The sequence below is a fragment of the Eleutherodactylus coqui genome, chromosome 1 (genome assembly GCF_035609145.1).
Source record: "Eleutherodactylus coqui strain aEleCoq1 chromosome 1, aEleCoq1.hap1, whole genome shotgun sequence".
In the NCBI taxonomy this organism is placed as follows: Eukaryota; Metazoa; Chordata; class Amphibia; order Anura; family Eleutherodactylidae; genus Eleutherodactylus; species Eleutherodactylus coqui.
This window is the reverse complement of record NC_089837.1, coordinates 412,335,092-412,407,180: the sequence shown is the minus strand read 5'-3', so window position 1 is coordinate 412,407,180 and position 72,089 is coordinate 412,335,092. Positions and strand designations below refer to the sequence as shown.

The window sequence follows — 72,089 nt, the reverse complement described above, 5'->3', positions numbered from 1 at the left end:
TATTGTCCCCTGATATATTTAAACATAGTTATTAGGTCGCCCCTCAGCTGTCTTTTTTCTAAACTAAATAACCACAATGTTAATAATACCTCTCTGAGTATTGTAGTCCACTTATTAACTTAGTGTGCGTGTGCGCTATATGTGTATGTTGTTACAGTGTATAGAAAGTATTGAGTGTACCCAAGTTCGACCTTTCCAATGACTTGACAGTGTACTGTATATTATCCTAGTACTATAACATCTCTGTGTTTGCTATTGCTGAATTATGATATGTCTTTGTGCTATGACATCACTGTGACTACTATTCATTTTAATCGTTATTAGTGTGCTGTGACATCATTGTCTTTATTTTCCTGGTTCAGAAATATCACTGATTATTTTCTTTGCATTGTGAGTATAATGAATACTGTATCCCTGTACTGTGACATCACTGTATTTATCAGCCTTACATAATATCACTGTGTATTATTTCGCCTGTTGTATCACATCACTGTTTATTATCCCTTTACTGTGACGTCAGTGTATTTATTTCTAGCAGTAGATATCTAATGGCTAGCATCGTAAGAAAATTGATGAAATGATAAGTTTTATTTAAGACAAAAACATAGTATCATTTGGTTAATAACTTCCCATTTGAATTCATGAATCATAACACACATAGATAAATTAGAAAGCTTTTGACTACTATACGATGCTACATATCTCACTGCTCAAAGGGGACAAGGTGTAATATTAAATAAAGCAGACACTATTGTAAGTCCTTCAGGACAGGAAATAACCATTCCTAGGGTGACAATTGCAAGGTGCAGCGTTAGCAGTACACAGGGACATAATATATTTATTGTTGTCTTAACTTTTTTTATTACTGCTCGATGCATTGCATAACAGAGGTGTTATTCTGGTCATGAATGCACTCTCTGTGTGCATATAATGTAACCTGTTACATTATTCTGTGAAATGCAGCTACCAAACAACTGTAAATAATTGCTGTGCTATCAAAAAAGGAGCAAAGCAGCATTCTGCAAAAGAATTAATTATGGTAAGATATACCATATATACGATATATATACTGTATATATATCCTTGTATCCTGCATTTTTCACCAGTATTCCTTGCTGCTGTATCTGTCATTTTCAATTTTCACTGGTATAATGTCTATATGGGTCATCGCCTCCCTCCCCTCTGCTCTCTATGCACTTCAATTAGCAGCATGACTCATCCTCCTCTTCACTTCCTGCTTAGGGAATACTGTTATCATAAGGGGTGTAACAATATTCAGATAGTTGATACATGTCAAATAAACATCCACATGAAAGCTAGGAAATAAGTTATTTATTTAGTGCATGCATATTACATCACTCAATTCAGGGTAATTTGGCTCATAATCTATATTCACCTATTTATATGGTTTTGGAGTGTGGGAGCAAATCCACACAAACATGGGGAGAACATACAAACACCTTGCAGATATTATCCTTGATAGGATTTGAGCCTAGGTCACCAGCACTGTAAGGCAACAGTGCTAACCACTGTGCGACCATTTATGGAGGTCTTTATACACCAGAAGTGTTTGTAAGAACCAAAAAGTGCCCCTTGTTTTAAATAATAACAAATAAAAAGTTTATATGCCATTTTCCCAATGCAATTTTGATATAAATCTTTTATTCGCTGTTATGACTAGAGATAAGCGAGCACGCTCGGATAAGTCAGTTACTCGAGCGAGCCTCTCTCTTCTCAAGTAACTGCATGCTTGTTCGAGCATGCTCGGGGGGGGCGGAGAGCGGGGGAGAGAGTGAGATCTCTCCCTCCCACCCCCGTTACCCCCCCCCCCCCCCCCGCCGCCCCCCGAGCATGCTCGGACAAGAATGCAGTTACTCGAGAAGAGCGAGGCTCGCTCGAGTAACTGACTTATCTGAGCGTGCTTGCTCATCTCTAGTTATGACCAATGCTGTTTTTCCTCTGAGATGGTTGTCATACAAGAAACACACAATGTTGAGTAATTGCAAATACTTTGCATTATTCATGTACTTATTGTTGCAGGAATCGAGAACAAAATGTTCATAAATACACCTTTTAACTCTTCAGCTGCAGTTTATTTTCTGCAATACAAGAACCTTTTTTTTTAAACTGTTCCAACAAAACGTTGTCATCATTGCCAGTAATGTTTCTCAGCTTAAAAACTAGCAGAAATTAGCAGCAATTTGAATGCAGCTTTGTAAGAGAATGAAGTAAAGGAAATTACAAAACTTCAAATCAGAACAAGGGAAGTTTCTCAACATTACTGGTAAACCGAAAAGTCATATTTAAACTTGAAGCTTCAGTTGAAGCAAAAAAAAAAAAGCAAATACTTAGTTGTAATGTATATAAAACTTTCATGTTTTCATGTTTAAATTTAGACTTTCATGCAGATAAACCCCAAAATGTTACACATGCTTTAAAAAAATAAACATAAGCATGTATCATCCATTCACTTGATTCTGTCCTGCTTCAATGTATACTCCACTGCATAAAATAAAGTTACATTTATTAAAGTTGTCTTTTTATGTGTCTGGTGGCAATCATTTTGATGTCTTCTTGTTTCACCCCCCCCCCCCCCCTTCTTCCAGAGTTTAAAGAGCTTTTCCATGGACCACAGAAAAACCCCATGTATACACAAATATGTGTACTACTATATATACATTGCAATACATAGGAGTATTTGTAATTTGGCTGCTAAAAAGGTTAATTCAGTGTTACTCACTGCTCCCTTATGTAATAGTGATAGAGCTGCTCACTAATTCCTGGATATTAGGCAGAGCTTGCACATGCAAAAACTCCAATCCCCCATGGCTTGCCCACCTTTTTGCTTTGGTTATTTGCACATGCACAGGAAAAAATAATGCCCAAAAAGCACAGTAAAAAAAGGAGCTGGTGTACTTTTGCATCATCAAAGTGCCAGTGCCTTTGTTTTTGCATGCTTTAATGACATGCCGACACAATGGAAAAGGGAAACCTTTCTAAGTTAAAAGGGAAAAGAACAATAGTACTTTCTGGAACACATGACTGTGTTCTCACTAAACTACAAGAAGTAGAAGAATATTATTAACTCACTAAATACAATGTAATGAACACACTGGAATATAATCTCCTGGACTGTGTAACCCCTTTAATAGGTCACTGATTTTCAATCAACTTGAACTTATGTGATAGCCAATGTGATAACTAGCAAAATGGAAATTATTTACTTAAAATTATGCAATTGTTTTGAAAAATCACCCTAAAGTGCTGGCCACTCAGGGTCTCCCTTCCTTCTAACTTAGGCTGGACTCATACGACCGGATTTCAATTGTGGAACGCACAGATGATCCACGGTATAGATGAGTGCATAGCAATTGCGATTTCTGCATGTGGATTTAAAATTGCAGCATGTTCTATTTTTGTGTGGAATCTGCACAGGCGGCTTCCATTGAAGTATATGGAAGTGGTCTGACCTGCATCCCATCTGTAATTGACAATACAGATAGACCGTGGGTACCCGCCTCATCACCTAGTGACGGCGCGGGAAAAAGAAATATTTCTAAAAAAATCTGCACTGCGCATGACCGATGGTGAGCATCTGCGGTCATCTGCAATACAGAAAGCAAACGCATGCAGGGTCATGGCCCGGGGTCAGAGCCGGATTCCACTGGGGGCTCCCGTATGAGGAATCCATCTCGTTCATGTGAAACCGGCCTTAATGTCCACTGTTTTTTGTCAAGTAATGTTAAGGGCCTTTTAGACACAACGAGAATCTCTCAAAATCGCTCAAAGCCGTCTTTTGAGCGATTCTTGCTCTGTCTAAATGCAGGGACATCGTGCAGTTTTTGTTCACGAGTCGCTGATCACTGAATTCTAGCTTGCTAGAATTCAGCAATCAGCTGGTATCAGCTGAGCAGGCTGTTATCAGCCAGCTGTGCTGATAAGATTCTCTGTGCCTGTGTCCTGCTGTGAATTAACAGCAGAGACACTGGTAGTCAGAGCAGAGAAGAATACAGCTGTTTGTTTATGCAAAAACAGCTGCATTCTTCTATTAGTGGCCAAGGCTGTGTCCCGCTCCACTTGCATATTCTAGAGTAGCTACTTAGCTACTATAAAGTATGCAAAGATGATCGTTTAAATCTGCCACTCTTTCTATCATTTGAGTGACTTTTGAGCGATCATCTATCAGTGTAAATGGGGCTTTATGTCTGTTACTAGGAACAGCAAGATGAAACACAGGAAGTAGGGAAAATTGATAACTCATCTTGCTTATTGAAGTCTATAGATTAGAGGGGGGAGAGCAGAGGCACACATAGATGAGCTGATAGAGCTAATGGTGAGTTATTTACTCACACCATCTTTACACTTCTCAGTGCTTCTCTGGTGTCCTATATGCTTATATTAGTTCTCTGTATGTGTGCTACAGCCAATTGGAGAAAATCTGCAGTTTTCTCCATATGCAGTGTATAGAAGATAGCATAGCAGCAGGCTCCTCCCACCTCCTCAGAGAGAACTGAATATCAGATATACAGCGTGCAGAGGGGAAAAGGGGTGATAAATGCCTGAATACAAGTCATATAATGGTCAGATATAGTCTTATAACTCATGTACACATACAACATCATATTCTGAAATGTTATCTGAATAGTCAGGTATGCTTTAAAGCAGTGGTGTAGAATACCTGTGTAATGAATTATTAAACTTTTGTTTTTTCATAAATTGTAACCATATTAGGATTGTGGTGCATAGTTATTTTGTGTTTATAGCATGTGTTCCTCACCAAGAGAAGTGAAAAGTGGTTGTGAAACTTACACAGTTAACTACAATACAAGTTTTATACAATACAAGATTAAATTACAATAATACATTTCTGAAAGAATCTGTCAACCAACCGCCTTCACCACCACCGCCATATTCACACAACTGTATTTCTCGTTGATTATCTAGCATATTCACAGAGGCAGAGGTTAGTGTAGCTTTGTCTCCAGTACAGACTGAATGGTGCCCACTGCAGCAATGAGCCTAAGCACCACTCTTTGTCCATGTCAAATTCAGCTTTGGTAACATAAATGGTGAAAATTGTAAAAAGTAGTCATACAAACTACTGACTTATAAATATTATATAGTTACATCTTTACCATATAATATAGAGGGATTGTCTAGGTGTTATATAATTCTTTAAACACAGATCCAAATCTATTAAAACAATAAAGATGGCAGTACTTACCTGTCCTCACCCTCGCAATTCAGTACTGCAGTGCCATGGTCCTCCCTGTCTTTGTTTTGGAACTATTATTACCTGATCGTTGCAGCCAATCAGAGGCTGCAATGGTCAGGTGCCATTCTCCTGACATCGTGACTCAAAGCATCTAAGCGGAGATACCAGGAGAACGGCACATGACCACTGTGGTCTCTGATTGGCTGCAGTGGTCAGGTGGTAGGCATTCCAAAACAAATACTGAAAGGACAGGAGGGCTGCAGCACTGGATCATCAGGGTAGAGGATGGATAAGTACAATCATCTTAACAGATTTGGATCTATTTTTTAAAAACTGTATAAAACCCCGGACAAAACTTTTAAGACCTCAAAATATTAAGTGATACTGTGCAGCATGGACTTTGGGTTGTAAAACTGGTAATTTCATGTTCCTCACATATGATTTCTGGTTTGTTCACCTTGATATGGAAATATTTTAAAATTAAATGTATAATTGAATAGTTTATACATTTAGGTCTTCTTGACTTCTGATTGTCTTGTGTCATTTTGAGTCTGTTACAAAGCATGACTCACATAAGCTAATTTAGATACCTATACAAACAGGTTGCTATCAAACATATAGATATATACTGTAGATTCTAGATACTGTCAGTAAAGTCAGAATGGTATGCATACCTCTACAGATAATTAGGTGACATCTGTGACATGCAGTTAAATAAGAAATGCTTTGTAATTTACAGGTCAAGACTGCCACCTAGTGGTGTCAGATAAAACCTTACTAAAGATTCTCCATTGTTGGTTGAAAATACTTTGGGTGTATATTACATTGTGAACATTGATGAGAAAAGAGTTTGAAAAGCTTACTTAAACAGATCTTCTTTCGAACCATTCTTTAGTTGATTTACTTGTGACCTTTGGCTTATTGTTTGCTACACCACCTAACGTCTCTTCAGCTTGAGGTCATGGATTGCTGCCCTTGGATTCTCCTGTAAAATGTTTTGAAACACCTTAGAATTCATTGTTCCCTTAACAATCACAAGGCGTCCAGGCCCTGAAACAAATAGCAAACCCAAACCATGATGCTCCCTCCACCATGCTTCACTATTGGGATGAGATTTTAGTGTTTGTATGCAGTATTCTTTTCCTTCTAAACACAGATTAGCATTGTGCATTTATGCTAAAAAGTAACTTTGTCATCATTTGGTCATGTGAACGATTCATCGTTCCATGTAGAAACAGCCTTACTTTTGTCTCATCAGTCCATACAACATTTTTCCAGAGACCTAGGGGAACATCCAGTTGGTCTCGGGCAAGCTTGAGATGGGCCACAATGTTGTATTTTGGACAAAAGTGTCTTCCCTCGTGGTGTACTTCTATGAACACCATTCTTGTTAAGTATTTTTCTAATAGTGGACCCATAAACAGAGGATTTTGTATTTCTACATCCTTCTCTAGGTGTTTTATTGTTATCCTTGGTTCTTTCTCACTTCTTTCAGGATTCTCTATCATTCTTTTGGACTCATCCTAACAAGACACCGACTCCTAGGCAGAGTAGCAACAGTTCTGAATTTTCTCTATCTGTAGATAATAAAGATGAGCGAGCGTACTTGTCCGAGCTTGATACTCGTTCGAGTATTAGGGTGTTCGAGATGCTCATTACTCGAGACGAGCACCATGCGATGTTCGAGTTACTTTCACTTTCATCTCTGAGACATTTGCGCGCTTTTCTGGCCAATAGAAAGACATGGAAGGCATTACAACTTCCTCCTGTGACGTTCCAGCCCTATACCACCCCCCTGCAGTGAGTGGCTGGGGAGATCAGGTGACACCCGAGTATTAAAATCTGCCCGCGCGCGGCTCGCCACAGATGCGTTCTGACATAGATCAGGGAAAGTGCTGTCTTGCTTTAGCTGCTATAGGGAGAGCGTTAGGTGTTATATTCGTCTTGAAGAACCCCAACGGTCCTTCTTAGGGCTACATCCGACCGTATGCAGTACTGTTGAGGCTGCTTTTAGCAGTGTTGCACAATTTTATTTATTTTTTTGTATATCGGGCGTGCAGACCATTGCGTCCTCAGTCTGCAGTCATATTACTCAGTATAGGGGCAGTACTGGTAAGGCAGGGACAGTGGGAAAGGTGAAAGAGATATACTGTCTATATAGGCAGTGGGCTTTTTCAAAAAAATTGGGGAAAAATACTATATTTGGGCTGCCTGTGACCGTCTTCAGTGTACTGCGTGTCTGCTGGGGGTAGTAGTCCTAATTAATACGCAGCTAAGCGCTACAGCAGGTTTGTGCAAAATTGTTTCCTGGCTCTGCTGTCTCCGTTACATCACCGCCGTCATAGCGTCAGAAGGAAACAGTATACATAATATACGCTGCATACAGTATCTGTCTGGTGTTTCAGCTCACCATTTAAAAAAATTGAAGCAAAATACTTAAGGCCTACCACTGCCCTTTGGCCACTTGACTGCTTCTGCGCTGTGAATTCCACTAGCTCAGTTATACGCACCTACGTCTCACTACAGGCGTGCGCAAAATTGTTTCTTGGCTCTGCTGTGCCCGTTACATCACCGCCGTCATAGCGCCAGAGGGAAACAGTATACATAATATACGCTGCATACAGTATCTGTCTGGTGTTTCAGCTCACCATTTTTAAAAATTGAAGCAAAATACTTAAGGCTTACCACTGCCCTTTGGCCACTTGACTGCTTCTGCGCTGTGAATTCCACTAGCTCAGTCATACGCACCTACGTCTCACTACAGGCGTGCACAAAATTGTTTCCTGGCTCTGCTGTGCGTTCCGTAAGCAAAGTCAGCCTCCAACCACAGGCCAATAAGCGGCACATTTAATTACAGCGTTCTGTTTCTGCACTACTCGTAATACACCATGCTGAGGGGTAGGGGTAGGCCTAGAGGACGTGGACGCGGGTGAGGACGCGGAGGCCCAAGTCAGGGAGTGGGCACAGGCTGAGCTCCTGATCCAGGTGTATCGCAGCCGACTGCTGCGGGATTAGGAGAGAGGCAAGTTTCAGGGGTCCCCAGATTCATCTCACAATTAATGGGTCCACGCGGCAGACCTTTATTACAAAATGAGCAGTGTGAGCAGGTTGTGTCATGGATGGCAGAAAGTGCATCCAGCAATCTATCGACCACCCAGAGTTCTACGCCGTCCACTGCTGCAACTCTGAATCCTCTGGCTGCTGCTCCTCCTTCCTCCCAGCCTCCTCACTCCATTACAATGACACATTCTGAGGAGCAAGCAGACTCCCAGGAACTGTTCTCGGGCCCTTGCCCACCAGAGGAGTTTATCGTGACCGATGCCCAACCTTTGGAAAGTTCCCGGGGTCCGGAGGATGAGGCTGGGGACTTCCAGCAACTGTCTCAAGAGCTTTCAGTGGGTGAGGAGGACAATGACGATGAGACACAGTTGTCTATCAGTGAGGTAGTAGTAAGGGCAGAAAGTCCGAGGGAGGAGCGCACAGAGGATTCGGAGGAAGAGCAGGGGGACGATGAGGTGACTGACCCCACCTGGTTTGCTAAGCCTACTGAGGACAGGTCTTCAGAGGGGGAGGCAAGTGCAGCAGCAGGGCAGGTTGGAAGAGGCAGTGCGGTGGCCAGGAGTAGAGGCAGGGCCAGACCGAATAATCCACCAACTGTTTCCCAAAGCGCCCCCTCGCGCCATGCCACTCTGCAGAGGCCGAGGTGCTCAAAGGTGTGGCAGTTTTTCACTGAGAGTGCAGACGACCGACGAACTGTGGTGTGCAAGGTTTGTCGCGCCAAGATCAGCCGGGGAGCCACCACCACCAGCCTCACCACCACCAGCATGCGCAGGCATATGATGGCCAAGCACCCCACAAGGTGGGACGAAGGCCGTTCACCGCCTCCGGTTTGCACCACTGACTCTCCCCCTGTGCCCCAACCTGCCACTGAGATCCAACCCCCCTCTCAGGACACAGGCACGACCATCTCCCGGCCTGCACCCACACCCTCACCTCCGCTGTCCTCGGCCCCATCCACCAATGTCTCTCAGCACAGCGTCCAGCCGTTGATAGCGCAAGTGTTTGAGCACAAGCGCAAGTATGCCGCCACGCACCCGCACGCTCAAGCGTTAAACGTGCACATAGCCAAATTGATCAGCCTGGAGATGCTGCCGTATAGGCTTGTGGAAACGGAGGCTTTCAAAAACATGATGGCGGCGGCGGCCCCGCGCTACTCGGTTTCCAGTCGCCACTACTTTTCCCGATGCGCCATCCCAGCCCTGTACGACCACGTCTCCTGCAACATTGTACGCGCCCTCACCAACGCGGTTACTGCCAAGGTCCACTTAACAATGGACACGTGGACAAGCACAGGCGGGCAGGGCCACTATATCTCCCTGACGGCACATTGGGTGAATTTAGTGGAGGCTGGGACAGAGTCAGAGCCTGGGACCGCTCACGTCCTACCCACCCCCAGAATTGCGGGCACCATCTCGGTGGTGGTATCTGCAGTGGTGTATGCTTCCTCCACTAAACCACCCTCCAGCAGCATGTCGCCAGCAGTCGGTGTCGCGCGGCGTGGCAGCACAGTGGTGGGCAAGCGTCAGCAGGCCGTGCTGAAACTACTCAGCTTAGGAGAGAAGAGGCACACGGCCCACGAACTGCTGCAGGGTCTGACAGAGCAGACCGACCGCTGGCTTTCGCCGCTGAGCCTCCAAGCGGGCATGGTCGTGTGTGACAACGGCCGTAACCTGGTGGCGGCTCTGCAGCTCGGCAGCCTCACGCACGTGCCATGCCTGGCCCACGTATTTATTTTGGTGGTTCAGCGCTTTCTGAAAAGCTACCCACACTTGTCAGACCTGCTCGGAAAGGTGCGCCAGCTCAGCGCACATTTCCGCAAGTCCAAGACGGATGCTGCCACCCTGCGGACCCTGCAACATGGGTTTAATCTGCCAGTGCACCAACTGCTGTGCGACGTGCCCACACGGTGGAACTCTAGGCTCCACATGTTGGCCAGGCTCTATGAGCAGCGTAGAGCTATAGTGGAATACCAACTCCAACATGGGTGGCGTAGTGGGAGTCAGCCTCCTCAATTCTTTACAGAAGAGTGGGCCTGGTTGGCAGACATCTGCCAGGTCCTTGGAAACTTTGAGGAGTCTACCCAGATGGTGAGCGGCGATGCTGCAATCATTAGCGTCACCATTCCTCTGCTATGCCTCTTGAGAAGTTCCCTGCAAAGCATAAAGGCAGACGCTTTGCGCTCGGAAACGGAGGCGGGGGAAGACAGTATGTCGCTGAATAGTCAGAGCACCCTCATGTCTATATCTCAGCGCGTTGAGGAGGAGGAGGAGGAGGAGGGGGAGGAGCGTGAGGAGGAGGGGGAAGAGACAGCTTGGCCCACTGCTGAGGGTACCCATGCTGCTTGCCTGTCATCCTTTCAGCATATATGGCCTGAGGAGAAGGAGGAGGAGGAGGAGGATCCTGAAAGTTATCTTCCTAGTGAGGACAGCCATGTGTTGCATACAGGTACCCTGGCACACATGGCTGACTTCATGTTAGGATGCCTTTCTCGTGACCCTCGCGTTACACGCATTCTGGCCACTACGGATTACTGGGTGTACACACTGCTTGACCCACGGTATAAGGAGAACCTTTCCACTCTCATACCCGAAGAGGAAAGGGGTTCGAGAGTGATGCTATACCACAAGACCCTGGCGGACAAACTGATGGTAAAATTCCCATCCGACAGCGCTAGTGGCAGAAGGCGCAGTTCCGAGGGCCAGGTAGCAGGGGAGGCGCGAAGATCAGGCAGCATGTACAGCACAGGCAGGGGAACACTCTCCAAGGCCTTTGACAGCTTTATGGCCCCCCAGCAAGACTGTGTCACCGCTCCCCAGTCAAGGCTGAGTCGGCGGGAGCACTGTAAAAGGATGGTGAGGGAGTACATAGCCGATCGCACGACCGTCCTTCGTGACGCCTCTGCCCCCTACAACTACTGGGTGTCGAAGTTGGACACGTGGCCTGAACTCGCGCTGTATGTCCTGGAGGTGCTTGCTTGTCCTGCGGCTAGCGTCTTGTCAGAGAGGGTGTTTAGTGCGGCTGGGGGAATCATCATGGATAAGCGTACCCGCCTGTCAACCGACAGTGCCGACAGGCTTACACTCATAAAGATGAACAAAGCCTGGATTTCCCCAGACTTCTCTTCTCCACCAGCGGACAGCAGCGGTACCTAAACAATACGTAGGTTGCACCCGCGGATAGAAGCATCGTTCTCTATCACCATCAAAAACGGGGACCTTTTAGCTTCATCAATCTGTGTATTATATTCATCCTCCTCCTCCTGCTCCTCCTCCTGAAACCTCACGTAATCACACCGAACGGGCAATTTTTCTTCTCAGTCATATTATTTTAGTAAACAATGTTTATAGGTTTCAATTTTCATTAAAGCGTTGAAACTTGCACCTGAACCAATTTTTACTTTAACTGGGCTGCCTACAGGACTAGTTACAAATTAAGCCACATTAAGCAAAGCGATTAATGGGTTTCACCTGCCCTCTTGGTTGGGCATGGGCAATTTTTCTGAGGTACATTAGTACTGTTGGTACACCAATTTTTTGGGGCCCTCACCTACAGTGTAATCCTACTAATTTTTATGGGCTTCACCTGCACTCATGGTACAGCAAGGTGTGTGGGGTTGGCCTACACTTTTGCTACATAAATGTAACTGGGGCCTTGTCTATACTGCAACTACTGAAATGTGAAAGAGACTGTTATCTCCCTAAACTGCTGCAACGGGAATGTTACTGTGGCCTGTCTTGACTGCTACTACTACTGAAATGGGACTAATACTGTGCTCCCCCTATACTGCTGCTTCGGAATTGTTACTGGGGCCTGTCTTGACTGCTACTATTACTGAAATGGAACTAAGACTGTGCTCCCCCTATACTGCTGCTAGTGATATGTTACTGGCGCCTGTCTGGACTGCTACTACTACTGAAATGGAACTAATACTGTGCTCCCCCTATAATGCTGCTAGTGATATGATGCTGGGGCCTGTCCCTAATGCTACCACTGAAATGTTACTAATTCTGGGCTCTACCTATACCGCTGCTAATGCTATGTCACTGGGGTGTGGAAACGGAGACTTCCCAAAGACATGATGGTGGCGAGGCTATTTCCCACCAACGCGGTAACTGTTAAGGTGCATATAACCACGGACACGTGGAGAGGACATGTAGTGCCTCAAAAACATCCCCCTCCTCCTCCAACAATGAAAACATTCTTGGCAAATACCTTTGCATTGGTCCGTCTGGTGGCAGTCCAAGAATTTCACCTTTACCGACACAACAAGAGAGCCCCCCCACCATCCCCCCACCACGGCCCACTTAATCCTGGCCACATTCCGAAAACCAACTAAATAAAACCACGCTACTAGGTCCGCAGTCGCCACCACATTCCCACCAACGCGGTTACTGTTATGGTACATATTACCAGTCTGACTGGGGCATGCACTGTGGGCCGAAGCACACCTGTATTGTATGTGACGTTACCTCTGCTGAGCAGGGCACTACAATGGGATACATTTATGTACCGCTGATGGGTTCCAGGGAGCCACCCATGCTGTGGGTCCACACGGACTTCACATTAGGGATTTGTACCTGCCAGTGTCTATGTATTAAAAACTCCGGTCAGACTGGGGCATGCAGTGTGGGCCGAAGACCACCTGCATTTAATCGGACGTTACCTCAGCTGTGATGGGCAATGCAATGGGATATATTTATGTACCGCCGGTGGCTTCCTGGGACCAACCCATGCTGTCGGTCCACACGAACTTGTAACTGCATGTGTCTACTTATAAAGAACCCCAGTCTGACTGGGGCATGCAGTGTGGGCCGAAGCCCACCTGCATTAAACCTGACGTTACCTCAGCTGTGCTGGGCACTGCAATGGGATTTATTTATGTACCGCCGGTGGGTTCCAGGGAGCCACCCATGCTGTGGGTCCACACGGACTTCACAATAGGGAGTTGTACCTGCCTGCGTCTATGAATTAAAAACCCCGGTCTGGTTGGGGCATGCAGTGTGGGCCGAAGCCCACCTGCATGTAATCTGACGTTAGCTTTGCTGTCCAGGGCACTGCAATGGGATATATTTATGTACCGCCGGTGGCTTCCTGGGACCCACCCATGCTGTCGGTCCACACGGAGTTGTAACTGCATGTGTCCACTTATAAAGAACCCCAGTCTGACTGGGGCATGCAGTGTGGGCTGAAGCCCACCTGCATTAAACCTGACGTTACCTCAGCTGTGCTGGGCACTGCAATGGGATTTATTTATGTACCGCCGGTGGGTTCCAGGGAGCCACCCATGCTGTGGGTCCACAGGGACTTCACAATAGGGAGTTGTACCTGCCTGTGTCTACTTATAAAAAACCCCAGTGTGACTGGGGAATGCAGTGTGGGCCGAAGCCCACCTGCATTTAATCTGACGTTAGCTCTGCTGTCCAGGGCACTGCAATGGGCTACATTTATGTACAGCTAGTGGGTTCCAGGGAGCCACCAATGCTGTGGGTGCACACGGAATTCCCATTGCGGAGTTGTACCTGCCTGTGACTATTTATAAAAAACACCGGTCTGACTGGGGCATGCAGACACCTTGACAGAATGAATAGTGTGTGGCACATGGGTTCCCCATTGCTATGCCCACGTGTGCAGCTCCTGATGGAGGTGGCACAGAATTGGATTTCTCATTGCTTCTGTACAGCATTGTGGGCTATCGCCCCGCCCCTTTTAAAGAGGGTCGCTGCCTGACCCTGCCAACCCTCTGCAGTGTGTGCCTACGTTTCCTCCTCATGGCAGACGCACTTATAAATAGACATGAGGGTGGTGTGGCTATGAGGCCAGCGTGTGGCATGAGGGCAGCTGAAGGCTGCGCAGGGACACTTTGCTGTGCGCTGTGGACACTGAGTCGTGCCGGGGGGGGGGGTTGGGCAGCATGTAACCCAGGAGAAGTGGCAGCGGAGTGTCATGCAGGCAGTGATTGTGCTTTGTTGGAGGTAGTGTGGTGCTTAGCTAAGGTATGCCTTGCTAATGAGGGTTTTTCAGAAGTAAAAATTGTTGGGAGGGGGGGGCCCACTCTTGCCACTATTGTGGCTTAATAGTGGGACCTGGGAACTTGAGATGCAGCCCAACATGTAGCCCCTCGCCTGCCCTATCCGTTTCTGTGTCGTTCCCATCACTTTCTTGAATTTCCCAGATTTTCACAAATGAAAACCTTAGCGAGCATCGGCAATATACAAAACTGCTCGGGTCACCCATTGACTTCAATGGGGTTCGTTACTCGAAACGAACCCTCGAGCATCGCGAAAAGTTCGTCCCGAGTAACGAGCACCCGAGCATTTTGGTGCTCGCTCATCTCTAGTAGATAATAATTTGTATAACTATAAATTGATATACGCCCGCGTCTTTAGCAATGCTTCTTTTGGTTTTTTCCAATCCCATATATCCCTACTACATATCTACTGAGGTCTTCTGAAAGTCATTTGTATAAAGGTATGGTTAACTCTAACCAATCTTTTTTTGAGAAGAACAGAGTTGTCAGTAACCAAGCATTGTGTGCCTTTATTTAATGGGCAAAGCACACATGAAACTCACACTTCCAATTTAATCTCCTTGATTGAAAAACCTTTTGTCAATTATCTCTTGGGAAAATCATTAGCACAGAGGTTTACTTACTTTTTCTCCTTGCACTGTGGATGTTTACTGAATGCACTCAATAAAATACATGAATGGTACAACTATTTGTGTGTTATTAGTTTTTTTCTATTGTGTATATCTACAAGACCACATTTTATTAGTAATCAATGAAGCCATTTTGTAATTTCTTTTACAGCATTTACAACACTGTTCAGTATAAATGACATGTTAGGTCAGTCTCAAATGAATGGATTTGAATTGCGGATTCTGCGATCACCGTCCCGTAATACGTGGGCATTGAAAGGTATGGACTTTCGAAGTTTCGCTCACACTTGCAGGTAGGATTAGCGCATTCCGTGAGTGAAAGAAAAATCACAGCATGCTTTATTTTACCAGATTCCGTGCATATGGGCTCTATTGATCTCTATGGATGCGTGCAATCCACAGTGCAAATGTAATTAGCATTGCATATGGGCACGGATTTGCTCGGAAGTAGCTAGGAGACCAGATACAAAAGTAGGAATTTGGGGGAAGAGCGAGATCTCACAACGGTCGACTGAGCGATGTTGGCCTCCTTTCTGATGTCACTCCTAGCCTGCGATCTTTTTTCCATGCGAACGATGCACTGTCCATATGCATACATCCGCACCGAAAACCGCGTCTATATGCGATTAATTTCTGCAATCGTTTGCAGATCTTTCGCTGCAATGGATATCCGCATGTGGAAATTTGACCTGTTCGTATAAGCCTGGCCTCAAGTTTATTCTCTGGTTGGTTTTACCCACTTTTTATAGTTATGTTATATGTTACTACTTTTGCGCAATAAGTACACTTAAGAAACAGCAGATTTGTTTGTCTTCATGCATTCAAAAACTCGACCGAACAGAAGCAGGGTTTTTAAAAAATATAACCTTTATTACTCTCAGATAAAAATCCACATAAACACTTGAGTATAATGTATCTAGTCACGAAACACCAAAATGATGTGGTACAACGTCTATGATATAAGGGAAATGGGAACTGCACAGTCATTAACCATATATATATCATATAACCTATTCTGCCCTATTACTAGCTACACCTAGACAGGGTGAGCCCCCTATATAGCCTTGTTACACCCTAATCTAATTTACTAAAGAATTAAAAAAAGATGTTTATGTGGATTTCTAATAAAGGTTATACTAAAAAGAAGTCCAGCTTTTGTTCAGTGATTTGTATTAGTATTCGGAGCAGGATATATCTGTTGACAGTGATTTATATGTTTTCACATTCAGAGACCCATGACATTTTTATTATTCCCCTACAGAGCTATATGTGGGCTTCGTTTTTGCAGGATGAGCTGTAGTTTTTATTGGTACAATTGTAAGTTGCACACAGCTTTTGGATTGATTTCTATTCATTTTTTGGTAGGCAAGACAAACAAAAACTAGCAGTTATGGCAATTTTATTTTTTTAGTAACTTGAGTTTGGATCACTATAGACACAGCAATACCAATTTGTGAGAAACCTTTTTATTTTTTTACATATTGGAAAGGTAAAGGGGGAGGTGTGTTTGTGTGTTTTTTTAAGCTATTAAGCTTTTTTTTAACTTTTTATTTTATTCTCACTAGGGGACTTAAATGGGTATTCCCATTTTGGTTTTCATAGTCAAAGTGGAAAACCGTTGCCATGGCTATCCGCCAACCAGCCTACGGAAAGATCCAAGTGCTTAGCGCAGTGCTGCTTGTGTAGCTCTCATTGAAGTGAATGGGACCTACAGAAACAATGTAGCACACAACACACTACACTGTTTCCATAGCTCTTATTCACATCATGAGGTCTACACAAACAGCATTGCACTAAGTGCTCAGTTCTTTCTAACAGGTGGTTGGATTAAAGCAGCCAGATTTTCCCATTTTGGCCATGAAAAGCTGAGATGTCTGATAAATGCATTACTCATATAATACACTACAATACTTCTGTATATGCAGGGGCTTTTTCTGTCAGATTCCATATGAATCCAATGAAAAATAATTGTGGCAAGCTCCATCAGATAAGGATTGTTCACATCTGTGATGGCAGCTCCATTCATGCTGCATGCAGTGCTATTTCATTCAGGAAAATACCAGAGTGCATAATGGCAGCTAGATGGATCCCATTATAGTCAACAGGTTCCATCTGGCGCCATTCTGGTCCGGCATGTTTCATATCTGGCAGTTCCACTTTTGCAGTTGTTCGACTCCTAGGATAGCGTGGATCAACAGAAAAAGGCAGCATAAGTGTGAATGAGTGCTTAGAGGGTCAAGAGGGGTGTCGTCTCTCCTTAAGGAGAGACGACAAGTGTGTGGAGACACCTAGGGGGTGAGTGGGTGGGGGGGTGGCATCATCTCTCCCCAAGGAGAGCACCCAGAAGGGGTGTGAGAAGACATCTGAGAGGTGAGTAAGGAGACTCATACAGCCATGCATGCTCTTCTGAGTGATTTATTCAAATAAGGAAGATGGAACAATACCTCTGCAGCGCCACCTATTGGATGGCAGCATTCCTACAAATCAATGTACAGCTTTTTAACAAGCCTTTAAAACTATTATTGGGAATAGGAAGCGATGCCAGAAAACCATACACAGACAGCTGTTTCAGGGGTTTGCCCCTCATCAGTGTGCAGTAGTTTTCTGGCTTGGCTGATAAGAGGCCTATGATGTGGTTTAAAAGAGGTGTCATCTCTCTTTAAGGAGAGCACCCCAAAAGTGTGTGGAGACACCTAGGGGGTAAGTGGGTCGGGTCATGGCATCGTCTCTGCCCAAGAAGAGCACCCAGAAGGAGTGTGACAAGACACCTGAGAGGTGAGTGAGGAGACTTATTCGGCCATGCACGCTCCTCTGGGTAATTTATGCAAATAAGGAAGATGGAAAATGACTGCATACAGGGGCGTAACTATAGAGGATGCAGGGGATGCAGTTGCACCCGGGCCCAGGGGCCTTAGGGGGCCCATAAGGCCTCTCTTCTCCATATAGGGAACCCAGTACTATAATTAACCCATTCCCGCTGCAGGGCGTAAGTTTACGTCCTGGGAGCGAGGTACTTCCCGCAACAGGGCGTAAACTTACGTCCTGGAGATAGCACTGGATCATATGTGATCCAGCGCTATCCCGCAGCGGGAGTCGGCTGTCAGTCACAGCCGGCGTCTCGCTGCAGCAGCGGGGGGACATCAGAGATGCGCCCGCCACTGTTAACCCCTTCCCTGCCGCGATCTAAGTAGATCGCGGCAGGGAAAGAGTTCACAGCGGGAGCGCGGCTCCCTCTGTGTCTCCGGCCGGAACTCGCGATGTCATCGCGAGAGCCCGGCCTGTCACCATGGCAACAGGACGCCAGACACTGGCGTCCTATATTGCCTATGCCTGAGATCGCTGTATGAGCGATAAGGCATGGGAGAGCAGTAGCTCTGCCATGCCTTATGACAGTGATCATCAGGGCAGTGATTAAAGTCCCTCAGAGGGACACAAACAGTGTAAAAAAAAGAAAGATTTAAAAAATGAATTAAAAAAAATGTAAAAAAAAAGAGTAAAAAAAACATTTTTTATGCTTTTTCTCAGATTAGCATAAAAAAAGGTAAAAAAAAAATAAAACCCCACATATTTGGTATTGTCGCGTCCATAACAATGCGTACAATAAGTTGCACATGCTTTTGACTGTGCACCGAAAAAAGACGCTAAAAAAAAAGCTAAAAAACTGAGGCAAAATGCTCATTTTTAGCATTTTGCCTCACTAAAAACGCAATAAAAGTGATCAGAAAAGTCGTATGTACGCCAAAATGGTACCAATAAAATCTGCAGCTCGTCTCGCAAAAAATAAGCCCTCATAGAGCTCTGTACATCAAAAAATAAAAAAGTTACGTGACTTTGAATGCAGCAATTTAGAATAGAAAAAAGATTTCCAAAAAAAAGGGTTTTTATTGCAGAAAAGTGGGAAAACCTAAAAAAAATGTTAGAATTTTGGTATCATTGTAACCGTACCGGTCTGCAGAAAAAATGGAAAGTCTCATTTATGCTGCATGATTAACGGTGTAAAAAAAAAATAAAAAAATCTATGGCAGAATTGATGCGTTTTCTCTCTCTGCTATCATTAAAAAAAAAAAAAAAATTTTACAATATAGTCTATGTACCCAAAATTGGCATCGATAAAAACTACAGTTCGCCACGCCAAAAACAAGCCCTTATACGGCCGCGTCCACGGAAAAATAAAAAAGTTATGGCTTTTGAAAAATGGAGATGGAAAAATACCAAAAAATCGCTTGGTCGTCAACGCCAAAATAGGCCATGTCATGAAGGGGTTAAAGCATTATAGTTGGGGGCCCTGTTACAAGTTTTGCATCGGGGCCCAGAAGCTTTAAGTTACGCCTCTGACTGCATAGATATACTTCAGTGAATATGGTGCCTGATTGAGCCCTATGGATGTGCACTGAACACATACTCAGGAGCCATATAGGCTCCGTGTACTGCTGTACAATCTGTATGCCTATGTGGGAGGAAGTTTCCTTTTATTTATAGCCATAAAGTATTAATCTTACTATAAATAAAGTTCCCCATCCTATTTCCCAGTCATTTTTGAGTTGTTATGACAACACAAAAAACTACATTGACTGGCTCAAGTTCAGGAACATTCTGCAATTCTCCTTGGGTTATTTGTTTCCTTATACATTACACATTGCTAAAGATGTAGACTGGTAATAGAATTAAATGAATCTTTGCTACTATGTGACCTTAAACTGTTCCCCAGGGAATAATATTCTTATTTTCAAAAATTGATTTTCCCTTCTAAAATACATAATTTGAAACAACTGTCTTCTTGTTGTTTCGTAAATGGTAGTATCATAGAAACTGAATGCCTATGCTTTACTACATGCAAAAGGAAAGCAAGTTACAAAACCCCTTGTACACATTTAGAATATGGCATTTCAATATACATGCATGTCTAAGTGTACCGGCTGGAGCTGTAACTGACAGTAAATAAAGTATTCCAAAGCAATATACATGCAGTAAAAAAAAAACAGTGAAAAGAGGTGTTTTTTTGTTTGTTTTTCTGATAATTGGAATTTTTTTAGCAACCTTTATCTTTCTTCTAGGCCATGTCTCGGGATGGGTCTTGACTAGAGATGAGCGAGCATACTCACTAAGAGCAAGTGCTCGATCGAGCATTGCCCTTAGCGAGGACCTGCCCGCTCGGGAGCAAAGATTCGGCTGCTGGCGGCAGGCAGGGAGCGACGGGGGAGAGCGGGGAGGAACGGAGGGGAGAGCTCTCTCTCCCCCCCCGCCCCAGCTCCCCCCTGCTCACTGCCGCATCTCACCTGTCACCCGTGCTGGCACCAGAACCTTTGCTCCTGAGCGGGGAGATACTCGCTAAGGACAATGCTCGATCGAGCAATTGTCCTTAGCGAGTATGCTTGCTCATCTCTAGTCCTGAACATGTAATCATTTGATACAATACACTGCAATGCTTTTGTATTACATTATAATATTTTACTTTCACTTTAGATTTTACAATCATTGCCCAAATCACATCACATCGGCCGATGGCAGATTCCTTCTTCTGTTAACCACTTAATGTCATGGTCATCATTGAGCATCTGAAGTGTTGACTACAGTAATAGCTCAACATGCAATATTAATTGGTTCTGACATGACCATTGTATGTTGAAACCATAACTTGATAGAAAGCTGGTAACTGGTTCCAAAGCCCCAAAATATCAACCTCAAGTGATTCAAAATAAAAATTAAGTGGATTCCATTATGAGGTTATTGCTGTCCAAACCACAGTCATTATGAACCCAGCTAAAAGAAAAGTCTGCTGTGTAGGTGCAACTCTCCAGAGGTTCCAATAAATGTACCAGAACAAATGGATGAATTTCCAACTTCTCGTTTTATTTAGAATATTAAAATTAAAATCCAGCTAATAAATGCGTTTCAGGGTAAACACCTTCATCAATAGTGCTGGGATGACTTCACTCTCAGAGAAGGGAACTCATAACCCTAACTAGGTAACAGAGTCATGAGCTGCAGCACAGTGGATGTCCAAGGGACACACCTGTATATGTTTACAGCCTTACCAGAGGAAAAGCCAAACTTCACCTACTAGAAATGCAAGCTTGTGTCTCTACTGGAGGAAAATGCATGTGACCCAAAAAAGCAGGAGGATCAGAAGTCAGCTAGCACTCATACTACTTGAGAACCAGTACTTGGTATTAGGTTGTGCTTCTAGGACTTGTAGTACTCTGGGTTCCAGGAGCACATCTACACAGCTGAGGGTTAATTGAGCTGGCTGGGTGTGGTGGGTCTGGTCAGCCAATCCTCTGGGTTTGGGGGTAGATATACACCCAAGTCCCTCTGCAAGAGGAAGCTGTATTTCCTCAGTCTTGTTTGCTGCGTGTGTACTGTCAGGTCAACTTGCAGCTTGCTGGGTGTTTGGTGTCCTGTGCTGCCTGTCTAGTGTCTTGCTAGAGTAGGGAGGAGCCTTGCCGCAGCCTTGCAGCTTAAGTTCATTGGCCATTGTATGAAATAATCCCTCGCTTTTATATTCAGCTTTACCATCTGCTTTAGCATGCAAAGGTTGTGTGGTAAGAGTGTTTGTGCATTTGGTTAGTCCGTACTTGTCCTGGTTCCGTGTACCACCTATTCTGGGAGAGCTAGGGCTGAGGTTCCAGTGTGGGGCCACCTTTATTGAGGCGATCACTCTGCATGTAGGTAGGGCCTAGTCATCTTCCCTGCAGCACAGGGTCAGTTTCCCCCTAACCCATGTCTTTGGGTCACGTTCGTGTTGGCCTGGTGCTTATTTGCTGACATGAGCGTAGCACGAGGTTCTTGAGCAGAAGAAGAAAGAGGTACAGCAAGAAATGACTCTACCCACAAAGAACTGTGTAGTAAGCACAGTAAGCATAATAAGCACACAGAGTCCTCTTGAATGGAGAAAAAGTGCTGTTGTGAAGACGAAAAGGAGAGTGGTGGTTGTCGGGGATTCCCTATTGAGAGGAACAGAGGGCGCTGTCTACAGACCTGACACCTCACGAGAGGTGTGCTGTTTTCCAGGTGCACAAATCAAAGATGTGTCTGATAGGCTGTCAAGACTCTTCAGTCCTACAGAACACCACCCATTCCTACTAATACATGTAGGGACAAATGATACTGCAAAAAAGGACCTTGCAGCTATCTGGAGAGACTTTGAAGACCTCGGAAAGAAGGTGAAGGAAATAGAAGCATGGGTGGTCTTCTCATCCATCTTCCCAGTAGATGGCCATGGAATAAGAAGATAGAAAACGATTCTAGAAGTAAACAACTGGCTACGTCAATTGTGCCATCAGCAAAGATTTAGATTTCTAGACCATGTAGTGAATTACCTATAAGATGGACTGCTTGCTAGAGACGGGTTGCACCTTCCAAAAACAGGTAAGCATTAGAGATGAGCGAGCGTACTCGTCCGAGCTTGATGCTCGTTCGAGTATTAGGGTACTCGAGATGCTCGTTACGCGAGGCGAGCACCACGTGGTGTTCAAGTCACTTCCATTTTCTTCCCAGAAAAGTTTGCGCCGTTTTCTGGCCAATAGAAATACAGGGAAGGCATTACAACTTCCTCCTGTGAAGTTCCAGCCCTATCCCACCCCCCTGCAGTGAGTGGCTGGAGAGATCAGGTGACACCCGAGTATATAAACTGGGGCCGGCCGCTGCTCACCACAGATGTACGCTGAGAGACATTAGGGAAAGTGCCGTCCTGCTGTAGCTGCTATAGGGAGAGTGTTAGGCTGTTATCTTCGTCTTCAAGAACCCCAACGGTCCTTCTTAGGGCCACATCTGACCATGTGCAGTACTGTTGAGGCTGCTTTTAACAGTTTTGCACATTTTTTTTTTTTTGTATATCGGGCGTGCAGACCATAGCGTCCTCAGTCTGCAGTCATTTTACTGAGTATAGGGGCAGTACTGGTGAGGCAGGGACAGTGGTACAGGGAAAGAGATATACTGGCTATATAGGCAGTGGGCTTTTTCAAAAAAATTGGAAAAAAAAATCTTTGGGCTGCCTGTGACCGTGTTCAGTTTACTGCATGTCTGCTGGGGGTAGTAGTCGCTCATTAAAACCCTAGACTGCTACTACTACTGAAATGGAACTAATACTGTGCTCCCCCATACTGCTGCTTTGGAATTGTTACTGGGGCCTGTCTTGACTGCTACTATTACTGAAATGGGCGGTTGGGCAGCATGTTACCCAGGAGAAGTGGCAGCGGAGTGTCATGCACGCAGTGATTGTGCTTTGTTGGAGGTAGTGTGGTGCTTAGCTAAGGTATGCCTTGCTAATGAGGGTTTTTCAGAAGTAAAAATTGTTGGGGGGGGGCCCACTCTTGCCGCTATTGTGGCTTAATAGTGGGACCTGGGAACTTCAGATGCAGCCCAACATGTAGCCCCTCGCCTGCCCTATCCATTGCTGTGTCGTTCCCATCACTTTCTTGAATTGCCCCGATTTTCACAAATGAAAACCTTAGCGAGAAAACCTTAGCATCGCGGGAAGTTCGACTCGAGTAACGAGCACCCGAGCATTTTGGTGCTCGCTCATCTCTAGTAAGCATATATTTGGTGAGGGCCTTCACTCATTAGGAGAACTTTAAACTAGAACAATATGGGAAGGGAAGTGAAAGGCCAGGTAAAAATATACAGCTAATTAATACATATGAGAACCTTTTCATTAGAAGGGGAAAGATAGAGCAAAGAGAAAACATTCATAAGGAAAGTAGAGGAGCAAAATACACCGATCACAAACTAAAATGTTTCCACACAAATGCCCAGAGCATGGGAAACAAACAATGAGAATTTGAGCTCCAAACACAAAAAAAATGATGTCATAGGCATCATGGAAACTTGGTGGAATGATACACATGATTGGAATACCAGGCTTGAAGGATACAACTTATTTATAAGAAACAGACAATAAAAGAGGCGGTGTTACAGTGTTTGTTAGGAAAACATTATTCTCCACTGAGATTCAAGCTTCAGAGCATGGTAGTTCTGTAGAAACTGTTTGGATAGGAATACAAGGAGAGAACAACAGAAAGGACACCATTGTAGGCATTTACTATAGGCCTCCTAGACAAGCAGAAGATATTGATGAACTCTTTCTACATCAGGTGGCCAAGCTCTCAAAAGAGCACAACATAGTAATAATGGGAGATTTTAACTATCCAGACATTTGTTGGAGATCTCTCTCAGGTAAAAGTAATGGGTTCAACAAATTCTTATCCACTTTTGCTGACAACTTTATCTTCCAGAAGGTTAAAGAGACCACAAGGGGATTTGCTATTTCGGACCTAATTCTTACCAACAGGGAGGAAATGGTTGAGGAAGTAAGGGTGGCTGGGACCTGAGGAGGCAGTGATCATGCTATCTTTGAATTTTGGATAAAAAATGAAGACCTGAGAAGACTCAGACCTTAAGGTTGGATTTCAGAAAGGCAGATTTCAATGAACTCAGAAAAAGGGTAGGAAGAATCTAATGGCTGGATGTTCTTAAGGACAGAAATGTCCAAGAAGATTGGGAAATATTGCGAAATGAGATTCTCAAAGCACAATCGTTAACAATCTGTAAAAGAAGGATGAATGGGAAGCAGTTAAAGAGACCAGGATGGGTGAACCCAGAACTTGCACACATGTTAAAAAAGGAAGAAAAATATGTTTATCAAATGGAAAGAGGTGGGATATCTAAACAAGAATATAATGCGGTCTACAGAAACTGTAGGACGTGTGTCAGAAAAGCTAAAGCTAATGAATTGAGGCTTGCAACAGAGGCCAAATGCAATAAAAAAGGATTTGGGGGGTATGTCAAAAGTAAAACAAAAGTCAAAGATGCTATTGAATGCTTACAGGATGAAAATGGTGAATTGGTTAAGAATGATGTTGAGAAGGCTGAACTTTTAAATTCCTATTTGAACCTGTTTTCTCTCAGAAAGTAGATGTAACATAAACTGATCTTCCTTGTGCTATTGAGGGAATAAAAGAATTCAGGCTATCTATAAGCAGAGAGATGGTGAGGAAACAATTAGCTAACTTAAATTATTTCAAGTCTCAAGGTCCAGATGAATTACATCCTAGGATACTAAAGGAAGCAGTGGAGGTAATGGCTGAACTGCTCGCCATAATCTTTGAAAATTTCCGGAGAACAAGAGATTGGAAAAGGGCAAATGTTGTCCCTATTTTCAAAAAAGGGAAGAAGGTGGATTCAGGAAACTACAGGCCTGTGAGCCTGACTTTTTACACCGGGAAAGAACTTTGAACAAATTATTAAACAGCATGTATGCAAGTACTTGGATGAGAATGGAGTAATTAACCAGAGCCAGCATGGGTTTGTAACAAGCAAGTCATGCCAGACAAATCTAATTTCCTTCTATGACAGAATCACCAACTGGGTTGATCAGGGAAATGCGGTGGATATAGTATATCTTGACTTTAGTAAAGCATTTGACAAAGTATCTCATATCATACCTATTGTAAAAATGACCAAATGTGGGATTGACAAGGCAACTGTTAGGTAGATTCACAACTTGCTGAGTGATTGTACTCAAAGAGTGGTCATAAATGGCTGCACATCTAAGTGAAAGAATGTTTCAAGTGGGGTACCACAAGGCTCTGTCCTAGGCTTAGTGTTGTTCAACATTTTTATAAATGATCTGCAGGAGGGAATTGATGGGAAACTAATCAAATTTACAGATGACACAAAACTAGGAGGGATAGCTAACACTAGGGAAGAGAGAGAGAGTATTCAAAAAGATCTAGAAATGCTTGTACAGTGGGCAGCGACTAACAGAATGGTATTTAACAAGGAGAAATGCAAAGTCCTACATCTGGGCAAGAAAAATGAAAAAAGTATATACAGAATGGGAGGAATTGGGCTAATCAGCAGCACGTGTTAAAAAAACTAGGGTATACTAATAGATCATAGACTGAACATGAGTCAACAATGTGATGCAGCAGCTAAAAAGGCAAACATAATTCTGGAATGTATTAAGAGAAGCATGGAGTCTAGATGACATGAGGTAATTATCCCCCTCTACTCTTCCTTAGTTAGACCTCATCTGGAATACTGTGTCCAGCTCTGGGCACCCCACTTTAAAAAAGATATATACAAACTGGAGCAAGTTCAGAGAAGAGTTACCAAGATGGTAAGTGGTCTGCAAATCATGTCCTATAAGGAACAGTTAAAGGATCTTGGAATGTTTAGCTTGCCGAAGAGAAGGCTGAGAGGAGACTTAATAGCCGTCCACATATATCTGAAGGGCTGTCACAGTGCAGAGGGATCGGCCCTATTCTCATTTGCACAAGGAAAGAGTAGAAACAATGGGATGAAACTGAAAGGGAGGAGACACAAACTAGATATTAGAAAAAACTTTCTGACAGTGAGCGTTATCAATGAGTGGAACAGGTTACCACAGGAGGTGGTGAGTTTTCCTTCAATGGAAGTATTCAAACAGAGGCTGGACAAATATCTGTCTGGGATGATTTAGTGAATCCTGCACTGAGTAGGGGGTTGGACCTGATGACCCTGGAGGTCCCTTCCAACTCTACCATTCTATGATATACGGTCTACAGACAATGTTTTTTCATGTGGTCCAGTAACTACATGAAAAGTCATGTTTGGAAAGCTAATGCCAAGAGGATAGATCATGTATGTAAATGTGTTTTGCAGCTGTACGCAACACAGTTTAAGTATGTGTATGGGTACAGGTGGGGGGGAGCGAGCTGAACTTTTGCACCCAGACCCCTGAGCCTTTAGTTCTCCCCTGTTTGAAGTGAAGGTCAAATCATTATCATCATAGATTTTTTTATTTAAATTTTCTGTGCATATTAATTTCTTAATACAGCATATCTTTATAGTGGTCGGTGCTTTGTTTCATACCCTCTATATAGACATAGAAAGCCAAAATAACATGCTGACTACTTATATCCCCCACTAGAGGGAGTTTAAGAGTTTACAGCACCCTGGTTATTGAGTTCAATGTATGATTGAGCCTGCAGTATAGTCCCTGTAGTGGTGAATGTTGGCAACCAGTGTGCTTGGTTTTTAAATCCATATCTATGCAGGTTATTTGAAGCTCTATATGCAAACAGAGCTTTGAGCAAAACTCATATACTGATAAAAAAGCTGACATTCAGTTTAAAGGTTAACCCTGGGCAAATGTTTAAATTTCAGCCTCTGTCCGGACTTTGGGCTTTCTCACAAAAGTATTTCCTCCTGCGCGCTGCAGGTGTAACTTCCGTGCGGGGAGCACGCAGCAGTACATAATACATTGAATACTTACTGCGTACTGACAATCCCCAATACACTATATTACTTGTATTTGTGCGTAATATGTGCCAAGATAGTCCATGCTGGGATCTTTTTCTGTGCACGCACTTTGCACAATGTGTGTGCAAAGCAGCACTGCCAGTAATATAAAGTTTGTTACCTTGTATTATGCGCGCAAAACCTGTGTGCACCATCTGCTGTAAAAAACAGTCTTGTGAGTGAGCCCTAAGGCCTCATGTCCACTTGAAAAATACAATCCGCACAGAATCTGCCGCGGATTTCCACGGCGGATTCCGCGCGGATTTGCTGTAAATGGTATTTTTTTTGCATGCAGATATCCGCACACATTGCTATCAATGTGATAGCAGTGTTGCAGATCCGCGCGGAATCCGCGGCAGAATGGAGCATGCCACGTTTTTTCTCCCGCGCGTGATAAACGCAATTCTTTTATAATGCCATCCACGGGTGCAAGAATCAATTTAATGGACCCGCAGATGGCCACTGATTCCCCATGGGCAAAATCCGGAAATCCGCTGCGGAATCCGCAATTCCATTTAGCTAGTGGACATGAGGCCTTATGGAACTCAATTTGCTCTCAGAGTTTGATTGAATTGTATAGGCTCACCTGCTGTAGCCTACTGGACTGCAAACTGAGAGCATCATATCAGACGATCTCCTGTGCACTACTTTTGATACATATCGCTCAGTGAGACTGACCAATGAGGAATTCAGAAAACAAAGCGTTTCCAATACTTTTCAAGCATCACATCACATCTTTAGTATACATTCAGGGCATATACCGGGAAATTCTTCAAACATATGTGCCATGTATATAGCTCAAATGTATGTAAGATTTCTTATTCTCCTTCATCTCCTTTTCCCCTTCTCCTCCTTCTATTCCTTCTTCTCCTTCTTACACTTATTCTTCTTCCCATTTACTTTCTTCTTTTTCCTCTCCACTGGGGGATGAGGAGATGGACGAAGAAGGAAAGAAGAAAGAACAAGAAGGAAGAGCAAGCATGGTGGCTCAGTCATTAGTACTTTTGTCTTGCAGGGCTGGGGTCCTAGGTTCAAATTTGTCCAAGGACAACATCTGCATGGAGTTTGTATGTTCTCTTTGTGTTTCTCAGTCTTCTCCCCCCCTAGAAAACAAAGACCAAGCATGGTGGCTCAGCTGTCCACACTGCTGGAGTTGTTGGTTCAAATCTGTCCAAGGGTAACATCTGGATGCTGTTTTTATCCTCTCTTTGTTTGTATTCTTCCTGTTCTTCTGCATGTGTATGTACATAATTTTGAAGCTGAAAAGATGTACTTCTCCTTCTAATAAAGTAGTCACCCACTTTACCCTTAAAACTAAGCACATAGATAGTAGACAGCTTGATGCGACATGAAATGTTGCTATGTAATAGTCCCTAGACACTGTACGTGAATACTCTAATAAATGATAATACAACTCTATTCAAGTTTATGTAGAAGAGTAATATATATGACAGGTAAGAAATCAACAGAATATAGTAGTATTAACTTCTCAGATAGAATTTAATTGGGTATAAGCAAAAAGCTGGCCTTTACATTCAAAGCCCTGACAGTTTGGGAGATTTTACAAGTATATTTACATGACAATAAAACATGCATAATCATGCTACTAGTGTTAAATAATAAAACAAAATATATTGCAATAGTTGTCTAGATCATCCAGCTTCATGATATATATCATCACAATATGCAGGTTATATACTGTATGTATTAACATTGTTAGGTCTTACTAATTTTAAGATATCCTGTATGTCCTCTATAATGATTATTATTATTAGGGATGAGCGAGTATACTCGCTAAGGCACTACTCGCTCAAGTAATGTGCTTTAGCTGAGTATCTCCCTGCTCGTCCCTGAAGATTCGGGGGCCGGCGCGGGGCGGGGAGTGGGGGGGAGCAGGATGGAACGGAGGGGAGATCTCTCTCTCCCTCTCTCCTGCCCGCTCTCCCCTGCTCCCCGCCGCGACTCACCTGTCAGCTGCAGCGGCTCCCGAATCTTCAGGGACGAGCAGGGAGATACTCGGCTAAAGCACATTACTCGAGCGAGTAATGCTTTAGCGAGTATACTCGATCATCCCTAATTATTATCCATAATGTGTCCATATTGTGTCAGCATTATTTTTTCCAGAGCAGGTCTGAAGTGATCTGATTGGTAGCTATGGATACTTTGTGTGACATGAAATCATATTACCCCTCTACAGATATTACAAATTGTGCTTCCTCTTTCTGCAAGTTGCAGTATACTGTATATTCCTGTTAATGCCTTCATAGATGTAGTGTGTTCTGGAATCCAGGGTAGGCCTTTCATACTTAGACGACATCTTGTAGTCACCTTCAAACCAATATATACACAGTTTGGGCCATGGTTAGATTAATTATCAGCATCATATAGAATTGTGATTAAAGTGCATTGGGCTGGGCTGCAGTACCAGACACAAACCAAGAATAGGAGTGGTGCTGTTTCTCAAAAAAAGAAGTAGATTTTTTTTCTTTCTAGTCCTGGACAACCCCTTTAAATCAAGATGTCAATTTACATAAATATATTAGATCAGATGTCAATATACTAATCCTTTATAGATGTAGATTTATTTCATTTTCAAGTAATGCCTGTAGATATGTTTATTAGGATGATCTTTCTTGCTTGCTGTCAGTCTGACCTCTTTGTCTCAGAAATGAACATAATACGGAGCAGTCTGATAGATCTTCCAGCTTGTTCACCATCTCCACAATTCCTTCTACTCCATCTTCAGAAAGTACTGTCAAAGCGTTAGACCTGAATTTTTTTTCAAGATCTTCATTGCTCAGTGGTTTTCTCCAATGGCCGTAGAATGTATCACACCTCTCTGTAAAGGTGTCTCCATTTGTCATTGTAACACTCACCTCGCAATACAGTTTCTCAAAGTTTGGCTGATTATCAGATGGGTGAAGCACCTCTGTTTTACTAAGCATCTTATGTAATTCTGGCCTGGAAATATTCTGGTCACTGAAAGACTTAATGGATAGAAGTCCATCTAGTAGAGCCGTGCAAGCACTGAACTGGAAGGAATGGCGAGCTTCATGTTCTGACCTTGGTACGGGGCGACTCACATACTTTGCATCTGGGATTTTGAGAACAATATTCTGAATGTTATCAATGGGCAGTGGTTCATTATCTTCAGCAATGTGTTTCCGTACTGCACATGCTGCGTCTGCCACCCAGTGCGTCCCGAGGTGAGCAGGAAATCGTTTAATAGCAACATCTTGTTTTTCCAGCAGCCAGTTGTAGGATTGCAGTGATGGCAGGGCTTGTGGGTTATAGTCATGGTAGAAAGCACCGAAACCAGACTCTAAATCCAGGATCTGTTTATTCCCTTCAAGACCTAGAAAAGCAAAACAAGCAGCTTCTAAGCCATGCCTGCCTGCGTTACCTATGTGGAGGGGCTTAGTTTGTGTCCCTGCATTGGCCATAGGAGCCCCGGAATATGATGCGGCAATAGCTAAGGCATCTCGGCACTGAGTCTGATCCAGGTCTAAAAATTTAGAGGAAGCTGCAGCACTTCCCATAGTACCAACTACAGCAGGAGGGTGAAACCTACAGAAACAGAGGAAAAATAATGAGGAAGGGAATTGTGCATAATATACTTGATACATATAAACTGCACATGTAATCCTAATATGTTACTACTATGTATCTACAAAGCAGGTATTCGAACTGGACAGAAAATTGGATGCTTCCAATCAGCCCTGCTCTTATCAGCACGGACATTTAAGAGAATGCTGATTGGAAGGATCCAATTTTCTCTCCAACAGTATTCTAGACTGGAACTAAACGGTGACCGGATGGATTTGTGGCTTGCCATGTTGGCAAAAGACAACTTACGAGTGTTGTGCCTCAAGGCAGAACCATTGAATTATGCCATTGCACTGTTAGATTACAAGTGGTTATCTTTTACATATTATCCTGCCTATGAAGAGCCATCTTCTTCTTTTTTATGGCTACTACCAAAAAAATATAGTTATTCATGTCAACATATAAACAGTGAGAAGGTATTTGGTTCAAGCAGAATTAATGTTACCTACCTTCTTGGAATATTGCAGGCTTCATTCGAAAAGCGCATGAGTCTTCCCTGTACCTCAATTCCAACATTAAATGCCAAAAGAAAATCTAATCCGGATTTCTTATGATGTGACGGTAATGTTTCTGAAAGTGCAATCAATGAGGGCAGGATAGCACCGGATGGATGTGTAGCAGGGTGCCAAGTGTCATCAAAGTCCATCGAGTGAACCTAAGAAATAGTGAATGCACTCTAGTTATTAAGAAAAAAAGCCAATGATATCTTTATTGATTTAGGTATCCTAAAAAGATTATCGGAGACTTAAATACTGATGACCTATCCTTAAAATGAGTCATCAATATCAGATCAGTGGGGATTTGATACGCCCACCGAATTGCTCTTGGAAGGACGCACAGAGTTTGGCCGAGGGATATAGTCTCTTCATTGTGTACCAGGCACAGTGGTGTACAATGTGAAGCAACTGTGTTTGGTGCTGCAGCTCAATCCCATTCATTTGAATAAGACTGTGCTGCCGAAGGGCCAAGTGACCAATAAACATGACATCACAAGTCAAAGAGGCCTGAGCACTGTGATGCCTTCAAACAGCTGTTGAATGGAGGTGCCTAGGGTTGGATCCCCACCAGTCTGATATTGATGACCTACAGTAAGGGTAGGTCATCAATATTTAGGTCCTGGATAACCCTTTTAAATTTCAGGAACAGAAGCAATGTGTTTTGAAGCGTAGTGATGGCAATATCTATTGTGTTTATTTCTAGTCAGATTTTAGTATCTCTGGTATTTAAAAGCGAATTATTGTCTGGAAACTGGTTGTAATTTTATCAAAAGCAGTGCAAAGGAAAAGTGGTACGGTTGTTCATAGCAACCAATAGGATTCCAGTACTCATTTTCTAGAGACCTTTTGAAAAATAAAAGATGAATTAGATTGGCTGCTATGGACCACTACTCCATTTTTCCTTTACACTATTCTTCATAAGTATCCCCAAAGCTTCATATAGTAATTATTAGAGATGAGCGAGTATACTCGCTAAGGCTAACTACTCGAGCGAGTAGTGCCTTAGCCGAGTATCCTCCCGCTCATCTGTAAAGATTCGGGGGCCGGTGGGGGGCGGGGAGCGGCGGGGGAGAGCGGGGAGGAATAGAGGGGAGATCTCTCTCCCTCTCCCCCCCCCCCCCGATCCCCCCTGCTCACTGCCGCAACTCACCTGTCACCCGCGCCGGCAGCTGACTCTTTACAGACGAGCGGGAGGATACTTGGCTAAGGCACTACTCGCTCGAGTAGTTAGCCTTAGCGAGTATACTCGCTCATCTCTAGTAATTATTCATCAGAAGTCCAATTGGTACAACAAGGTCCCTCACATTAGGAATAATTGCTAGTGGCATGTATACATACAAAACCACCAGATCTTCAAATTCAAACTACAGAAGATTAAGACTAAGATTGGGGTATAGTACTAAACAATGAATATTTGGTACTGTAAGTTTTTTTAGACATATACTGTACATTTACTAGTGTAGTACTAGAGGTTGCCAAAGAAACCAGCAGGGAACTTTCTGTTCCCCTATTTGAGTTTTTTTTTGCCATCAATTGAACTTTAGTCCCTGAAAAATACAGAACAGGTATATGATGAAATTATTCTAACTCATGTTGGGTGAATGCAGTCTGTTTCAAAATTCCCATATTTTGCAACTCTGAAAATGCTACGGTACATATTGAGAAGGTTATATTGTGATGCATGTTTTGTAGTTGATATACCGTATATAGAGCAATAAATAAGGAACACTGGCACATGTAGCCGTATACTTATTTCTTATTTTTCCAGTATCTGTATTTTAATACCGTAATTAATTCAGCTGTAAAGATATCACATAGTTTGTTCTGCAGTATATAGATTTGTGCCGAATATGCACATTTTGTGAAAAACTAGAGCTACCCAGTACATGCGTCACAATAAAGGAAGCATATACATAATCTATATTTTTCTACAGGATTGCCTATGAGAGATTAATTGCCATAAGAGTCTTCCTATCAGCGTAAACACCAGGGCTGACAACGCTGTCTATCATGGCTTGTGATATTACCCAACGGGTTTGAAATCTTATCAAGTAAAGTGATTTCACACAATGGAATTTTTGACTGTTACCTCACATAATCCCTGGTCTCTGTATGCTAGCTGAGTAAATATATGAATAAATTGATAACTGGTTGTCACTATTCTCCTTGTGAATACACCCTATTGACAAACAGCATTGTAACTTATCAATACAATCGTACATTTCCACAAAGAATAACATACGTAAAGCACAATGTAGAGTTTTGCTACAACTGTTAGGATAAGTTTACATCAATGTTAAAGCGACCCTCTATTCAGGAAAAAATTCTGCCCCTGGAATGGAGGTGATATATTACCTACAGTTATTCTCTGTCATCCCTCTGGTCTGCTGGTTCTGAGTCCTGTTTTTGGCTGAAGACTCCAGGCTACCTAATTGTTACAGTGCACCAGTACACTATACTATATTTGCTCTCTGATTGACCAGAGCTGCTTATATGATCAGCACTGGCCAATCAAAGAGCAATGCATTCTGTGCTTTAAGTAGTAATTTGCAATACAATTTACTGCAGCCATCTTTGACAGCTGAAAACGGGGACTGGAACAGGGCGAATTTTGTCCCAAAATCAAAGTGTTACCAAAAAAACAGAAGTGCACCACCATATTCTGGACCCAGGAGGCGTCAAATAGACCTTATATGGCATCCAGCATGTGGACAGAAATTGTCCCCGCTCAAGAAATAGCACAGCTAGCTGCACTAATTCTTCTGGGATTTCATGCCAGATTTGCGCCGATGCACTGACTGATGTTTGCAATTCAGATGTGAACATAGCCTTATTCCATGGGAAATACAAGTATTTACTAAAACAGACATACAGTATCAGCAGAGCTGACAGGTCCTCTTTAATATATCTGTAAAATATGTATCCAGATGACATGATGTCATTTTTAAACATGGCTAAGAACTGATTTATGTCCAGGATTCTAATAACCACAAAAGATATTGCAAATATCAGCTTATAGACCCAAGCTCTTAGCCGCTTGCTTGTCGTACTTCACTGCCAGTTGCATCTAACTGTAGGAACAAGCTGAAGACAATGCTCACGTATCATTATGTATTATTACTGCAGAATGGTTAGTGGCAATCTAACATCGATCAGAGATAATTGTACATAGGGATTATTTCTTACAGCAACTCCATTGACAAAAGAGGCATAGAGCGGAGGAAGCCGAAGGTAAGGCTGGCCCCAGACAGTGCTTGAGATGTCAGTGCTGTAAATCTGAAATCAATAAAATAGGTGATCACATAAGCATGCAAAAGAAAAAAGTGAACTGTGATGAACTGTTACTGCCAAATAGCAAATGATCATCTTTTATTACCGCGAAAGTACATAACAGCTAACTATAGTCAGAAGTTCTTCAAGAACTATTTTGTTAGGGTTAAGTTTCAATATAAATATATATATGTGTATATATATATATATATATATATATATATATATATATATACAGTAAGTAACGATTACTGAAAATGCATCTGTAACATATATCATCAGTGTCTGATCAATGAGGGTCTGACTGCTGCGACCCTGATAGTCACAAGAAAAAGTGGCGTCGATGATAGAAAAGTGTCAAATCCCTTAAACTTTTTTTTTCCAGTTAGCTTTTATTTTTTAGTCAACTTTGTTCCAAGCGATCCGTTTGGCAGGAGAAGGCAATATCTCAGTGGTCCCACCAATCAGACATTGATGACACTTTAGCATTATGCCATCAATGTCTTAAGTGAGAAAACGCCTTTAGGCCACCTTCACACATAGCGGGTTCACTGCAGGCTTTCTGCAGAGGAAAACCCGCAGAAAAAACATACCAAGTCCGTAGTGGCCATATCTGCATCTAAATGGTTCAGATTTTGTTGTGTTTTTAATTGTGGATCTGCTGCAGAATTTAACCCTTGTATTTCAAGGACTGAATTCCGCAGCATAAGGGCTCAGTCACACTGGCGCATCGGCACCCGTACACAGGTGCCGATTCACCCGTGAGACTGAGCCCTTCCTGCAGGAAGAAGACAGCCGTACTTCAAGACGGACTTCTCTCTGCAGCACTGAAGAAAGAACACATGACCAGCAATGAAGCCGGTCACATGTTCTTTCTCCCGGCGCTGCAGAGAGACGTCCGTCTTGAGGTACGGCCGTCTGCTTCCTGCAGTAACACGGGTGCCGATGCGCCCGTGTGACTGAGCCCTAAATAGGAATCCTGTGGATTTAGAGTCCACAGCATTTTTCAAAACACTGCAGATTAGTTGCGGAAATTTTCTGCACCATGTGAATGAGATTTGTAAAATCCCCTCCACATGGCTCCATACTGTAAATGCTGCAGAATTTCCACAGCGATTCCACTAGCGTAAATTCCACATTTCCGTTGGGTGTGAAGATGGCTTTATAGAATATTCAAATGCATTGAATTATCTGCGATAAAGCTGACATATTTACTAGAGGATCGACTGTAGACTCAGGTTTCTGCTGCAGATATGCAGTTTGATTTGTCATGGATCTATACAACGATTTACCCCATTAGGGCTTCTACCCACTAGCGTTTTTTTTAACGCTGCGATATCGTTGCGTTTTTTTCAATGGGACTTTCTAATGTTAAAATCGCATCGCACAAAAATCGGAAGTTTGTGCTTTTGCGATTTTAACTTTTAGAAAGTCCCATTGAAAAAAATGCAGCGATATCGCAGCGTTAAAAAAAACGCTAGTGGGTAGAATCCCTAATGTATTCCTATGTACAACATAGTTCTGCAGCTATTGTCGCTGAAATCCCAACTTGGCTAATGAACCTTCGAAGCATGTATGCGGTAAGGACAAAGCGTTCCAGTGCTTAGTGCATGCAATGTGTCTAGTCATACTTTTCTTTTATATAAATAGCTGTATATGAATAACACCCAGTGGTATTCCGACTCCATGAGATGAGCACATGGTCATAAATAAATCTTACTTTGCTGTACTGCAATGCCTTATGGAAGACTTCTGTTGTGGTACCAATCAACCCGACGCCCAAGGTATCCAAAATCATACGCTTGCTTCTCTGAATCAAGGCTTCTGTTAGATTACTTGCGGTCAGACCATGAATAATCCCAGCAAAACTCCCTGTAACTGACTGGAAACAAGATGAAAGAGATGTGTTAATACAGGATTTGCATTGTTACGTAACCGGTCTGCTGCACAAGTTCTAAAAGGGTTTTTCCCCCAAAAAAGAAAAACACATTTATCACCTATCCTGCTTGACTGTTTCCATAGTTCCTATTGAATTATATAAAACTATATGGTCAATCATCTCTCCATAGAAACTATTCCTCACCATGGTCTTACTAGTAAGGGTGCATTCACACGGGTGAGAAAATCGTGCGGGGTGTCCGTGTGCTGTACAATGCCAGTCGTGCCTGAGAATGTCACCAGTATGAATGCATGGTAAGCAATAACAGCGAATTTGTTAAACCTGTCTAAAGTTGGCCATGCATCTAACAAACCGATCACTGAATACGGCCGATCAGCAGTCTGTATGGTTGTTTATAGGAAAAATGTCACCGCTTACAGTAAAGATTCTAGAACGCAATGGCTATGGTGTAAAATAAAGAATTACAGACGGAAGAGATCCCTACAGTAGCACAGTGGAGAGAAAAAGTCTCTTAGATTTCCGATTGGGAAATCGCACCTGGGGAAACAGGCTCAAGGGACAAATTCCAGTCATTTTGGAAGCCATGGGTTGGTTATAGTGAAGACAAATAAACCCATATGTGGATCATAGTATCTACTACGGTATGTATACATACAATTCTTGTTTCTTTTAGTCATGTGCACTTCAGTTTGGCTAAAAATGCTAATAGACCTCTTACAGTTCCCCCCCTCCCCCCTTCACTCTCTCCCCTTACCCCAATACACCCATACCCTTTATCCCTATTTCCTCCCATCCCCCCCACCCATCTCTTTGAGTTGCTTTTTATTTTATTAGTGCTAGGTCGCACTAGGTACGAAAAACAAATTTTAATTTTATCTCAGGTATGTCAACCAGTTTATGCAATAATTTCTGTAACTGGACACAAGACTCTTTTTCCTTTTTGTTATTCGTGTGCTGCAATAAAGCCGCAAGGACCTATGTGTCCACTTATGTAGATGGTTTCCCAGGGAGACGGTTGTCCTCCTTACTGTTTGTTGTTTTTCAGTAAAAAGAGATTGTTTAAAAAAAATACAGATGTAGCAGCGCCATCCTTGAAGATGCCAGCCACTAACATTAACTTTGTACGGCTGTCATGCTACACATATAGCATAGCCGCACCAAGTTGTGCATGTACAGTGTATCAAAATATAATAAAAGTACAGTTACAGAGTTATCCAATTGCTAACCAAATTAAGCATGTTACATGTACAATCCAGTAAGTGTGAGCATTACTCCTGAAATACTTTGACAGTAGTGCATAATACAGTTGGTATATTGTAACAGTGATAATATCCATGGTAGAGTAAGTACAGAACGGTACCTTAGATGCAAGCATGTTTCTTAGAATGACTGCCTTAGCTTCCTGGTCAAGGTTCCTCTTCTCACTGCTTCTAATATCCTGACTCATTTTATAGTCTACCCACCTCTGTGGTAACTGGAAGTGCCCTCCCTACGTGTTACTTTCTTCCTTTTTTTATCTTTGGGTTTTCCAATTTACATAATCTTCAAGTTCCCAGTCAGCTGTAGCTAAAGAAGTCACCATACGGAAGAGTCACATAAATTACCCAATGATGACCTATGCCATACATCAAGAATTCCCCTTAGGCTGGTGACACACAGGTGTATTATGGCCGCATTTATTTGTCCGTAATACAGACAGTATGGGAAACAGGAAGAGGATGAGAATAAAAAACACATCCTGCCCCCTGTCTTTTACAACTGACACCCAGTTGCAATTGCAGCAATCTGCGTTTATGCTGATTGCCACTGTTAATCCTTTAAATGCACCGATTGGTGTTTGGGGTGCCCAAACGTCCCCACACAATGAGATTCCGAGGTGCCGTTCATTGTCATTGCAGTCTGAGGCTGCCATGACTGGTTGCTATGACTGATTATAGTCACATGACTGAAGTGTCTCTAGGAATAGCACTTAGTTGCACAACTTGTGCAATTTCATGTTTCTACAACTTTCATATGCACCACAAAAGTTGCAGTTGACTGCAGCACAACAGTCACATTTTATTAATTTCCATGGGTGATATGTACATATTTTACCAGTTAAATTAATTACTAATTAAAACATTTGTGGAAGAAGATGCTCAACCAAGTTGCCATATTAGGATGCCACAAAACTTAATATATTGTGATTACCATTTTAGGGTACATTCAGACATAACAGAAATGCTGCAAATTTTGGGAAATTCAGTGGCAAAATCTGCAGCATTTCAGTATTAAAAACAGACAAAATCCGCACCAATTCGGCCTTCTGCTCCTTTCACCTCGCAATCAGCAGTCCCTCACGGCAGCGCACAGAGAAGCCCTTACTCGGCAACTGCTACTAAGCTCTGCAGCCGTCGGTCAGGTGATGCGCCCGCTTTCGAGTCAAAATCTGCATTATTGTGATTACTGTTACAAAAGTAATTCGTTAGTTCCATAAATTTCCTGTTCTTGTTACAGATGTAAATACAGAAAAGGAAAGATGTATTCACATTGTCACATAACACTTTAAAAATTATATTGCTAAAAAAAAATCAGAACTTTTAAAACTTAAAAGGAATATTCCTATTCCAGACTTTCATGTCATACCCACTGGAGCAAGTTCCGAGAAGAGTTACCAGGATGGTGAGCGGTCTGCAAATCATGTCCTATGAAGAACAGTTAAAGGATCTGAGAATGTTTAGCTTGCAAAAAAGCAGGCCTAGAGGAGACTTATTAGCCGTCTACAAATATCTGAAGGGCTGTCACACTGCAGAGGGATCAGCCCTATTCTCATCTGCACAAGGAAAGACTAGAAGCAATGGAATGAAACTGAAAGAGAGAAGACACAAATTAGATATTCGAAAAAAACTTGAGTGGAACAGGTTGCCACAGGAGCTGGTGAGTTATCCTTCAATGGAAGTCTTCAAACATCTGTCTGGGATGATTTAGTGAATCCTGCACTGAGCAGGGGGTTGGACCTGATGACCCTGGAGGTCGCTTCCAACTCTACCATTCTATGATTCTAGAATATGCCATGAAAGTCTGCTGGATGTAGGTCCAACCTAATTCCCCAGCCCGGCTGTATTTGGCATCCAGTAGTATGAAATAGATGAACAGGGTGCCCTACGCTGTTTCTGTAATTCACATAGAAGTGAATGGGAGTTATGGAAATAGCGCAGCACAGCGAGTTACTGCAGCTCCCGAGTTGTAGAGACGGTGGCTGTGCTATGGTGTTTCCATAACTTCATAGGACAAGACACTTTAAGTACGCTTTCCTTAGTTTAGTCATAGCAGCAGTCCCACGGGTTTTAGAGAGAGTGTTTTACCCTCTATCTCTTACAGGGGTCACAACACAAAATTGAAATCCATATTCCGGGGCCCCCATGGGGCCCCTCCGCCATACCATTGTGTAGCACATGCGTGCCTTCCTATTTAAGTACACTACTATTATTTCAACATAGGACACCAGTATTGAGATATAGCGCTGGATCAGTCTTTTTGACCACACCTTATAAGGGCAGACTAGATGGACTATGTTGAACACTACATGGACCTGCCATCAATTTTCTGTGTTTGAAACAATCCATTTAATTCATAGCAAATGATTTTTAAAAAATGATGTACGAGAAATCCAAGTATAAAAACTAGTGTTTTTGTTTTTTGCTATTTGACCTTAGTTTGACATTATTTGCTATGCTACTTGATTACTGTAATCATTTTAAGCAAACTATGTTGTAACTACGTGTCTCACAGACAACCGCTTCCGTAGGTCATTTCACAGACAACGAATGCAATTGATGTCCTGTAATTATTTTCTGTAAATTACCACATTACTAGTAGTTCTTGTCCCTCAAGATATGTGTGTGAATTCCAGTAAGTAAACTGTCAATCATGTGTATAGTTCTCCAAAATCATGTTACAGAATAAGATTATTCGTTTCCAGTCCTAAATCTCATCACAGACAACCCTTTTAATAAGAGAGGTGCCAACCAAGATCCAGTAATGGCCCTTTTACACAGGACGATTATTGCTCAAAATCGTTCAAGCTCCCGCGTAAATACCTGCAGCGACTGAGCAAGAGTTGTTCAGTTGTTCAGTTTCTGCATGCAGAAAACTGAACAACGAGCCACTTAGTGTCAACAGCAGTCGTTCCCTTCTGAACAACTGTGTGCTTACTGTGAATGGATGCGGGCGAGGGAAGAACGCTCTCCAGCCCACTCCATCTCCATGCCAGCAGCACTTTTTCATAAATGGGGAAAATTGGCTTCTATCCCATTGCTGTTTTTTTTGCCTTCCTCTGGATCAACATTGGGGGGTAATAGGCTGAACTGGATAGACATATGTCTGTTTTCGGCCTTACCTACTAGGTTACTATAATGCCAGCGATAATCGCACCTATATAACAGCACAGGAGCGAGCATCACTGGGACAAGCCTTGTTTGCCTGACAGCTCATCTCGTGTAAATGGACCATTTGGGCCCATTCACATAACCAGATTTTCATTATGTATTACGCACGCTATGAATGACCGTGAGACATGTGGTTAACACAATTAATGAAAGTAAATAGACTTTCATTGATCAATTCACATGAGTGTGTAAACACTGTGGGTAGATGCCCGTGAGAAATAGATCACAGCATGCTGTATTTCTTGGCATACCCTATTCTTTTCTTTGGGCAACGTATACAACGCTGTCCATACGCAACACATTACATATGGGCAGCGATTCATATGCAACCCCGCTATGAAACAGCGGGGAATTAAAAAATTATAGTCCCACTGCAATGACTGTGTGCGTGAGATCATAACTGTGTGCGCAGTACACTCGCTGCCTCTACAGTCTGCGTAGCACTGGTCTCCCGCTGACTTCTGGGTAGCTCGAATGCGTGGTAAGCACACGTAATAGCTGCAGCCAATCCTTGGATTTAGCGTTGGTAAGGCTGAGAACTGGTTGCAGCAATTACGTGTGCTTATCACATGATCACGCTACCCGAAAGTCAGTGAGGAATCAGTGCTGTGCGGACTACAGCAGTTTTTTAAAATTCTAGTACATATAAGAGGCATTATTACTGAATGGGGGAATTATGATTGCGTGGGGGCATAAGAGGAATATTATGACTTAATAGGGACATAAAAGTTGCTAATATTACTAAGTTGGAGCAAAAGCAGTATTATTACTCACTGGGATAAGGGGGTTATTATGAGAAAATGACTTAACCCATTAAGGACCAAGCACAGTAAATTTAATTCCAGCCGATAGTAAAAATATGGCGCAGGATTAAAGCCCCCACTTCTGCAATCAATCAGACACAGGACGGGTTGTCAGCTGTTAACCCGGAGAAAGAGGGAAAAGTGTTTTTTAGCCCCTTCTGCCTTCTCCTTTTCCGAGTACATAGTGCTCAATGAGCGCTATGTACTAAAGAGTGAAAGTGGAAGTGTTAATTCCACTACGCGAGTCGGCGGTCATGTGACCAGCTCTGCCAGTGACTATTGTCACTATAGGTGGATGTTTTCCCTGTAACTGGGGCTCCCAGCTACAGTGGAAAAATGTCAAATTAAATTTTTAAAAAAACATGTGAATATCCCCCAGAAATCTTATATGATGTAATGTGGGACACAGATAGTAAAAAAACATAAATAAATAAGTAAAACAAAATTACAGAATAAAATAAAATATATACATAAGAAAGAAGATAACCCAAAGCCGACGCCAACCAAAACAGTCGCCGTATGCGCCCTGTAATCCAAAACCATACATACATATCAAAATGTCCAAAACAAAATGAGGAACCAATTCCCATACTTTATTTTAGTGTATACTAATTTTAAAAAAACTATAAATGTTTAAAAAATAACAATTTATTTGCCCCCAATAAAACTAAAGAACGGAAGAAAAGTGAAAAAGATATTTAAAAAATAGTCCTATATGTCACAGAAAACAAAACACAGCAAATATTAAATAATTTTGGTAGCTGAAGGAAAAAAAAAATAGGACAGTTAAACCACTACATGGGTAAAACCCCTAAAAAGTGTCTGGTCCTTAAGGGGTTAAGTAACCAGTTACATATGATCTGATAATTAGTATTTTTTCACTTCTTCCAGGGAAAATCCACTGATGAAGCTGCAAGGAAATTACTACAAACCTTTGGTCACATAATCTGCAATCATTTTGATGAAGACATGATAGGCAAAGATACGTTAGGAAAGTACGCCTCGTTGATTCATGTGTTTGCAATGTAATCAAGTCATCAAAGTTGTTTTAAGAATACCTAAGATTTACTCAGATGTCCTTCCAAATGCAGTCAGTAAACACTGTCCTATAGTATTCCTATTACTGTTGACCTTCCTACTACAGATTGTTTTATACAATGCATTACTGTTCCCTATTATAAATCCGGAAATGACCCAACAGAATAAGGGGGCTCCCTCTGTTACCCAAACAGTCTGCCTATGACAAGATTGTAAGCTGTTGTTTGGTTAGCATTTCAACTTGGGGCCTTGTGAAGACCCACAGATCTGCCATAAATGTCTTTCTATGAAGCCCTTCTCATGGAAAGACTTAAAAGAATGCCTGCAAATGCATTATATACTGTAATAATGAAGTACTTCAATATATTGCCCATTTGATCAGATGATCGCCAAGTCCCCTATGGAGAGTATGGTAAAAATGAGATTAATAAAGTTTTTTTTTTAATTATTAATACATTTAAAAAATTGTAAAAGTTAAAAGAAACCATTTCCAAGTTATTGCATCAAAAATATATAAATTGCTATCACTGCATCCATGAATTCAATTTATGGCCATATAAGACATTATTTATGACAATTTATGACAATATAATATACAAACAGGTACAGTACTCAGGAACTCTTCCAAGAATCCATGTAGATTAAAAAAGTATGTTCTTTATTCCACTCCATAGTTAAAAGATGTGACGTTTCGACATAGTAGCAGTCTTTATCATGCATGAGTACATAAGCATACACTGACATATAAATACACATAGCAGACACCCAAGACCCAATCACAGTAACACACTCCCCTCACGAATCTTACCCTCCCATTGGCAGATGCATCCCATGGTAGGTGCGTCCACTAATATCGTAGCTCACAGGTGTGTGTGAGCAGTGTGCCACCAATCATTCCCCTGTAATGTACGGAGCAAACATCATGGGACCCGACGCTACCTATATGCAACGCCATAGCGCATGCGCTGGACATCCATAACAATGCCAGACTCGGTACTTAGTACGCACAATCCTGCGCATGCCCAGCCACCAACACGCTGTAACACATCCAGCAGAGCAGGCATGACATAACCTAGACAGCAGGACAGCAGAATTATGTCTATCAACCACATAAGGCTCATCAACACTGACTCTCATCCTACAGTATTAAGCTGATCCATCACATTACACATGGCCCACAGGTATAGAGCCCATGTCATCATCCATCAATAACTGCATATTATGTGATAAATAGCACGTGTGTCACTTCGTAAATTACAACAGCCTAAATAAATAGACATCTAATAGTATAACAGCTTCATGCATTAACTTAAGCTTAAAAAAGATGGATATATATAATATGTTTCATGCAATAATCTTTACTCAGTCAAACAAGTATAATAAACAAATAATGATCATAGATAAAATCACAACCATAACAGGCAACTCATTTGGTCAATATGAATAGTTAAACATATAATATGACCACACACCCAGTTGTTAAATTTGTATATCATCAATCATAACGTAAACAGTATCCGCCTAATAGCAGCACTAGCCGTGGGGTACGCCACCTGCCAATGAGAAACTGAAAATAGGAGGAGGAGGAGCAGGAAGAAGGCAAAGAAAAATAAGACAAATCAATATAAATAACAGACATAATAACATACTATCAAAGACAAAGTTGAAAAGACCTAACACATGTTCCCATATTCCGTGTAATAGTGGAGTATACATAGGCATCAACGCCCAAAGAGCATGGATGCCTATCTGCACCCTCAAACTATATTCCCTCATTAAACCCATTCTATCCCACAAGAAGGAGCCTGGATTATACTCCAGATTAGGACCACAGGGGTGCGAGAAATCCAAGTTGAAAATCCATTGGAGCTCCAACCACTTAAATTGACTTTCTCTTTTCCCCCCTCTTCGATACAATTTTGGAATTCCATCAAGAATTCTGTATCGCAATTGACACAGTGTGTCCTGCCTCTAAAAAAATGTTTAGCAACAGGGGCATCTTTATTGCCAGTTCTGATTGTACTTTTGTGTTTCGCAATACGTAGTTTAACTTCTGTTGTGGTCTCTCTGATGTAGACCACCAGCCCACACGGGCATGTGATCATATAAAGTACAAACGAGGAGAGACAAGAGAACCTGTTATTAATATAGTACGTATGCCCAGTGCTTGGATGTGCGAATTTATTGCCCCTGATGAGATTGATAAAACTAGCACAGCTCATACAGAGGAAATATCCTCTCTTGACGGGGATAAACGTACTCTGTGTCGTTTTACCCGTTGGATGCCTTCCAGTTTTAACAGGTCTGTCCCTAAAATTGGGGCTCTTACGGTATGCCATAAGTCGAGGCATGCTGAATCCAGTTATCATAGGAAACACTGACCTAATATAGGCCAGTGCTTCATCAAAATCCGTGACACTTGACCACTCTGGATCCCAAAAGTTGACACAAATGGGACATGATCGTTATTTTTCTTACATTTGTCTGAATCAAAAAGAGGATCCTGTAGAACAGCCTGTGCTTTTGAACAAAGATCCTTAATAAGGATGAGTGAGTATACTCGCTAAGGCACTACTCGCTCAAGTAATGTGCCTTAGACGAGTATCTCCCTGCTCGTCCATAAAGATTCGGGGACCGCCGCGGCTGACGGGTGAGTCGCGGCGGGGAGCAAGGGAGAGCGGGTGGGAGAGAGGGAGAGATCTCCCCTCCGTTCCTCCCTACTCTCCCCTGCAGCTCCCCGCCCCGTGGCGGCCCCCGAATCTTTAAGGACGAGCAGGGAGATACTCATCTAAGGCACATTACTCGAGCGAGTAGTGCCTTAGTGAGTATACTCGCTCATCCTTAATCCTTAATAAGTTTTTCGGGATAACCCCTTCCCAAAAATCTACCGCACATCTGGTCCAGGCGATAATCCAAATGATTTTCATCTACTATACGTTTGATTCTGAGCATTTGGCTTCAGGGTAAAGATTTCAAAATTCCTGGCGGATGTTGGCTCTTAAAATTCAACACTTTATTCCGATCTGTCATTTTTTGGTATCCGTCTGTCTTTAATAAACCTTCCGACTTTGTAACCAATACATCCAAAAACTGTATGTGGTTTCGTGAATAATTGATAGTCAATTCGGAATGAAATGCTAGGAGCTTATCCTCCGTTCCACGCCATATAAAAACACATCATCTATATACCTCCACCAGACCTGGACATGTGTCCAGGCTGGGGAGGTATAAATTAGAGATGAGCGAACGTACTCGTCAGAGCTTGATGCTCGTTCGAGTATTAGGGTGTTCGAGATGCTCGTTACTCGAGACGAGCACCACGCGATGTTCGAGTTACTTTCACTTTCATCTCTGAGACATTAGCGCGCTTTTCTGGCCAATAGAAAGACAGGGAAGGCATTACAACTTCCTCCTGTGATGTTCCAGCCCTATACCACCCCCCTGCAGTGAGTGGCTGGGGAGATCAGGTGTCACCGGAGTATTTAAATCGGCCCCTCCCGCGGCTCGCCACAGATGCATTCTGACATAGATCAGGGAAAGTGCTGCTGATGCTGCTGCTATAGGGAGAGCGTTAGGAGTTATTTTAGGCTTCAAGAACCCCAACGGTCCTTCTTAGGGCCACATCTGACTGTGTGCAGTACTGTTGAGGCTGCTTTTAGCAGTGTTGCACATTTTTTTTTTTTTTGTATATCGGGCGTGCAGAGCATTGCGTCCTCAGTCTGCAGTCATTGTACATAGTATAGGGCCAGTACTGGTGAGGCAGGGACAGTGGGAAAGGTGAAAGAGATATACTGTCTATATAGGCAGTGGGCTTTTTCAAACAAATTTGGGAAAAATACTATCTTTGGGCTGCCTGTGACCGTCTTCAGTGTACTGCGTGTCTTCTGGGGGTAGTAGTCCTAATTAATACGCAGCTAAATGTTACAGCAGGCTTGCGCAAAATTGTTTCCTGGCTCTGCGTTGCCCTTTACATCACCGCCGTCATCCCGTCCAGAGGGAAACAGTATACATATATACGCTGCCAACAGTACCTGTCTGCTGTCTCAGCTCAGCCTTTCAAAAAATAGAAGCAAAATACTTAAGGCCTACTAGTGGCGTTCGGCCACTTGACTGCTTCAGCGCTGTGAATTCCACTAGCTGAGTCATACGCACCTACGTCTCACTACAGGTGTGCGCTAAATTGTTTCCTGGCTCTGCGTTGCCCTTTACATCACCGCCATCATCCCGTCCAGAGGGAAACAGTATACATATATACACTGCCTACAGTATCTGTCTGCTGTCTCAGCTCAGCCTTTCAAAAAATAGAAGTAAAATACTTAAGGCCTACTAGTGGCGTTTAGCCACTTGACTGCTTCAGCGCTGTGAATTCCACTAGCTGAGTCATACGCACCTACGTCTCACTACAGGCGTGCGCTAAATTGTTTCCTGGCTCTGCATTGCCTCTTACATCACCGCCGTCATCCCGTCCAGAGGGAAACAGTCTGCAGTAATTTTACATAGTATAGGGCCAGTACTGGTGAGGCAGGGACAGTGGGAAAGGTGAAAGAGATATACTGTCTATATAGGCAGTGGGCTTTTTCAAACAAATTTGGGAAAAATACTATATTTGGGCTGCCTGTGACCGTCTTCAGTGTACTGCGTGTCTGCTGGGGGTAGTAGTCCTAATTAATACGCAGCTAAGTGTTACAGCAGGCTTGCGCAAAATTGTCTCCTGGCTCTGCGTTGCCCTTTACATCACCGCCGTCATCCCATCCACAGGGAAACAGTATACATATATACGCTGCCTACACTATCTGTCTGCTGTCTCAGCTCAGCCTTTAAAAAAATAGAAGCAAAATACTTAAGGCCTACTAGTGGCCTTTGGACACTTGACTGCTTCTGCGCTGTGAAGTCCAATAGCTCAGTCATACGCACCGATGTCTCACTACAGGCTTGCGCAAAATTCTTTCCTGGCTCTGCTGTGCGTTCCGTAAGCGAAGTCAGCCTCCAACCACAGGCCAATAAGCGGCACATTTAATTACAGCGTTCTGTTTCTGCACTACTGGTAATACACCATACTGAGGGGTAGGGGTAGGCCTAGAGGACGTGGACGCGGGCGAGGACGCGAAGGCTCAAGTGAAGGTGTGGGCACAGGCCGAGCTCCTGATCCAGGTGTATCGCAGCCGACTGTTGCGGGATTAGGAGAGAGGCACGTTTCTGGCGTCCCCACATTCATCTCACAATTAATGGGTCCACGCGGTAGACCTTTATTAGAAAATGAGCAGTGTGAGCAGGTCCTGTCGTGGATGGCAGAAAGTGCATCCAGCAATCTATCAACCACCCAGAGTTCTACGCCGTCCACTGCTGCAACTCTGAATCCTCTGGCTGCTGCTCCTCCTTCCTCCCAGCCTCCTCACTCCATTACAATGACACATTCTGAGGAGCAGGCAGACTCCCAGGAACTGTTCTCGGACCCCTGCCCAGAATGGGAAGCAATGGTTCCTATCCCACCGGAGGAGTTTGTCGTGACCGATGCCCAACCTTTGGAAAGTTCCCGGGGTCCGGGGGATGAGGCTGGGGACTTCCGGCAACTGTCTCAAGAGCTTTCAGTGGGTGAGGAGGACGACGACGATGAGACACAGTTGTCTATCACTCAGGTAGTAGTAATTGCAGTAAGTCCGAGGGAGGAGCGCACAGAGGATTCGGAGGAAGAGCAGCAGGACGATGAGGTGACTGACCCCACCTGGTTTGCTAAGCCTACTGAGGACAGGTCTTCAGAGGGGGAGGCAAGTGCAGCAGCAGGGCAGGTTGGAATAGGCAGTGCGGTGGCCAGGGTAGAGGCAGGGCCAGACCGAATAATCCACCAACTGTTTCCCAAAGCGCCCCCTCGCGCCATGCCACCCTGCAGAGGCCGAGGTGCTCAAAGGTCTGGCAGTTTTTCACTGAGAGTGCAGACGACCAACGAACCGTGGTGTGCAACCTTTGTCGCGCCAAGATCAGCCGGGGAGCCACCACCACCAGCCTCACCACCACCAGCATGCGCAGGCATATGATGGCCAAGCACCCCACAAGGTGGGACGAAGGCCGTTCACCGCCTCCGGTTTGCACCGCTGCCTCTCCCCCTGGGCCCCAACCTGCCACTGAGATCCAACCCCCCTCTCCGGACACAGGCACTACCGTCTCCCGGCCTGCACCCACACCCTCACCTCCGCTGTCCTCGGCCCCATCCACCAATGTCTCTCAGCGCACCGTCCAGCCGTCGCTACCGAAAGTGTTTGAGCGCAAGCGCAAGTACGCTTCCACGCACCCGCACGCTCAAGCGTTAAACGTGCACATTGCAAAATTGATCAGCCTGGAGATGCTGCCGTATAGGCTTGTGGAAACGGAGGCTTTCAAAAACATGATGGCGGTGGCGGCGGCCCCGCGCTATTCGGTTCCCAGTCGCCACTACTTTTCCCGATGTGCCGTCCCAGCCCTGCACGACCACGTCTCCCGCAACATTGTACGCGCCCTCACCAATGCGGTTACTGCCAAGGTCCACTTAACAACGGACACGTGGACAAGCACAGGCGGGCAGGGCCACTATATCTCCCTGATGGCACATTGGGTGAATTTAGTGGAGGCTGGCTGGGACCGAGTCAGAGCCTAGGACCGCTCACGTCCTACCCACCCCTAGAGTTGCGGGCCCCAGCTCGGTGCTGGTATCTGCGGCGGTGTATGCTTCCTCCACTAAACCACCCTCCTCCTCCTCCTACGCAACCTCTGTCTCGCAATCAAGATGTGTCAGCAGCAGCACGTCGCCAGCAGTCGGTGTCGCGCAGCGTGGCAGCACGGCGGTGGGCAAGCGTCAGCAGGCCATGCTGAAACTACTCAGCTTAGGAGAGAAGAGGCACACGGCCCACGAACTGCTGCAGGGTCTGACAGAGCAGACCGACCGCTGGCTTTCGCCGCTGAGCCTCCAACCGGGCATGGTCGTGTGTGACAATGGCCGTAACTTGGTGGCGGCTCTGCAGCTCGGCAGCCTCACGCACGTGCCATGCCTGGCCCACGTCTTTAATTTGGTGGTTCAGCGCTTTCTAAAAAGCTACCCACGCTTGTCAGACCTGCTCGGAAAGGTGCGCCGGCTCAACACACATTTCCGCAAGTCCAAGACGGACGCTGCCACCCTGCGCACCCTGCAACATCGGTTTAATCTGCCAGTGCACCGACTGCTGTGCGACGTGCCCACACGGTGGAACTCTACGCTTCACATGTTGGCCAGGCTCTATGAGCAGCATAGAGCTCTAGTGGAATACCAACTCCAACATGGGCGGCGTAGTGGGAGTCAGCCTCCTCAATTCTTTACAGAAGAGTGGGCCTGGTTGGCAGACATCTGCCAGGTCCTTGGAAACTTTGAGGAGTCTACCCAGATGGTGAGCGGGGATGCTGCAATCATTAGCGTCACCATTCCTATGCTATGCCTCTTGAGAAGTTCCCTGCAAAACATAAAGGCAGACACTTTGCGCTAGGAAACGGAGGCGGGGGAAGACAGTATGTCGCTGGATAGTCAGAGCACCCTCCTGTCTATATCTCAGCGCGTTGAGGAGGAGGAGCAGGGGGAGGAGCATGAGGAGGAGGGAAAAGAGACAGCTTGGCCCACTGCTGAGGGTACCCATGCTGCTTGCCTGTCATCCTTTCAGCGTGTATGGCCTGAGGAGGAGGAGGAGGATCCTGAAAGTGATCTTCCTAGTGCGTACAGGTACCCTGGCACACATGGCTGACTTCATGTTAGGATGCCTTTCTCGTGACCCTCACGTTACACGCATTCTGGCCACTACGGATTACTGGGTGTACACACTGCTCAACCCACGGTATAAGGAGAACCTTTCCACTCTCATACCCGAAGAGGAAAGGGGTTCGAGAGTGATGCTATACCACAGGACCCTGGCGGACAAACTGATGGTAAAATTCCCATCCGACAGCGCTAGTGGCAGAAGGCGCAGTTCCGAGGGCCAGGTAGCACGGGAGGCGCGGCGATCAGGAAGCATGTACAGCACAGGCAGGGGAACACTCTCCAAGGCCTTTGACAGCGTTATGGCTCCCCAGCAAGACTGTGTCACCGCTCCCCAGTCAAGGCTGAGTCGGCGGGAGCACTGTAAAAGGATGGTGAGGGAGTACGTAGCAGATCGCACAACCGTCCTCCGTGACGCCTCTGCCCCCTACAACTACTGGGTGTCGAAGCTGGACACGTGGCCTGAACTCGCGCTGTATGCCCTGGAGGTGCTTGCTTGTCCTGCGGCTAGCGTCTTGTCAGAGAGGGTGTTTAGTGCGGCTGGGGGAATCATCACGGATAAGCGTACCCGCCGGTCAACCGACAGTGCCAACAGGCTTACAATCATAAAGATGAACAAAGCCTGGATTTCCCCAGAGTTCTCTTCTCCACCAGCAGACAGCAGCGATACCTAAACAATACGCAGGGCGGCACCCGCGGATGGAAGCATCGTTCTTTATAACCATAAAAACAGGGACCTTTTAGCTTCATCAATCTGTGTATTATATTTATCCTCCTCCTCCAGCTCCTCCTCCTGAAACCTCATGTAATCACGCCGAACGGGCAATTTTTCTTAGGCCCACAAGGCTCAGTCATATAACTTTTGTAAACAATGTTTATACGTTTCAATTCTCAATGCAATAAAGCGTTGAAACTTGCACCTGAACCAATTTTTATTTTAACTGGGCCGCCTACAGGCCTAGTTACAAATTAAGCCACATTAACCAAAGCGATTAATGGGTTTCACCTGCCCTCTTGGTTGGGCATGGGAAATTTTTCTGACGTACATTAGTACTGTTGGTACACCAATTTTTGGGGGCCCTTGCCTACAGTGTAATCAAATTAATTTTTAGCCCACCTGCATTACAGCTGACGTTACCTCAGCTGTGCTGGGCACTGCAATGGGATATATTTATGTACCGCCGGTGGGTTCCAGGGAGCCACCCATGCTGTCGGCCCACATGGAGTTGTAACTGCATGTGTCCACTTCTAAAGAACCCCAGTCTGATTGGGGCATGCAGTGTGGGCCGAAGACCACCTGCATTTAATCGGACGTTACCTCAGCTGTGCTGGGCACTGCAATGGGATATATTTATGTACCGCCGGTGGCTTCCTGGCACCCACCCATGCTGTCGGTCCACACGGAGTTGTAACTGCATGTGTCCACTTCTAAAGAACCCCAGTCTGACTGGGGCATGCAGTGTGGGCCAAAGCCCACCTGCATTAAACCTGACGTTAGCTCAGCTGTGATGGGCACTGCAATGGGATTTATTTATGTACCGCCGGTGGGTTCCAGGGAGCCACCCATGCTGTGGGTCCACAGGGACTTCACATTAGGGATTTGTACCTGCCAGTGTCTATGTATTAAAAACCCTGGTCAGACTGGGGCATGCAGTGTGGGCCGAAGACCACCTGCATTAAACCTGACGTTACCTCAGCTGTGCTGGGCACTGCAATGGGATATATTTATGTACCGCCGGTGGCTTCCTGGCACCCACCCATGCTGTCGGTCCACACGGAGTTGTAACTGCATGTGTCCACTCCTAAAGAACCCCAGTCTGACTGGGGCATGCAGACACCTTGACAGAATGAATAGTGTGTGGCACATGGGTTCCCCATTGCTATGCCCACGTGTGCAGCTCCTGATGGAGGTGGCACAGGATTGGATTTCTCATTGCTTCTGTACAGCATTATGGGCTATCACCCCGCCCCTTTTAAAGAGGGTCGCTGCCTGGCCGTGCCAACCCTCTGCAGTGTGTGAATTCCAATTCCCTTTCTTAGCATGTAGAGATCTCTTTATGAAAAAACTCGAGATTCAACAAAATAAGGTCAAAAGCATACTTATTACGGATGTTAGCAAATTTGGTACAGAAATCAGTATCCTTCATTATGAGTGTGAGTCGTAGTTGAGATCTCAACCCCCTTTGAATGTGTTTTATATGTATAATATTTTTTCAAAGTCACGGCATGCAACCGAAAGGAGATGAGTCTTTTGTTCATGACCTCACATTTCCTCAGCAAAATCCGTACATTTGAAAAACTTAAGAAAGAACAATCAGTGTCGGTCTCAGATAAAATTCTGTCTGCATCTGCCTGTGTGTATACAAATATGTCCGAGGTACCTGGAGTACCATCTACCAGGTGAAGTGTTAATTCCAAACCTCCAGCAGGTGCCAGGTGACTTGGGTCCATCATAAATTCAGTAATGTATAGTAATAATCACCAGCACTCTAATTCTCACCATACGTGGGGAAATACTCAGACGTGGTGCATGCTCCAAAAATGACCTCAGACCCCTCAGCCAAAAACAAAGAATCCAATATACAAACAGGTGCAGCTCTCAGGAGCTCTTCCAAGAATCCATGTAGATTTAACAGATATAGCCGATATAGTCAAATACTACATTTGATAGCAATATTTGGCCCCCTGCGAGGGAACTTTAGAATGTTATAAGCCTATCATATGTATGATTACAAAAAACAATAAAAACCCTTTGAAACTAAAACATGCGACGTTTCGACATAGTATCAGTCTTTATCAAGCATAAGTACATAAGCATACACTGACATATACATACACAGAGGAGACACCCAAGACCCAATCACAGTAACACACTCCCCTCACGAATCTTACCCTCCCATGGGTAGATGCATCCCACGGCAGGAGCGTCCACTAATAACGTAACTCACAGGTGTGTGTGAGCAGTGTGCCGTCAATCAGTCCCCTGTAATGTACGGAGCAAACCTCACAAGACCTGACGCTACTAGAGATGAGCGAACACGTTCGGCTCCGCCCCTTTTTCGCCCGAACACCGAACTTTGCGAACACTTCAGTGTTCGGGCGAAAAAGTTCGGGGGCCGCCGTGGCAGCGCGGGGGGGTGCGGCGGGGAGTGGGGGGGAGAGGGAGAGAGAGAGGGCTCCCCCCTGTTCCCCGCTACTGCCGCCCGCGCCGCCGCGCATCTCCCCGCCCCCCGGCGGCACCCGGACACTTACGCGCGAACACTGCAGTGTTCGGCAAAGCCGGTGTCCGGGTGCGGATGTGTCCGTAACGGACACGTTCGCTCATCCCTAGACGCTACCCATATGCGATGCCACAGCGCATGCGCTGGACATCCATAACAACCTGATACCCAGTACTTAGAGCTCACAATCCCGTGCATGCCCAGCCACCAACGCGCTGTAACACATCAAGCAGCAGGGGCCTGACCTAACCTTTACAACAGGACGCCTAGATGAGGACAGGCACGTACACTGGCAAGACTGCAGCCATGACTTTTTATATATGTATGGAATCAGATAGCATGGGATAGCCATATATATTATCAACCACATTAGGCTCATCAACACTCACTCCCATGCTACAGTATTAAGCTGATCCATCACATTACACATGGCCCACAGGTATAGAGCCGATGTTATCATCCATCAATAACTGCATAGTATATGGTAAATAGCACGTGTGTCACTTTGTATATTACAACAGCCTAAATAAAGAGACATCAAATAGTATAAGCGCTTCATGCAATAACCTAAGTTTAAAAAACATAGATATATATATATTGTATGTTTCATGCAATAATCTTTATTGAGTCAACAAATAATGTGCATTGATAAAATCACAACCAAAACAGGCAACTCATTTGGTCAATATGAATGGTTAAACATATAACATGACCACACACCCAGTCGTCAAATTTGTATATCAGCAATCATAATGTAGAAAGAATAGCAGCACCAGCCGTGAGGTATGCCACCTGCCAATGAGAAACTGAAAATAGGAGGAGGAGAAGCAGGAAGGAGGCAAAGAAAAATAAGACAAATCAATACAAAACATACTATCAAAGATAAGGTTGAAAGACCTAACACATGTTCCCATATTCCGTGTAATAGTGGAGTATATATAGGCATCAACGCCCAAAGAGCATGGATGCCTATCTGCACCCTTAAACCATATTCCTTCATTAAACCCATTCTATCGACTCAGGGCTCAGTCACATGGGCGTTTTGACGCACAAATTTTTGAACGCATAACTGAAGGGCTCTGCCAATCAGAGACAGCTCTCAGCTATTGATTGACAGCTGAGAGCTGTCTCTGATTGGTCCCTGCGCTCAGCCAATCAGAGGCAGCCCATTCAGCTGAATACTACTTAGAGCAGTGCAGGAGAAGAGCCGGCTGGACGCGGCTGAGCCCCGGCAGCTGCAGAGAGGTGAGTATAAATTTTTTTATTTTTTATTTTTTACACATTTTTTTTACATATGCCGGCTCCATTAAATTCAATGGGAGAACATTGCGCTCCTCTGCCACAGCTGTGGCAGAGGAGAGCGATCTTCAGTATATGTTCTCAATGGGGTCGGCATGGCTGCCGCCGGCCCCATTGAGCTCAAGGTGTTTCCCATACATAGGACACCGGGTTGCCGCAGTTACATGCATTCTGGGAACCGGTGACCTATAATTTTCGCCACAGGCGTTTTTTCGCATGTAAAATTCGCACATGTGACCGCTGCTATTGAAAAGCATTGGTTCTATCTAGTGCGAATTTTATGACGTGCAGAAAAACGCAGGTTAAAATCGCCCCCCCCTGTGTCTCTGAACCCTCACAAGGAGGAGTCTGGGTTATACTCCAAATTAAGACCATGGGAGTGCAAGGAATCCAAGTTGAAAATCCATTGGAGCTCCGACCTGCAAAGAAGAAAAAGAAATAGCTCACCCGTAAGTTCTTGTGCTGCTTCCACTTCAGCAGTCTGCTCAGAAATCCCACAAGGACAGCTTCGCCATTAAGTCCACTACGGCACACGCAAAATGAATAAGGAGTAGCTTTGTTCTTTATGTGGAATATCTCAAAAGCCTTTATTATTAGAAGTGTCACATAAAAAGTCAGATGCTATGCAGAACGCATTTCGATTCTATAACCAAGAATCTTGGTTATAGAATCGAAATGCGTTCTGCATAGCATCTGACTTTTTATGTGGCACTTCTATTCATAAAGGCTTTTGAGATTTTCCACATAAAGAACAGCAGCTACTCCTTATTCATGGAGCTCCAACCACTTAGGTTGACTTTCTCTATTCCCCCCTTGATACAATTTCGGAATTCCATCAATAATTCTGTATCGCAATTGACACACAGTGTGTCCTGCCTCTAAAAAATGTTTAGCAACAGGGGCATCTTTATTGCCAGTTCAGATCGTACTTTTGTGTTTGGCAATACATAGTTTAACTTCTGTTGTGGTCTTCCCGATGTAGACCAGCCAACACGGGCATGTGATTATATAGATTACAAACAAGGAGAGACAAGAGAACCTGTTATTAATATAATACGTATGCCCAGTGCTCGGATGTGTGAATTTATTGCCCCTGATGAGATTGCTACAATTAGCACAGCTCATACAGGGAAAACATCCTTTCTTGATGGGGATAAACATACACTGTGTTGATTTACCCACTGGATGCCTTCCAAATTTAACAAGTCTGTCCCTAAAATTGTATACTATCATCAGACATGATGTTGGACTGGAGGCAACTAGGAGATCATTGGCAACTACGGCAAATCAAATAGCTGTTTAACTTTTGTTATGACATTGCTTGAGAACATTTTGCATAAAAACATCTTTCTGTACAAGGGTGTGTGTTATCGTCAACGACATAGGATAGCTATGGGGTCCCATATGGCCCATAGCTACGCCAACACATTCATGAATTTCATCGAAGAAACACATATATATACCCCCCCAGCCTGGACACGTGTCCAGGTCTGGTGGAGGCATATAGATTATGTGTTTTTTATATGGCATAGTACGGAGGATGAGCTCCTAGAATTTCATTCCGAATTGAATAGTATATTGTCCAATTTTAAATTTACTAGCAATTATTCACGAAACCACATATAGTTTTTGGACATATTTTAAGAGCCATCATCTTCCGGGAATTTTGAAATCTTTACTAGAGTTGACCGAACATACTGTGTCGAGCTTGATGCTTGTTCGAGTATTAGCATACTTGATGGTGCTCGTTATTCGAACGAGCATCACGCCGTTTTCGACCCCGCCCCAGTTTTTGGCCTCTCCCCGCTGTGGCGTGCTTGTTTTGGCCCCTCCCCGCCGTGACGCAGCGCGTGTCAATGGCAAATTTTTTGTCGAGAGAGAGAGACGATCCTAGAAAAAATAAAAAAAAGCTTGGGACCCGGCGTCCCACATACAAAAATGCTCGATTCTCCCATTGTAGTCAATGGGGTTCGTTACTCGAGTAGAGCTCTCGAATTTTACAAAAAGCTTGACTTGAATAACCTGGTCCCGAGCATTTGGGTACTCGCTCAGCTTTAATCTTTACTCTGAAGCCAAATGCTCAGAATCAAACGTATAGTTGATGAATATCATTTGGATTATTGCCTGGACCAGATATGCGGTAGATTTTTGGAAAGGGGTTATCCAGAAAAACTTATTGAGAATCTTTGTTCGGAAGCACAGGCGGTTCCATGGGATGATCTTTTTGATTCAGATAAATGTAAGAAAAATAACGATCGTGTCCCATTTGTGTCAACTTTTGGGGTCCAGAGTGGTCAAGTGTCTCGGATCTTGATGAAGCGCTGGCCTATATTATGTCAGCGTTTTCCTATGATAACTAAATTTAGCATGCCTCCACTTATGGCATACCATAGGGGCCTCAATTTTAGGGACAGATTTGTTAAAACTGGAAAGTGTCCAACAGATAAATCGACCTAGAGTACGTTTATCCCCGTCAAGAGAGGATGTTTCCCGTGTATGAGCTGTGCTATTGTAGCAATCTCATCAGGGGCAATAAATTCACAGATCCAAGCACTGGGCATACGTATTATATTAATAACAGGTTCTCTTGTCTCTCCTTGTTTGTAATCTATATAATCACATGCCCGTGTTGGCTTGTCTACATCGGGAAGACCACAACAGAAGTTAAACTACGTATTGCCAAACACAAAAGTACAATCAGAACTGGCACTAAAGATGTCCCCGTTGCTAAACATTTTTTTAGAGGCAGGACACACTGTGTGTCAATTGCGATACAGAATTCTTGATGGAATTCCGAAATTGTATCAGGGGGGGGGAAGAGAAAGTCAACTTAAAGGGGTTGTCCCGTGAAAGCAAGTGGGGTTATACACTTCTGTATGGCTATATAAATGCACTTTGTAATATACATCGTGCATTAAATATTGGCCATACATAAGTTATATACTTATATATAACTTCTGTACGGCCAATATTTAATGCACGATGTATATTACAAAGTGCATTTATATGGCCATACAGAAGTGTGTAACCCCACTTGCTTTCACGGGACAACCCATTTAAGTTGTTGGAGCTCCAATGGATTTTCAACTTGGATTTCTCGCACCCCCATGGTATTAATCTGGAGTATAATCCAGGCTCCTTCTTGTGGGATAGAATGGGTTTAATGAAGGAATATGGTTTAAGGGTGCAGATAGGCATCCATGCTCTTTGGGCGTTGATGCCTATGTATACTCCACTATTACACAGAATATGGGAACATGTGTTAGGTCTTTTCAACCTTGTCTTTGATAGTATGTGATTATGTCTGTTATTTATATTGATTTGGCTGATTTTTCTTCCACCACGCTCCCCCTCCTATTTTCAGTTTCTCATTGGCAGGTGGCGTTCCTCACAGCTGTTGCTGCTATTAGGCGGATTCTGCCTACATTATAATTGATGATAGACAAATTTGATGACTTGGTGTCTGGTCATATTATCTGTTTAACTATTCATATTGACCAAATGAGTTGCCTGTTTTGGTTGTGATTTTATCAATGCACATTATTTGTTTATTATTAAGGATGAGCGAGTATACTCGCTAAGGCACTACTCGTCCGAGTAATGTGCCTTAGACGAGTATCTCCCTGCTCGTCCTTAAAGTTTCGGGGCCCGCCGCGGAGCGGGGAGCTGCGGGGGAGAGCGGGGAGGAACGGAGGGGAGATCTCTCTCTCCCTCTCTCCCGCCCGCTCTCCCCTGCTCCCCGCCGCGACTCACCTGTCAGCCACAGCGGTCCCCGAATCTTTATGGACGAGCAGGGAGATACTCATCTAAAGCACATTACTCGGACGAGTAGTGCTTTAGCGAGTATACTCGCTCATCCCTATTCATTATACTTTATTGACCCAGTAAAGATTATTGCATGAAACATACTATATATATATCCAGCTTTTTTAAACTTAGGTTATTGCATGAAGCTGTTATACTCTTTGATGTCTATTTATTTAGGCTGTTGTAATTTACGAAGTGACACACGTGCTATTTACCACATACTATGCAGTTATTGTTGGATGATAACATCGGCTCTATACCTGTGGGCCATGTGTAATGGGATGGATCAGCTTAATACTGTAGAATGGGAGACAGTGTCGATGAGCCTAATGTGGTTGATAAACATAGTCACTAGGCAGTGGTATATTTCTCCATATATATATATATATATATATATATATATGCGCGCCTATAAGTATCTCATGCTATCTGATTCCATGTACAAGTAAAAAGTGATGGCTGCAGTCTTGCCAGTGTATGTGCCCGTCCTCATCTAGGTGTCCCGTTGTGAAAGTTACGTCATGCCCCTGCTGCTGGATGTTACAGCGCGTTGGTGGCTGGGCATGCGCAGGATTGTGAGCACTAAGTACCGAGTCTGGCATTGTTACGGATGCGCTGTGGCGTTGCATATGGGTAGCATCAGGTCCCGTGAGGTTTGTTCCGTACATTACAGAAGACTGATTGATGGTACACTGCTCACACACACCTTATTAGTGGACGCTCCTGCCGTGGGACGCATCTGCCAATGGGAGGGTAAGATTCGTGAGGGAAGTGTGTTACTGTGATTGGGTCTTGGGTGTCTCCTCTGTGTATTTATATGTCAGTGTATGCTTATGTACTTATGCTTGATAAAGACTGATACTATGTCAAAACGTCGCATGTTTTAGTTTCAAAAGGGTTTTTATTGTATTTTGTAATCATACATATGATAGGCTTATAGCATTCTAAAGTCCCCTCGCAAGGGTCCAAATATTGCTATCAAAAGTAGTATTTGACTATATCGGCTAATAGATCACAGAATTATAGGGTTAAAACAAAACAAAAGGGTCAACATAGACATTTAAACCAATAGGTCGCCAAGAGTCCACATCCTCTTTCAGAAATCTCTAAATAGTGTACATATTTATATCTGGTCACTAGAATAAAAGCTAAGTAGATGATATAATATGGCGCAGTCCCAGGATCTCTATACATTCGATCCAAGGTTGCCAAATTTTCTGGAAATTTGTCATCGTATCTGTTCTAATCGCATGAATTCTTTCATATAGCATAATTGAGGATATTCTATCAAGCACCTCTGAACAGGAGAAGGTAGGTGATTTCCATGCGGAGGCAATGTGGATTCTTGTAGCCATACATACATATTGTATCAGTTTATGGGCTTGATATCTAAATCGTGCAGGGCGATCCCCCAGCAGGAACACCGTAGGGGATTTGGGAATCGGACCCACAAACATTTGGTTGAGAAGATTGTTGACCTGCGACCACAGCCTGTCGACCTCCGGACATGTCCACCAAATATGGAGTATATTTCCCCTTTCTTGGCATCCCCTAAAACATAGCGGGGAAGAGGTTGCATAGAGATGGTGCAATCTCTGTGGAACTAAATATGTCCTATGTAGAATTTTAATTAAAGTCTCCATAAGGGAGACTTGATGGCTACCTTTGGAGATCGTGGTACAACAATGCTGCAATCTGTCAGAGGTCATCTCAAGCTGTAGATCTGCTTCCCATCTCCTCATAAACATAAGTTTCTCCCCTGACAGAGGTTGGTTTAGTGTATTATATATATATGAAAGCATTCCTTTCTGAGAAGGGTTTCTGGCACAGGTGGCTTCGAATAATGTGGGCACAAGTGGCATGGAGGTGGGCACTATAGAGTGGATAAAGTGGAATATTTGATTGATTCTCATATATTCCTGAGGGGGCGGCTTAAATGTGGCTCCAAACTGTTGTATGGTGTAAAGTTTTGATTTAGTGTAAAAATGTCGTAGGGTGGCTATTTGATTACCTAACCCTTATTTAAAATTAGCTAGGTCTTGGCTTGGTGGAAATTGCGGATTATGAAGTACTGGTAGCATGGGAGAGATCTTGGAGGACAGATTGTACTTGAATCGGGTGCTTCTCCACAGCAGGAGGGAGTGATATTACAGCGGGCTCATTTTTTGTAGCCCCTGGGGGAGTGGCCTCGAAGACCAAGTCAGATATGCTATATTGTGTGGGTAGATACGATTTTTCTCTATATCCAGCCATAGACTGCCTTTTGGTTCATCTGACCCCACTACCCATTGGGCTAATTGGGCCGCCTTATAATCTTTGACTATATTGGGCACTGACAGACCTCCCAGTCGTTTATAATAATGCATTATTGTGTGTTTAATTCTCGCTCTTTTGTTGGCCCATATAAATCTAAATATATTGCGTTGGAAGTTGCGTAAGGTGGCTAAGGGAATGGATATTGGTAGGCATTAGAGATGAGCGAGCGTACTCGGATAAGCACTACTCGTCCGAGTAATGTGCTTTATCCGAGTACCGCTGTACTCGTCCTGAAAGATTCGGGACGCGCTGCGGAGCGGGGAGCTGCAGGGGAGAGCGGGGAGGAACGGAGGGGAGATCTTTCTCTCCTTCTCTCCCGCCCGCTCTGCCCCGCTCCCCACTGCGACTCACCTGTCAGCAGCGGAGCGCCCCGAATCTTTCAGGACGAGCACAGCGGTACTCGGATAAGGCACATTACTCGGACGAGTAGTGCTTATCCGAGTACGTTCGCTCATCTCTAGTAGGCATCTAAAGAGGTACAATATATGTGGCAAAGTAATCATTTTTATTGCATTTATTCTACCTATCCAGGAGAGTTGGGGTTTATCCCATTTCAGCAATTCAGATAATAACCTCTTTATTAGTTCTGGGTAGTTCCACCTATAAAGAGACTGTATTGAGGTAGTTAATTTAATGCCTAGGTATGAGAGATAATGTATTTTATACTGACACTGAAAATTAATGTTTATCAGTTTTATTATGGATTCTGGGGTGCTGATTAAAGATATCTCGGATTTATCGACGTTCACACGAAGGCCCGAAAGCTGAGACTAGATGTCTAGTGTGGACATTAGGTTCGGCAATGATGTTAAGGGCTGGAAAAGGGTCAGCAATAGGTCATCTGCAAATAGACTTTATATTCATTATTTTTTATCCAAATTCCTTTTATGTTGGGATTAGAACGGATTGCCTCTGCCAGTGGTTTAATCGCTAAAGCAAATAACGCTGGGGAGAGAGGGCATCCCTGTCTGATACCCCTATTAATTTGTATCGGGCCGCCCTGGTGGACGGAAGTTTCAGGTTTGCGGAGGGTGTTGAGTAGAGGGCTAAGAGGGCTGAAAGAAAAGGTCCACTAATCACAATGAGCCGTAAAACCGAGAATAAGTAGCTCCAAGACAATGTATCGAAAGCCTTCTCTAAATCTAGTGCTTGGAGAGTCATTTGAGATTTTGTTGTATTGACGGAATCTATAATGTTTAGGACCTTTCTTATATTGTCTGGAGCTTGCCTTGCTGGAATAAAACCGACTTGATCTCTATGGATCAGAGATGGGAGAAGGTGGTTCAGTCTGGTTGCTAAAATGGAGGTAAAAATATCATAGTCCTGGTTAAGTAGTGAGATAGGTCTATAGTTTTTTGGGGCCAGGCTATCTTTGCCTTCTTTAGGGATCCCTGTGAGTTGCGAGTTCAGAAATTCATTCGGAGGTGTCTCCCCGTTCAAGAGTTTCTGGAACAGTTTCTTTAAAGGCTGGACTAGTACGTCCTTGCATTTTTTGTAGTTTAAGGCAGTGAATTCGTCAGGGCCTGGGGCTTTTCGCACTTTAAGATTTTTGATGGTATCTAAAATTTCTTCTTCTGAAATATCGGCGTTCAAGGCGTCTCTTTGGGAGGCAGAGAGGGAGGGGAGCTTTACAGCATCTAAAAAGGCGGCTCTCGGGGACGTGGGATTACTATCTTGGGTAGTAGTAAAATAATCATGGAAAATATCATGGATCCTGTCAGGGTTGGATGTAGTGTCTCCTTGGGGGGTGTTGATCTTAAAGACTGTATTAATTTTTGCCTTATTCCGCAAACTCACTGCCAGCAAGCGATCCGGCTTGTTTGCATATTTGTAGTAAGTTGCTCCTGTCCATTGAAGGTCTCTTTCTACCTGTTGTGATAATAGGGCATTAATTTGCAGTTTGATATCTTTGATATCTTTGGTCGTAGCTATTGTTGGATTATGCCACTTTAAGGTCTCTAATAAAAAAAGTTTCCTCTGCAGTGCTAAAATCGCCTGGCCCTTTTCCAGGACTCTGGGCTGGTATTGATCTCAAAATACTCTGTTAGATGTTGTGTGATTTGGGTCAACAATTTTGGGTCTCTCAATAGTGATTTATTTAGACGCCGTTGGGACTTTAGGAGCAGTGCAGAGGACCATAGAATAGAAGATACCACCATGTCGTGGTCAGACCACGCACAAGGTATATGTCTGATTTGAGCTAATTTTGGTAAAAGGGAAGTTGAAATTAGTATGTAGTTTAGTCTAGAATATAGGTGGGCCGTTGGGGAATAATATGTGTACCCTCGTTTGTTGCCATGGAGTTCTCTCCAACAGTCCGCCAGTGATAGAGATGCCAGGGCCTCTGACCATCTTTGTCTCTGTGTTTTAGTAAACCTGTCAGATCCAGGGGCCATTCTGTCCAACCTCTGGGAGAATGGGAGGTTAAAGTCTCCTGCCCAAACCGATTTTGCCAATATGAATTTTGCTAGTTTTGGCTCAGGAGGAGCAGCGTGGACAGTGGGTTTTCTGAAGGGGCATAGACATTATTAAAGACTACTTGTTGGTCATACAATGTTCCTGAAATCAGACAGAAACGACCCTCTTCATCTATGTCTGTTTAGCTTATATGTAAAGCAAAAGAGTCATGAAACAGAGTCAGAACCCCTCTGTGTTTTGTAGGGGCAGAAGCAGAGTAGTGGGGGTGAAAGTATTTAGGTAAGGAGGCTTGAGAGAAATGGGTTTCTTGTATGCAAATAACATCTGGGCGGTGTGTCTTATAGGATAAGAAGGCCTGTTTTCTTTTTCGAGGGGAATTGAATCCCCGTACATTATGTGAGATAATGTGGGCCATGAGTAAGGGATTAGGGAAGCAGTTGAACTTCTAGTGAACCATAATACAATAGCCTGTCAGTGGGGCTATATAATAAAGTAGACTCTGTTGACGACCTAACTAAGGGAAAATCAAACAAAGACCTACATATTAAACAAATAACATAGAACAGTAATGTGGGTTCTAAAGGCCCACTGATGGTGACTGAAGACATTCCCCAGTGAAGGGTGTTCAGCAGTCATATTAAGTGTAACAACCTGTACAGCCAGGCGGAACCCGCACTGGCCTCCTGTACAAATCAACTTTGAGGTTTATCTACATAAATCCAGGAAAGAGATTAAATATCCCTCCCAAGTAGATTATGACCTTATTTCATCATTATCCTTACAGAACCTTTCCAGCAAAGTAATGGAGTTTACTGGTTGCAGGTCTCCCCCACATCAGCACCCAGTAATATATATTGTGCAAAAATCTAGAGCCTTATATCGGCCTTGAGCAGAAGATATGTGGGGGAGATCCCGGGAGCAGCGTCAACAGAAATCGGGTCAGCAAAATACTATTTAACATAAACTTGGTTCTTATAACATTAAGTCTAAAAGCATAATCAGATTCAGCGTTACCTAAGTCACGTGACCCGTATGGGGCTTCTCCCATCTCTACTCAGCATTAACCTTACATAGCATTTCTAGCAGAGTAATGGAGTTTACCGATTCCGGGTCTCCCCCAAAGCAGCGCCCAAAAATATATTTTATGGAAAAATGCAAAGCCTTATATCGGCCTTGAGCAATGGATGCGTGGGAGCAATCCCAGGAGCAGCGTCCACCGAAATTAGGTCAGCAGAATAATCTATAGATATAAAATTGAATGTATGCGTGTCTGTCTGTCTGTCTGTGTGCGTGTCTGTTTGTCCTTTATGCGCTACTACTAGAGATGAGCGAGCACCAAAATGCTCGGGTGCTCGTTACTCGAGTCGAACTTTCAGTGATGCTCGAGAGTTCGTTTCGAGTAACGAACCCCATTGAAGTCAATGGGTGACTCGAGCATTTTTGTATATCGCCGATGCTCGCTAAGGTTTTCATTTGTGGAAATCTGCAAAACACAAGAAAGTGATGGAAACGACACAGAAACGAATAGGGCAGGCGAGGAGCTACATTTTGGGCTGCATCTCAAGTTCCCAGGTCCCACTATTAAGCCACAATAGCGGCAAGAGTGAGACCACCCCCCCCCCCCCCCCACTGTCAGCGGAAAGATCGTTCTCCTCTGCCACAGCTGTAACAGCTGTGGCAGAGAAGAACGATGTTAGCCCATTGAATTCAATGGAGCCGGCAATACAGCCGGCTCTATTGAAAGCAATGGGTTGCCGGCGTACGCGGGATGAATTGTCGGGAAGGGCTTAAATATATAAGCCCTTCCCTACAATTCATCCAGAAATGTGTAAAAATAAAAAATATATATATACTTACCTGGTCCTGGCAGAACAATGTTAGCCCATTGAATTCAATGGAGCCGGCAATACAGCCGACTCCATTGAAAGCAATGGGCTGCAGGCGATCGCGGGATGAATTGTCGGGAAGGGGTTAAATATATAAGCCCTTCCCTGCAATTCATCCAGAAATGTGTAAAAATAAAAAATATATATATACTTACCTGGTCCCGGCAGACGGAGTTCAGCGCGGCAGGCTGCAGTTCTCCTGAACTGCTCTGAACAGCTGTGAGTAGTATTCAGCAGGGTGAATGGGTGAGTGAGGGCTGCCTCTGATTGGTCAGGCTGTGACCAATGAGAGGCATCTCATTCAGCAGGCGGGGATTTTAAATCCCCGGCTGCTGAATACTACTCACAGCTGTTCAGAGCAGTTCAGGAGAACTGCAGCCTGCCGCGCTGAACTCCGTCTGCCGGGACCAGGTAAGTATATATATATTTTTTATTTTTACACATTTCTGGATGAATTGCAGGGAAGGGCTTATATATTTAACCCCTTCCCGACAATTCATCCCGCGATCGCCGGCAGCCCATTGCTTTCAATGGAGTCGGCTGTATTGCCGGCTCCATTGAATTCAATGGGCTAACATCGTTCTGCCGGGACCAGGTGAGTATATATATATTTTTTATTTTTCCACATTTCTAGATGAATTGCAGGGAAGGGCTTATATATTTAAGCTCTTCCCGACAATTCATCCCACGTACGCCGGCAGCCCATTGCTTTCAATAGAGCCGGCTGTATTGCCGGCTCCATTGAATTCAATGGTCAGTGCTCGTTTAATCGAGACGAGTACCGCGTGGTGCTCGTCTCGAGTAACGAGCATCTCGAGCACCCTAATACTCGAACGAGCATCAAGCTCGGACGAGTATGCTCGCTCATCTCTAGCTACTACACCATTCATCCGATCGCCATGAAACTGGGAAGTTGTTGAGTACACTCCTGGGAAGATTATAGGCATAGTACAAATATTCTATGATAAATGGGGCGTGCGCGAGCGTCGTCGACAGTTACGACCCCCCCACGTAGATCGTTCCATTTCCATCATTGCCACTAATTCTCTCACTTCCCGATGTTGTAGAAACATGAAATTTGGCACGAGCATTGATTATGTCATAAATAGGAAAAGCTAATGGGTCCCAACTCCATTATTCAATTCTAAGCGCCAAAGAATTAGCGTCCAAATTTTACGTACGGAATCTAATTTTCTCGCTTCCCAATGTCATAGAAACTTGAAATTTGGCACGAACATTGATTATGTCATAAATAGGAAAAGCTAATGGGTCCCAACTCGATTATTCAATTCTATGCGCCAAAGAATTAGCGTCCAAATTTTACGTACGGAATCTAATTTTCTCACATAGAAACTTGAAATTTGGCACGGGCATTGAATATGTCATAAATAGGAAACGCTAATGGGTCCCAACTCGATTATTCAATTCTATGCGCCAAAGAATTAGCGTCCAAATTTTACGTATGGAATGTAATTTTCTCACATAGAAACTTGAAATTTGGCACGAGCATTGATTATGTCATAAATAGGAAAAGTTAATGGATCCCAAGTCGATTATTCAATTCTAAGCGCAAAACAATTAGCGTCCAAATTTTACGTACGGAATCTAATTCTCTCACTTCCTGATATATATAAATGAATGTATGTCTGTCTGTCTGTCCTTTATGCATTACTACACCATACATCCAATTGCCATGAGACTTTGGGAAGTTGTTGAGTACACTCCTGGGAAGATTACTGGCATAGTACAACTATCCAACGATAGGTGGCGCGCGTGCGAGCATCATCGACAGTTATGCCCCCCAGACAAAGATCGTTTGATTTCCATCTCAAGCACGAAAGCAAAAGGCATTACGAGCAACGGGATGAGTGTTCAACCAGAAAATGATGCATCCACCGAACGTTTCGCAAGACAATTGCTGGATATTGAGAATGCTGAGGTAAAATGAAAGCTGTGCTGTGATTGGTTGCTATTTCTTATACTGCTGAGGTAACATGAAAGCTGTGCTGTGATTGGTGGCTACGTCTTATACTACTGAGGTAAAATGAAAGCTGTGCTGTGATTGGTTGCTATTTCTTATACTGCCGAGGTAACATGAAAGCTGTGCTGTGATTGGTGGCTACATCTTATACTACTGAGGTAAAATGAAAGCTGTGCTGTGATTGGTTGCTATTTCTTATACTGCTGAGGTAACATGAAAGCTGTGCTGTGATTGGTGGCTACTTCTTATACTACTGAGGTTGCATGAAAGCTGTGCTGCGATTCGTTGTTATATATTATACCACTGAGGTAACATAAAAGCTGCGCTGTGATTGGTTGCTATATATAATACCGCAGAGGTAACATGAAAGCTGCGCTGTGATTGGTTGCTATTTTTTATATTGCTGAGGCAGAATAAAAGTTGCGCTGTGATTGGTTGTTATTTCTCTTACTGCTGAGTTAACATGAAAGCTGCGCTGTGATTGGTTGTTATATTTTATACTGCTAAGGTAACATGAAAGCTGCGCTGTGATTGGTTGTTATATATTATACCACTGAGGTAACATGAAAGCTGCGCTGTGATTGGTTGTTATCTAGATATATAAAAACGAATGAATGTATGTCTGTCTGTCTGTCTGTCTGTCTGTGTGCGTGTCTGTTTGTCCTTTATGTGCTACTACACCATTCATCCGATCGCCATGAAACTTTGGGAAGTTGTTGAGTACACTCCTGGGAAGATTATAGGCATAGTACAAATATTCTATGATAAATGGCGCGTGCGCGAGCGTCGTCGACGGTTACGACTCCCCACGTAGATCGTTCGATTTTCATCATTGCCACTAATTCTCTCACTTCCCGATGTCGTAGAAACATGAAATTTGGCACGAGCATTGACTATGTCATATATAGGAAAAGGTAATGAGTCCCAGCTCGATTATTCAATTCTATGTGCAAAAGAATTAGCGTCCAAATCTTACGTACGGAATCTAATTTTCTCGCTTCCCAATGTCATAAAAACTCGAAATTTGGCATGAGCATTGATTATGTCATAAATAGGAAAAGGTAATAGGTCCCAACTCGATTATTCAATTTTAAGCGCAAAAGAATTAGCGTCCAAAGTTTACGTACGGAATCTAATTCTCTCGCTTCCCAATGTAATAGAAACTTGAAATTTGGCACGAGCATTGATTATGACATAAATAGGAAAAGTTAATGGGTCCCAAATCGATTATTCAATTCTAAGCGCCAAAGAATTAGCGTCCAAATTTTACATACGGAATCTAATTTTCTCGCTTCCCAATGTCATAGAAACTTGAAATTTGGCATGAGCATTGATTATGTCATAATAGGAAAAGTTAATGGGTCCCAAATCGATTATTTAATTCTAAGCGCAAAAGAATTGGCGTCCAAATTTTACGTACGGAATCTAATTTTCTCGCTTCCCAATGTCATAGAAAATTGAAATTTGGCACGAGCATTGATTAAGTCATAAATAGGAAAAGTTAATAGGTCCCAACTCGATTATTCAATTCTAAGCGCAAAAGAATTAGTGCCCAAATTTTACGTACGGAATCTAATTTTCTCGCTTCCCAATGTCATAGAAACTTGAAATTTGGCACCAGCATTGATTATGTCATAAACAGGAAAAGTTAATGGGTCCCAACTCGATTATTCAATCCTAAGCGCAATAGAATTAGCGTCCAAATTTTATGTACGGAATCTAGCGTCCAAATTTTACGTACGGAATCTAATTTTCTCACTTCCCAATGTCATAAAAGCTCAAAATTTGGCACGAGCATTGATTATGTCATAAATAGGAAACGTTAATAGGTCCCAACTTGATTATTCAATTCTATGCGCAAAAGCGTGTGGAATGTAATTTTCTCACTTTCCAATGTCATAGAAACGGGAAATTTGGCACGAGCATTGATTATGTCATAAATAGGAAAAGTTAATAGGTCCTAACTTGATTATTCAATTCTATGTGCAAAAGAATTAGCGTCAAAATTTTACGTACGGAATCTAATTCTCTCTCTTCACGGTGTCATAGAAACTCGAAATTTGGCAGGAGCATTGATTATGTCATAAATAGGAAAAGCTAATGGGTCCCAACTCCATTATTCAATTCTAGGCGCAAAAGAATTAGCGTCCAAATTTTATGTACGGAATGTTATTTTCTCACTTTCCGGTGTCATAGAAACGGGAAATTTGGCACAAGCATTGATTATGTCATAAATAGGAAAAGTTTATGGGTCCCAACTCGATTATTCAATCCTAAGCGCAAAATTTGGCACGAGCATTGATTATGTCATAAATAGGATATTGAGAATGCTGAGGTAAAATAAAAGCTGTGCTGTGATTGGTTGCTATATATTATACCGCTGAGGTAAAATGATTGGTTGCTATTTTTTATATTGCTGAGGCAGAATAAAAGTTGCGCTGTGTTTGGTTGTTATTTCTCTTACTGCTGACATAACATGAAAGCTGCACTGTGATTTGTTGTTATATTTTATACTGCTGAGGTAACATATAAGCTGCGCTGTGATTGGGTGTTATATATTATAAAGCTGAGGTAACATGAAAGCTGCGCTGCGATTGGTTGTTATATATTATACCACTGAGGTAACCTAAAAAAGCTGCGCTGTGATTGGTTGTTATCTAGATATATAAAAACGAATGTATGTATGTATGTCTGTCTTCGCAGCAACGCGCGACGGGTAAGCTAGTATTTAACATAAATTAGGTTTTTATAACATTAAGTTTGAAAATGTAGTCAGATTCAGAGTTATCCGAGTCCCATGATCCATATGGGGCTTCTCCCATCTTTCTTCAGATCAGGTGCCTGTATCCGCTTGGACCCCAGCATGAAATGGTGTTGCTCTATTTCTTCTCCTAGTCGAGCCAGACGTCACATGTTTTAACTATGAAGTGCAATAAAGAACATACTTTTTAATCCACATGGATTCTTGGAAGAGTTCCTGAGTACTGTACCTGTTTGTATATTGGATTCTCTGTTTCTGGCTGGGGGGTCGGAGGCCATTTTTGGAGCATGCACCATGTCTTCCCCACATATGGTGAGAATAGGACTGCTGCTGAGTATTACTATACATAGCATGTCTATTTTTTTTTCCGTTGCAGCCACGCTCTCCTCTATGGGAGCGTTGGTCATGATGGAAAAGCATGTGGCCAAGCCGCTCCAAAACCCGCAGCTCTGTGTCACGGGTTTTGAAGCTGCGCTTTCCAGGTGTAAGTCTCACGTTTTTTTGCTGCAGCAAAACCACAAGATTTCTGCTGGGAATACGACCCATGGGAACCCAGCCTAATAGTTGTGCCGTATAAATTGAAAGACATGCATAGTGTTAACCCCTTGGTGACGTTTGCAAACATGTGTGCAATGGAGCAAAGACAGCAACAGCTCTAGAATGGTGCACAGTTATTGATTTAAATAATCTTTATTTATATACTACTAGACAGATGAGTATAACAATTTAGAGAAGTCAGTGAACTAAATACTGTCAAACAATTTGAAAGGACAAAAAGGAACCATGGTTCTTCTTTCATTCTGCGAACAGGAGGAACACAAAGTACACCACACTATTACAACATAAATATAGTAATAATAGAATTGTGAAATTGTAAAAAATTCTTTCTTCACGTGTCAGTCGGTAGGAGACCATCATGCTCCTCAGTACATCTCTGTGCAAGAGCCTATTCACAGTGATATTAGTGGAGCCTGCTCAGAAGCGCTGAGGTTTAGAGGGACCATTCCTGTCACTGTGATAAATCACCTCTGAAGTTTGAGACGCAGTAGGTTAAAAAATATTGCAGCAATTGCAAGTGGCAGCGATTGTTGGGGAGTATACCAACATCTATCTGGTAGTGACCTGCCGTCACACACAATAGCATGGGCTGGAAACTGAAAACATCATGATTTATTTTGTACTGTAACTATATCACATTACATTTTATGAGAATTATCATTCACTTTAGCTCGTTTCAATGATTTTTTAAATAAAAATCGTTACGTCTAAAAGCACCTTTAGTCTCAAAACACATGCCCTTACGATCACATCCAGAGATTGCTCAAGGTGCAGAACGTGTACTATTTTCATTAGGTGAAGGAAAGTGCCAGTGACTTAACATATCAGAAAAAATAGGATGACGCACCTTAAAGTTATAAATAAGTTTTCACTTTAGGGAAGTCGTAACTTTTCATACTTTCAGCTTATCTTATTCTTGCATTCCTGCTTGGCAACTTTCACAAAAGAAACAATGATCACCCCATCTGATATGCTACTAGGTACACTTTCGAGAAGAGTAATAATTACTTCCTTATATTTGCATTTCAGAGATCTCTGTACTAAGATACACGTATCTCAGTCCTAAGGTCAAGATATATCAGACAAATAAGGGGAGAGAAAAAAGGGAATTATCCTTATTGTTAATTCGGTTTTCACAAGCCTTCAGGACAGTACCCATTGAGGTTCTCTTCCGCCTTCGATAGGGGTAAAAAATGGGGTTAAAAATGACTAGAGATGAGCGAGCACCAAAATGCTCGGGTGCTCGTTACTCGAGACGAATTTTTCGCGATGCTCGAGGGTTCGTTTCGAGTAACGAACCCCATTGAAGTCAATGGGCGACTCGAGCATTTTTGTAT

At 43.5% G+C, this 72,089-nt stretch overlaps 1 protein-coding gene across 1 annotated transcript; it reads right to left on the bottom strand.

Annotated features, from left to right (window-relative positions):
- Nucleotides 1-28,695: 28,695 nt before the first annotated feature.
- On the bottom strand, nucleotides 28,696-38,048 carry ACOD1 (aconitate decarboxylase 1). Its single transcript, XM_066580917.1, has 5 exons — nucleotides 37,848-38,048; nucleotides 36,308-36,469; nucleotides 34,504-34,593; nucleotides 31,270-31,475; nucleotides 28,696-30,781 (listed from the first exon to the last, which is right to left on the bottom strand). The coding sequence occupies exons 1-5, from the start codon at nucleotides 37,932-37,934 to the stop codon at nucleotides 29,833-29,835; spliced, it is 1,494 nt and encodes a 497-aa protein (XP_066437014.1). The 5' UTR covers nucleotides 37,935-38,048; the 3' UTR covers nucleotides 28,696-29,832.
- Between the last annotated feature and the right edge of the window lie 34,041 nt (nucleotides 38,049-72,089).

Excerpts from the sequence above, each read along its gene's own strand:
- ACOD1 (XM_066580917.1), bottom strand. The coding sequence starts at position 37,934 with ATGAGTCAGGATATTAGAAGCAGTGAGAAGAGGAACCTTGACCAGGAA. Across the intron at positions 31,476-34,503 it reads CTTTTGTCAATGGAGTTGCT|GTTCACTCGATGGACTTTGA; the intron begins GTAAGAAATAAT and ends ACTATTTCTTAG. Across the intron at positions 30,782-31,269 it reads GCCTGCAATATTCCAAGAAG|GTTTCACCCTCCTGCTGTAG; the intron begins GTAGGTAACATT and ends CTGTTTCTGTAG.